The 64,191-nt window shown below is 36.4% G+C and overlaps 6 protein-coding genes across 9 annotated transcripts in view; 3 read left to right on the forward strand and 3 right to left on the reverse strand.

The window, feature by feature from the left end:
- Positions 1-6,725: 6,725 nt before the first annotated feature.
- Positions 6,726-13,908, reverse strand: LOC147284326 (casein kinase II subunit alpha-like). Of its 2 annotated transcripts, XM_086243292.1 has the most exons (10): positions 13,458-13,908; positions 13,177-13,306; positions 11,685-11,879; positions 10,235-10,392; positions 8,782-8,872; positions 8,340-8,405; positions 7,939-8,021; positions 7,786-7,849; positions 7,632-7,700; positions 6,726-7,062 (listed from the first exon to the last, which is right to left on the reverse strand). In XM_086243292.1, the coding sequence occupies exons 1-10, from the start codon at positions 13,829-13,831 to the stop codon at positions 7,003-7,005; spliced, it is 1,290 nt and encodes a 429-aa protein (XP_086099418.1). In that variant the 5' UTR covers positions 13,832-13,908; the 3' UTR covers positions 6,726-7,002. The 2 variants fall into 2 exon arrangements, with proteins under 2 accessions (XP_086099418.1, XP_086099419.1); XM_086243293.1 differs by lacking the exons at positions 6,726-7,062; positions 7,632-7,700; positions 7,786-7,849; positions 7,939-8,021 and adding an exon at positions 8,207-8,264.
- A 7,243-nt stretch (positions 13,909-21,151) lies between these two features.
- On the forward strand, positions 21,152-24,698 carry LOC147284327 (uncharacterized). The gene is made up of 7 exons (XM_086243298.1): positions 21,152-21,363; positions 21,480-21,620; positions 22,960-23,058; positions 23,307-23,383; positions 23,523-23,631; positions 23,738-24,066; positions 24,368-24,698. Exons 1-7 carry the CDS (start codon positions 21,294-21,296, stop codon positions 24,458-24,460), a joined length of 918 nt encoding a protein of 305 aa, XP_086099424.1. The 5' UTR covers positions 21,152-21,293; the 3' UTR covers positions 24,461-24,698.
- Positions 24,699-26,031: 1,333 nt separating this feature from the next.
- LOC147284328 (Acetamidase/Formamidase family protein) lies at positions 26,032-30,584 on the reverse strand. Of its 3 annotated transcripts, none has more exons than XM_086243296.1 (7): positions 30,229-30,584; positions 28,772-29,009; positions 28,430-28,620; positions 27,997-28,232; positions 27,559-27,802; positions 27,264-27,371; positions 26,032-26,646 (listed from the first exon to the last, which is right to left on the reverse strand). In XM_086243296.1, exons 1-7 carry the CDS (start codon positions 30,445-30,447, stop codon positions 26,524-26,526), a joined length of 1,359 nt encoding a protein of 452 aa, XP_086099422.1. In that variant the 5' UTR covers positions 30,448-30,584; the 3' UTR covers positions 26,032-26,523. The 3 variants fall into 3 exon arrangements, with proteins under 3 accessions (XP_086099422.1, XP_086099421.1, XP_086099423.1); XM_086243295.1 differs by lacking the exon at positions 30,229-30,584 and adding an exon at positions 29,275-29,503; XM_086243297.1 differs by lacking the exons at positions 26,032-26,646; positions 27,264-27,371 and adding an exon at positions 29,275-29,503 and having other exon boundaries at positions 27,523-27,802; positions 30,229-30,385.
- A 10,598-nt stretch (positions 30,585-41,182) lies between these two features.
- LOC147284329 (LOB domain-containing protein 37-like) lies at positions 41,183-42,613 on the forward strand. The gene is made up of 2 exons (XM_086243927.1): positions 41,183-41,650; positions 41,758-42,613. The coding sequence occupies exons 1-2, from the start codon at positions 41,467-41,469 to the stop codon at positions 42,342-42,344; spliced, it is 771 nt and encodes a 256-aa protein (XP_086100053.1). The 5' UTR covers positions 41,183-41,466; the 3' UTR covers positions 42,345-42,613.
- Positions 42,614-49,176: 6,563 nt separating this feature from the next.
- LOC147284330 (uncharacterized) lies at positions 49,177-50,622 on the reverse strand. Its single transcript, XM_086245675.1, has 2 exons — positions 50,185-50,622; positions 49,177-50,097 (listed from the first exon to the last, which is right to left on the reverse strand). Exons 1-2 carry the CDS (start codon positions 50,620-50,622, stop codon positions 49,177-49,179), a joined length of 1,359 nt encoding a protein of 452 aa, XP_086101801.1.
- Positions 50,623-63,393: 12,771 nt separating this feature from the next.
- The window catches only part of LOC147284331 (scarecrow-like protein 32), a 2,019-nt gene continuing 1,221 nt past the window's right edge, over positions 63,394-64,191 (forward strand). The window contains exon 1 of the mRNA XM_086244840.1: positions 63,394-64,191. This exon is cut by the window's right edge and continues 1,221 nt beyond it. Within this exon, the coding sequence (XP_086100966.1) occupies positions 63,976-64,191 (216 nt within the window). The 5' untranslated portion in view covers positions 63,394-63,975.

Here is a 64,191-nt window from a genome sequence, read left to right on the forward strand (position 1 = left end):
AAAAAAACCTTATGGCTTTTTTTTCAAATAAAGTCCTTATTATTTTTTTTTTTTCTAAATAAAGCCCTTTGACCATTGTCTTGTCAAAGAAATGTCATTATTTTTTTATTTTTTGAGGGTATAGGGTACGAATTCATCTCATACCTTCCTAGGATATAAATGAGGTTTGTGGAGGTTGCATGTTAGGTTTTAAGTCTGAGATTTTGAGCTAATATAAAGTCGACAAACCAGGGTTTGAGGAAGAAGTAAAAATGCATTGTCGAACACTCGAAAATGGCCGCCGAGCGCTCGGCACCTGGTATGTGTAAAAAAAAAATAGAAATTAATGTACTAATATTATGTAACATAGAATGGTTACAATATTATTGGACTTTAGTTAGAATTTTAAAAGCCATAAAACTTTAATTAGTCAATAAATTGTAAAATTAAAGGACCTGAATGGAAGTCTTCCAAAAAAGTAATAGGCGAAGGTAGGTGAAAGTTTTTAAATCATTTGGCACAATACGACATGGGCTATGAATGACACAAACATGAGTAGGAACACGAAATTGGCCTAAACTACTCACGACTGGTTTAACATAGTTCTTTCTATTTTTGAAATACTTATCAACAAAAAAAAATATTTATTTTAAAAATAACATAATTAAGCTTTGTAACCCTATAAAACAATAAGAAAAAAGAGTCTTGGGTCGGCCTAGAGATGGTAAGTTTTGACACAAAACAATGTTAGTGGGTTTGGGTTGACTATTTTGACACGAATACGAATATGACACGACACGCTAAACACAAATAATAAACTAGTCGGGTTAGTATCAAAGATGGAGTAACACGATTATGACACTATAAACACATTGTATTATTACAATGTAATAATAAATAATAAATAATAAAAGAGTAATTTTATTATTTTTAATATGTATTGTATGAGACATTGTATAATTATAAAGTTATTGTTTTTATAATTTTGTTAGTATCATTATTAAATAGATTTTTGTTTTATAAGTGATGCATAGGTGATTGTTTTGTTTAAAAATAAAGAAGAATTATGTTTCTATTTTTAGATCACAAAATATATGGGTCAACCCGACGACATGATTATAGACATGCTGGGTTAGACTTGAGCTATTCGACCATATTAATTAAACGACTCAGGTTGGAATTGACTCACATTTAACACGAATGCAAAATAACACAACACAACACGTACGACTCACTAACACAAATTGCTACCTCTAGTTAAGATATGACATGAACACGAATGGGTCACGTACGTGTTGTGCTGGACATAGTTCTATGCCATCTGAGCCGACACAAGCACGCCGCGATAATTAAATGTGATAGTAATACACGAATGAACCTAACTTAAATGAACTAATCTGACACAACTTATTTAAATAATTTATAAATTTGAGATTCAAATTTCGTACCTACATAAGTTTGATATATCTAGTAGTATTTAAAATATAAAATTAACTATTAATTGAGTGATAAAAGTATGAATATGACAACAATATTTGGGTTTATCATATACGAATACTTTAGGAGTGATTGTCGGTATTTGAATATTGGAGTTTACCTAGTAATTGCTCGTATTTGAAGTTTGTTCTAAAGGGTGAATCATGAGGTTTTTGCTAAAAGAAGAAATTGATATGTCCGTATCTATATGACTAGTGTATCCTACTATACATCCCTTTTATCTTTTGTGCGTTTATTTGGGGATATATCAGAACAAAACAAAACAAAACGTACTGAAACGGAAAGCATGGGACTATACATGAGAGACATTGAGGCCTATCTCTATTGTATGCGGATAAGAACAAATTCACAAGCCACGCAAGCCTTCGCACATCATCACCATCACCATCGCCATATGCTCATCATCATCAACTTACTTCCATGCATGCATGAATCCATGGAGGGTATGAAACTAACATGAATATGATGGGGTAGGTACAAACAAATTTAAATTACTTCTAGGATTTCTTACATTTATACTATTTTTGGGATGGTCTCACGTTGTCATAAATAAAAAATTGAATAATATTGTCACTTAAATTTAAAATTTGTTGCAATATAAGATTTAGGTCTAATTCTTTCAAAAATTTTGTCTAAAATATAACATGTGTTTTGCACGCGATCCTTTTCTAAGGAACATTTTCATCTTTTTAGACACATTTGACAGCTTGTTGCTTCATTTAGGCCTTATTTTACAATTTTTTACAAGACAAAAATTCTGACAGAATTAGGCCTAGGTTTTACATTACAACAAATATTTAAATCAAGTGAAAATATGGCCCAACTTTTTTTTAATGGCAATGTAAGACGACCCTTAGTTTTGATATTGTGAATAATTAATGCCTGCAAATTTTAACCTTCTCAAATTACCCAATTCTAAATTTTTATTTTTATTTTTGCAACAAAAAGTTCATATTTTTTCCAAAATAGACAAAGTTTACATATTTTCCACCCAATCATGGGAATCTTTACTACAATATAATTGTAAGGTTGCATGTTAATTTACTGGAGTGTCCACCTACTACTAGTCATTGACCTTGGCACAGTATGGTAAGCTAAAAGACAAATCACATATCGAATTTTAAATGGAAATTACTACACTCTTCTTAGAATTGGGTTTAAATAACTATGCTGTTTGACTCACTTGGACTCTTATCTTTTCCTTTTTAATATTAATTATTAGATGCAGAAGAACTATTAAACAGACTGCTTGGCATTGGCGACATTGCCTTGTAATTCCAACTTGAAAGTCTTTATAATTAATTTGAAACACAAATATGACAAAGTGAGATCTTTACATTTTACCTAATTCAAAGGAAATTTAAAAAAAAAAAAAATCTTTGTTTTTTAAAATGGTTTGGTGTAATCATGCCTATACCCTATCATATAATAATGTTATGCATAATGAAAATTACACCAACACCTAAACACTATAAAGTTATAAACAATAGTGTAACATGAGGTGTAATGGTGTATGGTCCCCTCTAAACCACTTCCCAATATCAGATTCTATGCCAAATGTTTCATAACCTAAGCAAGCTTAAGTCCTCTATGTCCTAACTTTGTCTCCAATTATTATGTTGCACTCTATCCACATTGACCGCCTTCATAAAATTAAAGGTGGGTGTTATGCACTTCATTCTTGGCTCAATGTGCTTATGCTGTTATGTTGGGGAGAGTGGGAAGCACGCACTGGAAGTGTGGAACAGTAATTGAGATCAAATGGGGATGGTATGATATATTGATATATCATATATATACTTCCGAAAACATTGAGACATATCCCTTAGGCTGGTGGATTTGTGGGAGGGTTGGAGGACCCCGAAGCCCTAGAAACAGTTATAGGAAGGGAGAGTAGGGGGAAGTGACAGAATAGCATAGCCAATAAAGCCTCTTCCTTTTTTTCTTTTTTGTATGTGGAAAATTCTAGGAGCGGGCACAAGGACCCATCAAACTCAGGAGACTAGGGTCACCATGCCCCTAAATCTAAATTTGGGTTTGAGATCATGATGTCTTTTCACTTTCTATTAGCTGGTGGGGATTGGGAATCTTTGTCTTTTCAGGGTCATTGGGTCAATCTCTTTCTCTTTCTTTGTCCCCTTTCTCTTTCAAGTCTGACCAAATTGACTTCAAAATTGATAGGAATATATATACCCTTTCCTTCACTTTTAGTTGGTGAACTACAATGTATAACCAAGTTGACTACGTAGATCATCTATAATATGATAAAAATGTACTGATTCAATATATAAAACACGATGCAGGCCATTGGAGAAAATGACATTGAATGCTACATAACCAAAGAAAATATATAGAAAATCTAAGAGTAAAATCTAATCGAATATACATGTAATCACATGTATTATATAATTTCGAGTGCTTTTTAATTTTGGTTCTTTACTCACCCTTCTATCATTGGGCAAGAGGGGGTTTTGGTAAACATTTTGTTGAAACTTTTCACATTCAACTATACAATGCCTTATTATGCACCAATAAAATGCCATAGAAAATATTCGACCAAAAAAAAAAAAAATGCCATAGAAAATGATTGATGTTTGGCAACCTGGCAACATACAGTCATGCACCATCACTTAAATATATAATAAACAATAGCATTCTCTTTTATAGGAAATTAAAAACTTATAACTTAACATTTGAGATAAGTTTTATTTTAAAATTTTAAAAAATTTTATGCGATAAAGTATAAGAACATATATGTCATTATGTTATTGAGTTATGATATCAAATCAGCTATATCCTTGTTACAAAAGAGTTTCTCTCCCTTTCATTATATTATAAGGAGAAGAGAATGACCATTACATTACATTAGACTCATAATTGGTAACATAAAGAATTATTTGATGCTCAACCAAAGAAACTTGTTTTGTATTATATTAAGGAGTAATTACAAATACACCCCTTCAACTATGATTAATTAATCTCAAAAAATTTGTGACACGTACCTATATAATTTCATGGACTATTCTTCGTGCTTTAAAATGTCTCATTTCGTCAACTCTATATTTTGCATCTGAAATGCTTACATGATGTCACGTGTCATCTTCTTCTCTAAGGAGGTAAAGGGCAAAGTATTCCGAGAGAAGTAGATGGCTCAACAATACAAGTACTATATATAGTTCCAGAACTAGAAATTAATTAAGGCAATCTGATAACAGAGGGTTTGGAATATCGCGTGTGCAATTTTGATCAAAAGTGTTGGTCAACATTCAACAAGCTATATATTTTAAGGAAACCTCCATCCCTTTTTTGCTATACATCCAAAGATTTTAAGGAAACGGTTGCATGCATGCTTCGCCGAGTGACAAGGATGACCTATCATGCATGCATATTTGCGTAATTGTATGAATGAGATCGACACATCCATTTGCGTAATGAAATTTGGATCTTTTCCAACTTTCTGGTACAAAGACTCACCTATTTTTGACTACTTTCCATGGATTCATTCAAAGGGTAACCATCATACACTGACGTGAGTAAAGCTAAAGCAAACGGCCGGTAGTTTTTATATCTTTAGTGGATCAGGTGACTCCCCATGAAGTAACTATATGATTTTTTCGAGGTCGGTTCTAGGGAGTGGCAAGTGATGCAATTATCTCAAGTCCCCAAATATTTAGAGTCTCAAATTTCATTGACCGTCTATATATTGTATTAGACAGTCAAGGAACGGGTGGTTTCAACTTGTGAAAAAAAAAAAAAAAAATCTTGATAAAAATATAACACAATTATCTCAAATAATCAAGCATCATAGTTCAAAACTTCAAATGTCAACCGAGTTCAACTAAAACAAAACAATACCTTCAAGGCTTCAACATAAAGAGAAAATAATAATAACAACATCACAACCATATTGCTACCAAACACTATAGTTTAAGTTTTATTCAATACAAAAATATATAAGATAGAATATAGACAGAATGGGCGGGCACGAGCGGTCTGGATATTTCGACCTCCTTTAAAATTTTTAATTTCTCTGCAATAACAATATATAAATTAAAAATATATAAACTAAATATTATATTACAAATTTAAACTAAAATATAATGTAATATATAAATTATCAAGAATGCTCTAAAACTAACTAGTTAGTAAGTTAATACAAAACTAACTAGTTAGTAAGTTAATACAAAACTAACCATCATGTTGGGCCCACCGCACAATGTAATATCAAAATCCGAACCGTCTATTTTTTAGGCCCTACTTCAAAGATCATCCCTGTAAAAAATTTTCAAATTCGGAAATCATTTAGTCATTTGATTATAACAACAACTATTTATGTGCTTTTATCGAAAACACTGATCGTCTATTTATTTGAACTCAATTAGATGACTAAATGATTTCTGATTTAGTTGATTTTTTGTAATGATGATCTTTGAAGTATGACCTAAATAATTGACGGTTCGGATTATGAGATTAGTTATGTGATGGTCCCAAAAGCATGATTAGCTTCGTATTAATTTCTTAACTAATTAGTTTTAAAGCACTCCTCTATAAATTATAGTATAAAATTATAGTATAAGTTCGAAATTTGTGTTGAAATTTGGGCTCAGATTTGGATTCGGGGTTGGGCGGACATGACCTCTACTCAAGTCCAATCCAAAAAAATCGGGTTGAGGTTGGATTTGGGTTCGGGCAGGTTCTGGCTTTTTCAAACACTCCCACACGGGTTCAAACACCAAATTGGATTCAGGCAGGCCTGAGTTGATCCTGACCAAGTTGCACCCCTACCTAATACGTAGTGGATCAATTTGTGGGTTTTAAATTAACCAGAAATAGGTCCAGAAATGATACATGACTCGTTATTACACAAACCTCACTAGTGTGAACGTGTATAAAGGCAATGACATCAAACTCATCAACAAAATGACATACATATTGCTTCAAGTTCAAACTAGCACTCTCAAAGCACTTCGATATTAGCTAATGAATTTCGAATATGGGAAAAGCCAAAGAAACTTAGGCTTGCTTCAAGTAATATCATCAGCCGGCATTAGTCAATGGACTACTTTAAACTTTTAAGTGGGTGTAGACCGTGTGGTAAGTAAACTTATCTGTTTTGAATCTCCCCACACCAAAAGTAAACTACAAATCTTCCATTTAATTGATGAGAAATGGAGGAAACCAAACACAAAATCTGCCTGAAATCAGATTACAAATCTTCCATTTGATTTCGGAGTAATGGAGAAAAACCAAAGCACACAATACAGCCTGAAATCAGATTAATCATCAATCCACAAGTTTGGGGCACACATAAAAAAATAAATATGCAAGACCAAAAAAATCTAACAAAATAAAAAAGTAAAGTATAAAGGTAAAGAAAGAAAAAAAGAACTGAGTATTATGACGAGCCAAACACTGGCAAATCCTATATTTGAACCCAACCACCACAAGAAAAACTGGGGGCAGATTACAGAGGGAGGATCTGACCAAGAACAATACACCATGATTCGACAGCATCTAGAACTCAGTCTACTGGGTGCGAGTTCTGCTGCTTTCTGCATTTCTAATTGGGTAGAAGTAAGGGTGGGCCTGCATGATATAAATAAAGGTTTACTTAATATTTTGCAATTGAGTATGAAAGGCATACTATTATAACAGAAAATGAACATTGCTCATATTCATGAATTCTTAAATCCAGTCTGTTCAAAGCATGAGCCCCTGGAAAAGGGGCAAGCTCCGCATGGGCCCCACACCCAATTTACTGTATAGATATGGACTGGCTCTTTGCACTTTGCACAGTACTAGAGCCCCAATTAACTGTTTGTCCAGTACAATTATCACACCATAACTCCTTCCTCACATGGTTAGACGGACAGAACTGAAAAACCATAATTTTTTTCCCAGTAACTGGAAAAGAAAATCATCTCAAAGAGTACTGCTACTTTCCAGTGACAAGCAATTACTAAACTAAAAAAAATAACATGATATTTTTTGGAGGAAATGATATATAAATCTTATAGCCACATAAAGTTTACATCAAAATGTTAGACGTACACTTCAGTTCACTGGAAAACTAAGCATATAATACTAACAAATCTGATGATGACAAGTGCAGATGAGGGTACTGTTTGTTATGTAAACAAGGACTAGAATTTTACCATTGCTTCTTTTGCAGTTGGCCTTTCCTGGTGATCATAACGTAGCAACTTGTCTACGAAGTCAATAGCCTACATAAAGGACACAAAAAGTAATTAAAGACTGAAAAACTCAAAAAAGAAAAAGAAATACTTTCACACAATGACAACGAATTACATCAGGAACCGCTAAGTGTTGATTATCAACATTAATGAATTTTGTCCATGGTTTCCTGCTATGCCTGCATCAGCAATTTTCAACAAGAAAAAATAAGTGTCGGTGTCTGGTAGCAAAAGAATGAGGAATGGAACTGTGAGCACAACCAACTACCTCCCAACAAGGGCAGCAAGATGTGGGTCTAACTCTATGCGGTACTTGTGCAGATATGCATTTAATTCATCTGTCCCAAGTACCTGTTTCAACAGAAGATTCAAGATCTTAAATTAGATTTTGATTGATTTCTCTTCTTTCTAAAAGGAACACCTGATATGTAAGAACAAATTTCATGGTCACACACACGCGCAAAACACACAAATACACTTATTTGCATAAGTGGCAAATGCAACAACATAGGCATAAGATAGGATGAAGTATTCCACTCACTGAAAACGTGTAATCTACTTGATAGCTAGCAATGTGATGGGCACACAAATCAACTGGACAGAACAGAGGCAAAAGATAAATACAAATATAAAAGACAGATCGGAGGGGTTTCTTGTAAGCATACATACCTTTGCGATTTTGACTAGCTGATCATAGTTATCATGTCCATAGAAGAATGGCTCCTTACGAAATATCTGTACAGCACAAGGCTCAAGAATAAGCATCGCAAGAGAGCATCACATATCTTGACATGGAATCAAATTTTGAACCTCCTTGCCATCTGTCACCCATGGATGAATAGGCAAGCAGATCAAGATACACTGTCCATGCAGTACCAAGAAAAATTTATCCTACACATCTAAAAGTACTAATTTGATATTCAACCCCCACCCTCCCAACCAAATGCTTAAAGGTCGTGTTACAAGGGGGTGATTTTGGGCTCAAAGGGGGATGAAGTGAACACACAACACTAGAGATTCCAGGCAAGCTATACCGAAATCCATAATGAGTGCAGGAGAATCTAATATATGAGGTGCCAAAACAGAACAGACTAGGTGGGGAAATGCTCACCATTCCAGCAAACATACAACCGAGACTCCATAAGTCTAAAGAATAATCATAATCTTGTAAATCAACAAGAAGCTCAGGACCTTTGAAATACCTGAAAATCATATGTGGGGTGAGAGAAAAAAATAAGACAAATCGGAACACAAAAATAAATAAATAAATTGTATACAAAAAATTTAAAGCCAAAAGCATTCATAGTGCTAGTTTATATTACTATTTGTAGTCAAACCATAAACATGAAAACATGAAACATGAACCTTGATATTAATGATTCCCATTTTTACAGATATGCTATTGCACAAATGTAGCATAATCTCCACTACCCCATCCACCCTGTCCCAATGTAACCCCTTAGGTCAGATAGCATTCAACCCCTCCTTTGTAAAACAAAGACAATTACTAGTTACACTCTCTTATTAATATTAGTCCACTCCTGTTTCTCGGAGAACTTTTTACCATGTGCTTGAGAAATAAAAAATGACAGATTATTTTGTATCATGTGATCCATGATCTACAATTTACTGAATCTATATTTAAAATGTGAACACTCTGTTTTATAAACAGTCACAACAAAAAATAAAGCAACCTTTGTCGTCCAAAGTAATGCGCAGCCTAGAAGGGTACTAGGCACAAACAACTTGGTAATCTTAATGCAGCACGGGAGGAAAGGCCTTCATATAATTAGATCATTGCACATGAGCTATAAGTGTATTAAAGTTACTAAATATGTGCAAAGAAAGAAAGAAAAAAATCTTTCAGATTAATATTGAAAGAGGTTTTCTTTCCAATAATTATTTATAAAAGTTTTAATCTTGAGATTTTGTTACAAAGGTGAATTATTATATCATCTTTTAAATTGTTTCATTTACCAAATAAAAAATTGTTTACTAGAAGTATTTAATAAAACTCAGAATTTTTTAAATTTTTGAAACATATGAAGATATTTAAATAACTAATGGGAGTTTTTTTGACGGATGATTATCAAGATATATAATTCTTAACTACTATAAAAACTTGAATAACAAATAAATTTTTACGATGGAGTTGAAAACATTAGAAATAAATAGATATAGAATTGTGATAATATGTACAGGGAGGGAGGGAAAGTTGTTTCCTAAACAATGTAGTTTTAACAAGTAAAACTAATTCCACAAAGCACTGTAGTTTTAATAAGGAAAGTTTTGCGCAGCACATATTTTCCCACATTCCTACTTTTATCTATAGTACAGACAATTTCCAAACTTGACCTTTGCAATATCAGATATAGAATTTTAATTTCTTAAATATTCTGCACATTGAATCAAATTCTAAAGATACAATCATACAAGGTTTTGGCAGGAGCAACTGTTGCTTTAAAAGAAAATAATAAAAGATATGGCAGTTTCAGATAAGAATATATGGAATGCAAACAAATTGTATTTTGTTTTGTGAAGTAAAAGATGAAATGAAAAACAACCTTGAAGCAACCCGAACATTATATTCCTTCTCGGGATGATAGAACTCTGCAAGACCCCAATCTATAAGGCGAAGCTTACGCTGCTCATGATCAATCATAACATTATGGGGCTTCACATCTCGATGCATAATACCTTGTGAGTGGCAATAATCCAAAGCCTACACAAAGAGATCCATAAAAGATTGAATTGAAGAATCTTAGAAGCTGAAGAACTGAAATTTTGAGTTGGAAAAATGAAAGTGCACATTTTGAGCATTGAGAACAAGACATGAACCTGCATTAATGTATATGACCACCAGGCCCTTGGAACCAATTGGTTCAAACAGAAACTATCAAAATATTGATTTGACAAAGATCATAAGGAGGCCTCTGCATTCTAAAAATTAAAATTGTCTAAAATCCAGGCTTAGTCGCTTCTAAGTCTGAAGAGATGATTATTACCTTAACTTTTTTTTTTTTTTTTTCATGGGATATCCTTTATACTTCCTGTGTGGTTGAGTTGTGCCATCTTTTGGTATCTCTTAATTGTACTATGCATCAAACATTAAAAATAGGCATCTCAAGAAATTTCTCTTTTGGTTTAAGGACAGTAGATTTCAAGTTCAAACATACACAACATTTAAGATAAGAAACAAGTTTTAAAAAAAATGCTACCTAAACCTAACTCCTATAAGCCTCTCAACCCCATCCTGACTTCTAAGTAGTTAAATTATAACCTATCACCAAGTTCTTACAATAGTTTCAAAATCACAAGCAGAAAGGTCAACCCTGACAACCAAGTTTCATTGAAACATATAACATTAGAGACAACCAAAAAGAAAAAGTGTTCTCTCCTTGCTTATTGGGTGCATCTACAACCTCTATCAATATTTTCTTCCCAACCAAAGTTATGGGTAAAGATGCATGGATATGATCAAAATACCTTTTTCTTGTGGAGCTATTAAAATGATTGAAGTGTCACCTAGGCCATTTCCGAAGCTACATAAACTAAGTAGCAGCCAGCCTAAGATATACTTGATCCATACTACAACCCAGAAATCTTGCCCGTTGTTGAACCTTTGCATGTAACTAAATTCTTTATAATCCAAACCTTGCCCACAACTACATTATTTATAATCCAAACTTCATCTATGACTAAATTCTTTATAATTCAAACGTAGTTGAAACAAATTTTATTTCCTCCAGTGTAAAGCGACCAAAAAAAATTACAAAGAACAAAAATGCAGTGAAGCTACCAGCCCCACTGTCACTTCCAGGCCCAAAGAGAAAGAAATCAACCTTATTGTGGCCTTGAAAAGAATTAATCTTTTAAACCTTGAAAATGTAAATAGTTAACTCGGTTTAAATATCACATCATTATGGACATGGAAATTGATGCTTCTTTAAGTGAATGAAAGTACAATCACAACACATCATTTTATCAATTGCAGGACTAGAATAGCAAGCTTACCTTGAGAAGTTCATAGATGTAGTACCGTATGTCATAGTCTGAGAGTGTTGGATAAAGCACTTTAAAATCTGTATTATTCACATATTCAAATACAAGACTTGGGGTCTTTGATTGTTGGTCTCTGACAATATCATACAACTTCACAATATTCGGTCCTCCACAAAGATTCTGCAATATTTTAATCTCCCTCTTAATCTGCATTCAGAACCAAATAATTATGTAAGTCTCACCACAGTGATTCAATACAAAGCTATTATACAAGAAAAAATTGTTTATCTTCACATGCAGGGTGGAGCCAAGATGATTGTTAGGGTGGGCCGTGGGTTAAACCTCCAAAAAAAACATGTTTTCTTTTTTAGTGAAAATGATTTTCAGGGACTGGAGGGTTTTTGGGTGGGCAATTGGGCTGTTGGGTTGAAGTTTAAATATGTAAAAATAAAATGAAATCATTAGCAGTAATAGCTCTGTGTCTGTTCATATGTACCATGAACATGACCCTATTCCACTACTTGAAAAAAAGATAAAAAGAAAAGAAAAGAGAGCATGCAACATTGAGAGAGCACAGACATATGACGAAATCTGTTTTCTATATGCCATAAGGTGAACTATTGAATGAGCAGTCACAGCCGAAATTCATAAAGATCGCTTTTAGTCAAAGTAAAGCCAAGGAAACATATAACACAGCCATGACCTCCATCCAGATTCCACACAGACTTGCAAAGTCCCCCTACCATGTATATAATCTATAGAAATAATAACTTGAAAAAAATAATCTGCTGTTAGCTAAGAAACCAACTAATGTAGAGGATGTTGATCAAAACCATATGTGCCGAAAACATATCTCATGACTCATACTTTTATATAAAGAAAATAAAAAGTCACTAGTGAAGATTAACTGTCACAAGATAATCCTATTTGCCTATAGAAATATTCATGAATAATGACTATGATGCACAGCACAATACAGATTTTTGTTTATGCATAAGCACAAACTTATCTACCTTGAGCTCAGTCCCCACAACCACAAATGATATTTAGGAACATAAAACATACCCAAGGCAAAAGCTAAGTAACATGAGCAACCAGAACTCATCAACTGGGAATAAGTAAGCGAGTGAACCTACACTGTATCTTCCAATACACTCTCTCCATACGTTAGTTACCCAAAAACAATGTAAAAAAAAAAAAGTCTTCCAATATACGTTAGCAACACAAAAACAATGTAAAAAAAACTGTCTTCGCAAAAATTCCAATCTAGCTAACCTAATTAAAATGAAGACCTCTGCTGTAAATTCATTAAGAGTTGACAGTTGCATGAAATACAAACCGGGCACGTATAACAAAAAGAACCCAATAGTATTAATCAAAGAAGAATGCTAAGAAAGCATGAAAACAAGAAGAACAATTACAACCAACTAATATGAATAAAAATTGTCAATCTCTCTCCCTCTGCATATACAAGAATGTAAGGGCCATGCATTTGAGAGCTCACCTTCTTCTTTTTAACAGGTTTGAGAATCTTGATAATACACTTCTCATTATCAGTGCAGTGAACCCCTTCAAACACCTCACTGTATTTCCCTCTGCCAACCTTCCTCACCACCTCGTAATCATCCTGCTCCCTGTACAATAATCATCACAATTCAATATTCAAAACATTAACGAATTTCATTTCATCGAAACCTCTCACAATTTTCGCACCAATTCCTTCAATTTCTCACAATCCAAACACGAAAAAAAGAAAAGAAAAGAAAAGGTTAGTTATGTAATTACCCCCACTGGACGGTGAGGGACTCGTAGTCCCAGTACTCCTTAGGCCGGATGACGTTGACATCGGCGTAAATCCGAGCCCTGGAGGCGGCGCCGGGGCGGCGAATCGATTTGCAGATCTTCTGCGCCAGGGTTTCGGAGGGCGGGTGAAGCGGCCGCGAAGGGCGGAGGGGTTGGGGGCGCGTGAGAGGAGTCGCCGACGACGACGCGATGCGGCGGAGGATGGGGACGAGAGGCGCGTGGGGATGGGGATAAGAGGGAGGGAAGAGGAGGAGGGAGGAGGAAGAAGAGAGCCGAGGAGAGCGCGTGAGGAAAATAGAGAGAAGCGCGTGGGGGTGGTAGTGGGAGACGGTGAATTCCAAGGGCCTTATGGCCATCAATCGAATCGCCTAACAACAAAAAAGGAAGCAGAAGGACTGATGCCCCAGTCCCTCTTTGCTTTGCCCTTTTCTTTCTCTTTCACTGTTTCATTTGGTTTATTCTTTTATCCATTTTTTTTTTTTAGACAAATTGGTTTTATTTAGGGATTAAATTTTGGATTTTTATATTTGTTTAGAACAGCTAAATTAGCTAATTATGTTTTCCGGCCAACAAAAACAGCTAATTACGTTTCTCCAAGAAAAAATAATGAATTTAAAACTTCAGATTGACTAATGACGATAAAGAAAAAATAAAGTCTAATGGCTCAATAATTTGAGAAATATTTATGTGACATTAACATTGTATGGTATGTTCATGGCCAAAATTAAAAAAAAAAACATTGTATGGTATGTTGACATGATATTACAAATTCACTTGTATTTAATGAAGGCTCAAATTCAAAATAAACACCCAACTATGGGTGAATTTCTTATGTGTCCACGAATAAATTTTTTTTCAAGAACATCCACAAATTAACATCTAAATTGAAAAACTGACTTTCATTTGATGAGCTACTAGTGTTGAGGTTAAATGACAGTGTGGCCAACCATAACGCAACAGGTTTAATGAGATTATCTTCATCATCAAAGTTATGCACATTTCAATAATCCTCATCAAAGCACTTGTCCCCTTCATCATCCTCATACTCAATCACTGATATTTCCACAGCAGAAATATAATCAACACTAGGCCTAGAAGATGATCCACCCTACTTACATGTCATTAAGCGTGCTGCGCTATAGTTGGTCACACTAGCATTTAACCCTAACACTAACAATTTACCCAACGGAAGTCAATTTTTCAATTTAAATATTAATTTGTGGATATTCTTGAAAGATTTTTTAATTCGTGTATCCGGATGAAATATACCCAATAGTTGAGTGTTTATTTTAAACTTGATACATGTATTAATTTGAGTTGGTTTCTAATAACACGTGTTATTGTAACATGCAATAATTTTAAAAAACAAATCTATTTATCCTCACTAATTAAGCAAAAACCTTAACTTCTATTTGGTGACATTGATCATGACTTAATTGCTTTAACAAGCATTGCATTAGTGCCAATGACCATTTAATCTAGTAGTACTCAATCTCTTGTCCTGTGTTAAATTATAAATGATGACAATTGTTGATTAATCAAAAAATTTAGACCTCTCTGATTAAATTAATTTTTTGTAGATAGGATCTTTAAATTGTGATCTATAAAATAAACAATTCCAATAGTGAGACGTCACTACATAATGGACAAGAGAATATAAAAGGTACAAAGAATCATTTATTCTCATCCATATGAATATGTATAAGAATTACATCCCATGAACCAAACGAAGCCTAATATTTTAATAAAAAATTATGAAATAAAATGATTGAATGCCCTATTCCTTTTCTCACTTTTTTCTCTATTTTTCTCTCCTATCTCGATCTTTCTCCCTCTATCTCTCATTCTCGCACTCATTCTTTCTTCTCATTCATTTTTCTATTATTCAAGTAAACTTTGGTACGTTATAGTTGTATAACTTGAAGTTTTTATTGTTTTCATGATTCATATAGTGATTCTATTATCTTAAATTTTTTAAAAATATATAAGCTAAATAGACTAAATTGTCTAAAGTACTTCTCTTAAGTCTTAAGGCTAGTTTGATATTGATGTGAAAGCAGTTGTGAGAAAAAGCTGCTTTGGGGTAAAATACCCTCCACTTGCTTATTTTGAACCACTAAAAACAGTTTATTTTGACTCTAGTTTTGATAATAGCAGCCTCTTTACAAAGACCTTTGGGTTGAAATTTTAAAATAATATGTTTATTTTGGCCACACCTCAATACCAAATTGGGCTTTAATCTATCCACCGCTACAAATAACATGCTATTTAAAGTCATCTTGTTGCAAGAAGCTTTGTAAAGAGTGTTATGCTACCTAGTTCAACCTTCAAAAGGAACTCTTATTAGTCATTGTTTGTGCCATATTTGACCTTGATTCTATTTGGACCATATTGAGCCTTAGTTGGGTCATATTCCACATTTGGGGAATGGTAAGGGTGAGAACCCTTTCACTTATTATATATAAGGCCCTCTATCAGGGCCGGTCTTGGGATTTAGGAGGCCCTAGGTAAGAGTATATATAAGAGGCCTATTGTAGCTATTTGCAATCACAACTTTGGGTTATACAACTTAAATATAAGAGGCTCACTTTTTTATTTTTTTGGTAAGTTGAGGTTTATGTTAGAAAACAAGCCTAAGTTGCTTGAAACTAGGGGTGGGCAAGAGGTCGGTTCAACTCGACAAACCGACCGGAAAAAAGAGGTGTGATGCGGGTATAAGCTTTGAGTAAACAATAGTCGGTTATATACCAACCCGACCGACCACATCTGGTGCGGTGAACGGGTTGGAAACTCAGGCACCCGAGAAGAACTGAACCGCACCAAACTTTCAACACACATAAACGCAGCACCCCTTCAAAGTCGGTTTATGTGAGACCCGTAAATTTCCAAATTTATTTTGGGATTTTTCCTTATTTTCTCAAAATTTTTATAGAATTTATTTGTCGGAAAATCTAATTTTTTCGCTCAATTAATTGTTTGACCAACTTTGACTTAGGTTTTGACCCAAGTTAGACTTTTAAAAGGTAGTACTTTTACTCACAAACTCAACGGTGCAAGTCTCGTATTATTCCGAGTCCGGGAGATTATTTTATGAATTTCTCAAATTTTTTTTTTTAAAGCATTTTATCTTAGTTTGTGGAGCTTGAAATTTCTGAAATTTTTATAAAGGGCAAATTGGTAATTTGACCTCATAGTTAATTAGTACTAGTCGATACGAGTCCGTAGTATTTTTCGGGGTATTTTTCTGAGTCCCGAGCTATTTTTAATTAATTTTTGAAGTTGAGAAATATAAGAAAAAAAAAATAAAATAGGAAATCACCAGATCGCGCCATGTGGCACGATCTGGAGCGTCCATCGCTGCATAGCAGCAAGATCTGATGGCTGCATGTGCAGCCAAGTGTTAGTGCACATGCCACGTGTCACTTCCTTATTGGTCCAAGTTATAACGGTTGACTTGAGTCAACCCGGTCAACTCAGATGAGTAAACCGAGTTGACTCACTCTCTCTCCCCTATAAATAGTGACGCACACTCAGCTGGTTCTTCATCCCATCTTAGCGCACGCTTCCCAAGAGAGAGCTTCTTTCTCCTCTCTCCTCCTTTCTTTCTCTTCTTCAATCTTGTTTTGAGTTTATCTTGAGTTCTAGAGCTCCGATCGACGATCCGATTTCGTCTACGCAATCGTAGCGACGAGCTCTTCGATTCTAGTAATGTGAAGGCTAGGTTTTAGTGAAGTTTTAAAAAAATCATTTATGAGTTCCATAGGTAATTTCTTGATCCTTGTCGAACTTTTACTAAAATTTTGTTAAATTAATCTCTTGTTAATTAGGCTCTTTTAATTTTATTACTTAGCAAGTCTAATAGTACCGAGACTCTGCCTGTGGAAAGTCTTCAACAGGTATACCCTCAACTCAGCTTATTAAATCTGCAGTTATTTAAGTTGTGGTTATAGAAGGAACACCGTTTAAACTGTTGTTATCAAATGAACTTAATAAATATTGAGGCCATATCAGTGGTAACCAAATAACGTGATGACTAAGGTCAGTCCATGAGCATACAGGCGTTGGGTACTGAGCCAGAGCTTCCACAATTTCCCCATGCACTGACCTGGTCACATTGTAGGTTCATATCTGATCAACCTCCTCGACAATAAATTAAAATAGATATAGAAACCACACGGTCTGACATGACTGTTTGCCTCGGGGTGCAAGATCATGTCGGATTAAGAATTCAGAGAAGCCTAGCAGTTATGGTAGTGCCAAACCTCTGAATTATACCTGGTCTTAACAGATAAGGTCATCGATTTACGTGAAGACCGTTTTTAACGCCAGTTGTTGTCAAACTAGGAACTCCAGTTACCTAAAAGAGATCGTTGCGACGTGACAAATTGTGATTTGTACTCGAGAACAGGCAAAAGCTTTGGACGCTAGGTAGGGGACAACACACTCTGACTAGTGGATTTCTTGCATGTACTATATAATAAATACTGTGTGATAAAGATGCATGTTTTTTATTGGCATATCTGCTTGGTTTTATGATGATGAGAATGATGACTGTTATGCATATTTTCGTGAGATTGTTATTGTGTTTGACTTGAGAGTGAAAGGTCTTTTACGGTAGACCCTGGGTTTCGATCCCCAAAACCTCATGAGGGGTTATACGGACGGACTGGTCGATTGTCCTTCTTGGGAGGCCAGTCTAGGCGGTACAACCATGAAATGGCCACTTTCGCTACCTTGTCCCGGTCAAATGACTGTAGAACTTTATTATGTTTTTGTGAGAGAGTAGTTAGCCCTAACGGCTGGTCAACAGGTATGATTCTGAACTTGGGCCTGAAAAACTGTATTTTGAAAACTGTATGAGCATGCTACTATTTTTACAAGCTTGACAACTGGTTTGTGTTGTGCATTTGATTTTAAATTATCTCATACTATTTTTCAAACCTAGCAGGGATTTCCCTGAGGGGGAGCAATGAACGTATGTGATGCTCACCCCTACATTGTTGTTTTTCTCCCTCTTAGGTGTTGCGCGTTTGGACTTTGACGGCCTCAATTAAGGGGGTGGTGGTGCGGTCTCGAGCTTGTCAACTCCTGTGTTCCTGTTTAGTCAGTATATTTCCTTGGGCAGGTCTTTGGTGACCTTTTACTATCTTTATATACCCTTGGTCATATCCTGTATATACACTGAGTCCTTGGGTTGTCTACTTTTGAATTATCGAGTCTATATAAACAGTTTCTTTGAAGTTACTTTAAACAATAGTAGCTCCGAGGGTTGGTTCAATTATGAATTAATTATTTCTATATTTTTCCGCTGCAAACTCAAGCACTCTGATCCAACCCATTCTACTAAACCAAAAGGCTTAACCTATTTTGTGAATATTTGGGATTATAACACCGGGGGATTGGTTGTTGTAGCCTCAGGTATTCTCAAGATAGGTGCCTCTGTTACGTACCCAGGTTTTGGGGCGTGACAGTTCATCAAAGGGAAATCATGATAGACAAATGAGCATGGTAACTGCGGTTGCTGTGGAGATCACTGTTTTGGCATAGGGCATTTCCATACTTTTTGGTGAACATGAGGATCATGGGTTGATTTTGACAGGAATTTATGAGGTTGATTTGAGGAATTGTGAGGTGAGTTTTGGTTCGAATGTGGGGGAAGTTCTTTAGTTGAAGATGGTGGTGGAATTTCTATGCAGACAGACCATTACAAGGTTGCTGTTAGTAGAGAAGTCAGTAAAACAAATCCCACATCAGAAGAAACCAAAAGTCATTTCCCTTTCCTCTATTATAAATATGCTCCAAAGCCTTTTTTCCATCACCAGTTTCTTATGATAGTGGTTGGTGCTTGGGTTTTAATAAATTGAGCCTTTTGGCCTTATATAAAGATGAACCTAGTAAATTAGTTTTGAAGTTGGGCTTTTAACAAAATAATTAAGCCCAAAACTGAGTACCGAACCGACCCAATCCGATTCAAGTGGGTTGGGTCAGTGTGCAGTTTTGATTTTCTCATAGGTTGGTTTAGGTTGTCCAAAAACCTATACTGATCATCTCGATTTGGTGAGAGGGTTGGGTCCAAATCCGACGCAACCCAACCTAACTCAACCCATGCCCACCCCTACTTGAAATACTATATTATGTCAGGTCTGGTTGCCCATCCTCAAGCCGCCCTTGCCCTCCACCATTTAGTATGGGGAAATCTCTTTATTTTTCTCTCTAGAGCCCTTATGCTCTGTCATGGTACAATTGTAACACATTATTCATAGTGGAAACCTAAACACAAACCTCAAGTGGACGTAGCACGATCAAATCGATCATGGTGAACCATTCTACATCATGCTTGTCTGTTTGTGCAACTATGATTTACATTCATCCATTGTTAGTCCAATTTTTATCGCAAACAAATATTAATCACATTTTATTATTCCAAAACTTATCATAATTAATACACTCGTACAAGAAAGTAAATACTGAAGACTATAAAAAGATGGATGATAAATCACAATTTATTTAAATATGGTAGGGAGATGACTAGGGGTGACAAGAAGGCGGGGCGAGGTCGAATTTGTCATTGGGGGGGACTATTCAGACCACCCAAAAGGACTGAGTTGACCACCCTCTCATTTTTTTGCCCTTTTTTTTTCCTATTTTGCCCCTGCATTAAAAAAAAACCTCATTTTTCCAATTTGGCCGACCACCCATCCCCACCGTCAGTGCAACCCCACCCCTCTCCACGGCCGGCACGACCCCACCCCTCTTATCATCGACGCGACCCCACCCCACCCCCGATTTCCCTTCTCTCTCTCTTCTCTCTCTGCCTCCCTCCATCACCGGACCACCAAGGGTGGCCGGCACGACCCCCGATCTGGAGGTCTATGGGGTCGTGTCGGCCACCTATTGTGGTCCGGTGAAGGATGGAGGCAGAGAGACGGAAGAGAGAAGGAGGAAGGCAGAAAGAGGGAAGAGAGAGAGAGAAGGGAGATCAGGGGTGGGTGGGGTCGACCGACGGTAGGAAGGGGTGGGGTCGCGCATGCGGTGGGATGGGTGGCAGGCCAAATTTGAAAAAATGAGTTTTTTTTTTTAATTCAAGGGCAAAATAGAAAAAAAAGAGGCAAAAAAATGAGATGATAGTCAACTCAGTCCTTTTGGGTGGTCTGAATAGTCCCTCCCTTTGTCATTACCATCCATCAAAGAATTTTTTTGGCCATGAAAGACTGGTAAATTTTGGCCAACCCAAACAAAACTCATCCATGAGCCACCTAAATCCAACCAGTCCCTTAATTGGGCCATAAAACAAATAGAGCCTTTTTCAAAAGTGTGTTTATCAGGCCTAATATTAAGCTCTAATATTAAGACATCCAGGCCCACCCTCCACAACTGGACCATACACAACCCAACCCTCTTTCCCAATCCTGGGTCAGTGGAGACAGTAGAGTCGGTTCTGGATCAGACCCTGAAAGATTTGTGGCATGAAAAACGTGCAGAAAGTCTTGCATTGGCCATTTTCACCCTCTTTTTGTAGGGTCATCCCACGTGAGCTACTTACTATTGATGGAAAAATTGTGGCCGTCGGAATTTCAGAATCAGGGTCAGACTGCTGACATGGAATTAATAAAAATAAATAATATAAATAAGGCATTATCCTGAAAGCCACAAAAGCGGGAAACTTCGAACGACGAAAAACAAGAACGAGTCCACATTCTGCACCTCTGGCTGCGCATTGCGATTCTTAGGGTTCCAACAGAGAGAGAGGCTCGCACTCGCACACTCGCACACTCGCGCACACTCGCACACTCGCTCACTCGTTCACTCGCCACAGCCATGGACGATGTTAGAGCAAGCTCTGCTTGGGTCGCAAGCCACTCTTCTCACGTCGTCGTCGACTCCTCAGGTCTGACTGAGCAACTCAGCAAAAATGCCGCATTTGATGTTTTGCTTAAGCATGCTGTATTTCATTCTATTTCATTTTTTGTATTTTATTTACTGTTTTTGTTTTTTTGGGTGAAGGGATTAAGAAAGTGGCGGAGACTATCGACACAATCCCGAAGGTGAATTGGGATTTTGAAGGGATTCACTATTTTGACAATGGGCCGCTAACCGTTCAGTACCTGTTTGTGTTGGATGCTCTCAATTTCTGCTTTTGGCCTGGTAAACCACCATATCTTATACTTTTCTTTTTTTTTCCTTTCTTAGGCTCATAGCATATTATATGGTCATGACAGGTCTACCGTCTACCCATTTGGTCTATTTACCCATGAGACTAAAAATATGCAATTGCTTGACATTTCGCTATTTTTGCTTTATTGTTGGGTTGTTTAAGAAACTATGATTTAGTCAAGAATATGGGTCTGCAATAGTGGACTCCATTTAGCCAGCTATAGGGTTGTCACATCAATGCTCACCAATTTTACTATACTGAGAGGAAGAGAATATAGGGCCATACCGACATGCTTAGAAAACAGAAGCCCTTTATTACCTTAGAGAACACGGCTCTGTTTTGTTCTCATCATAATATTAATAACCCATTATCTCTCGGGTTATTATGCTTTTTTGCTTTCCAAATTATTTTTTATGACTGAGCCAAGCTGTAGAAATTTGGTAATTGTGTTTCAACTTATAAACTCAGTATTGTTTTTCTGTGCTTTGTTTTATTATAGTTTGTTTTTTTTTTTTTTTTTTTAAACTTAATGTGCTGCACTGTGTTATCAAGATTTGAAGTCTTTCATGTCATGGTAATACTATAATGTTGAAGTTCAATGTGTGTATGTGTGTATGTGTGTGTGTTTGTTGTAGTGCGGTTTCATATTGTTACTTAAGGAACTCTATATTAGTTGCTCGCTGTATGCAGTTGAAGAAACAGATCGGTTATGTTATAGCATCAATAATTTTATATCACTACCAGTAAAATACAAGAAGCATCGAAAGCAAGTGGCTTATTGTACGTTGGCCTAAATGGCTTACAAATAACTTATTCTTATGAACTGAAAGTACCTATGCTTGTAAGCAAATGTGAAATTTGGTTTACTAAAAGAACTGGAATTTAAGATTGTAAAACAGAGAAGATGGATCCTAATGGCTGCAAATCAAGATTGTAAGAGAAGATGGATCCTAACTGGAATTTAAGATTGTAAGAGAGGGACAATATTTTTAATTTCCAAGGTTTAGAATAAAAGTTTGAAATCTTAATTTAAGGCAAATACTACAAATAGATTGAAGGTATATATCTGTTCTCAGAGCATTATCAGAACATTAAGTGTGTATCTATAAACACCCTCCCCTCAATGCGCTAGGTGGTTTTATTGTCTGATTTGTTTAAATAATAAAATTAGGAAACTAAGAAATGCTTTCTTTAGCTATCTGCAGCTTTCAGCATTACAAATTCTTAAATTCATCTATCTTAAGTGAGAATTTTTCATGCACATGTTTGTAGTTTGCTCCACTAAATTTTCTGTCTGATCATTTTCTTTATGTTGTTTTTTCTTAACAGATAAGGACTTAAGTTACGATCATTTGGCCTCCGGACTAAAGGCAGCTCTACAAAATGACAAATCTGTGTTTGATACTGATCGTCTGCAGAAGTACACTGGTACTTATTTTCTTGAAAACATATCTCCATGTCCACACATATGTCATTTCACATACAAATTGTGATATTTGTCATGTGTACTTTTCATCCCAATTGGTAAATGAAGGAAAAAAAATTAATAATAGTAGGACAGAGAGTTCAAATAATAGGTAGACTTTTGCACATGTTTGACACTTTAAAAGTCATACACTGACTTAGGTGTTGCTTTTTTACCAATAGTAATTTGATTAAAATGGTTATGTTATAAGGTCCTCAACTACGGGAGCTGTTGAAATGGCCTAGGCCACTACCTTTGGAGGATGAGAGAGTTCGTTTGTTGCATGAGGTGAAATTTTCCTTTACATTTTCAGAAGTTTTAACTCTTCAAGTTTCGTGTTGTTTGATTTCTTGATTGTCTGGGCCTGAAAATCGATGTGCAATTAGCTAGCCTAATAGCCAGAATATTGTTGAATTTTGTGGCCTAGGTTGGGTTGGAACTGGAGAGAAGCTTCGATGGCAAAGCATCTAATCTTGTGGAGTCCTGTGGAAAATCAGCTGTTAAGCTTGTAGCCCTTGTTACTCGTCACTTTCCTGGTATATATATTTTGGGGTTCAAAATATTTTTTGATGGTTGCATAATTTGCAAGGGTTATTTCCCAGGAGCTGAGTAATACTGACTACCAATAATTAAATTTTCTAGGCTTTCGAGACCATTCAGTATACAAAGGCCACCAAATATTCTTGTATAAAAGAGCGCAGATATTTGCAGCAGATTTATGGGGTGCATTCAGCGGTCAAGGATATGGACAATTTCATGATATTGATTCAATCACTATTATGGCGGACTATATTGTTCCAGCTGTGCTTGAGCAGCTTGGTGTGCTAAAATATAGTGCAACCCTTACCAGCATGATTGAAGCTAATAATGAAATAGAACCAGGCAGTGAGGAGGAAGTTGAACTACGAGCTTGCTCCATATATGCTGTGGAGAAAATGAAGGAGTTGATCAGTTCAAGATCAGGGAAGCAGGTATGGTTTTATACTATTGCCTGGAGCAGTTCCAATTTGTTTATTTGCTGTTGTGGTTGCAGTGTGTAATTCTCTTGTTCATGAATTCTTAGATTATTCTTATTAGATTTATGTAAAAAAAACATTCAAATTATTTCTTTTATCTGGAAGTGTCCTGCATCAATTATGTTCCCCCCCCCCCCCACCCGGTTGGTTTATGGTGTGACTATTTCATTCCCCTGCTTTTGAAACTTTCAGTTTCCTTTTGATTGCTCTCTTTAGTCAGTCCCTTCTTCCTAATATGTTCTGCTTTCTTTTTCAGGTGCTGAGTATTGAGTTAGACCTTTGGCTTTGGTCTTTTGGCATTCAATGTCCCTCCTTGCAACACCATCGAACTCTCTCTATATATTATTGAGTGTATTGAGTGCACCATATCCCATTGTGCCCCTTTTGCTATATATTTGTCACTGGGAGAATGGAGAAATTTTGGCTTTGAAGCTTTGAGTTAAAGTCTTTGGATGAGTATGATAAACAATTTCTGACATCCTATTTTCTTGTTTAGCTTTTTGAGCTCCATTCTAAATTTGTACTTGATGTCACTATATTAGTTCTTCATAATTCAAAATTTCAAGTGATATGCTGAAATAGTGTAGATTGAATTTTTCCTGCATGATTTGTTCACGATCTTTGCCCCTAGTACAATGTGCTTACACTGTGATGCAGGACAGAAGCATAGGGCTGCTGTCTTGCTTCAGTAATAGGGCAAAAACCACAGTAGAAAGGAAAATCCAGCAATAACAGTAGAAAAGAGAGAGAATAAAGCTATAGAATCAAAGTTGGAATGTAGATAGATGAGTTCTAGGGTTTAGGAACCCTAAAGAAACTCTGAAATCAGAAATCTCTGAGTAATATTGAATCAAAAACTGTCTATTACAACCTAAGCCTTAAGCTTATATATGGAAAACATATTCCTCAACTCACTAGGAAAACAATAAACCTTAGCTAACTAGGAAAACGTAAAGTAAAATTATCTTAAAAACCTAACGAAATCAGGAAACTACGCTCTAAATCGAATTAGGAAACAAAAATTAGAAAGTTACTAAAAAAGATACTATTTCTTGGAACCCTAGGAGATGCTCTTGCATCAACTCCACTGGGTTGGGAAAAACTCGACTCCAGCGAGTAAGTCTTCACAACTTCTGCATATAATCCAGATAAACTCTTCATGAACTTATAGCCTTTCCAAACAAAGAGATATTTGGAATATATGATCCTTCCTGAACAATTAGCTTTATTATCCATGATCAATATGGCAGACCATAATTTCTTCACATTAGTTTGCATCTGATTTACAAAATCAATTAGGTTCTTGGCAATTTTGAAATTCATAGCATCAAGCCATCAACCCCTATAAAATCAACATATTCAAAAGTAATATTTTCTATAAGGTCTTGTGACATCAGGGTTTTGGGCTCATTTTCAACAATATCTTAAAGAATTTCTTGTACCACCTTATCTTCTAATTTATATTGATCCTCTTCCTTGAAAAAATTTGCAAATCCAACTTTTTCTTTACTCTCACCAAATTCTTTGTCAAATGTTTTCTCAATCCCCAAACAAAAATCATAACAAATTTCACAATTGTCTTTTAGACAACTATCAAATATAGGAGGAAGATCTAAATTCAAGAAACTATTATCTTTCAAGTCATGCAAAGTTTCAACAAATGGACTATCCGACTAATGAGAATCACCATAGACCCTATCACCATTCTCCGCCATCTCTGTTTGTGCGGCTTGGTTTCCTCTTCCACGACCTCTACCATGTCTAGCCATGGTGTGGATCTAGGGTTTTTTTGAACCTGGGTTCAATGGTTGTTCAACCAGGCTTTGCTCTGATACCAATTTGATGCAGAACATAAGCATAAGGCTGCTGTCTTGCTTCAGTAATAGGGCAAAAACCACAGTAGAAAGGAAAATCCAGCAATAACAGTAGAAAAGAGAGAGATAAAAGCTATGTAATCAAAGTTGGAACGTAGATAGATGAGTTCTAGGGTTTAGGAACCCAAAAGAAATTCTGAAATCAGAAATCTCTGAGTAATATAGAATCAAAAACTGTCTATTACAACCTAAGCCTTAAGCTTATATGGAAAACATATTTCTCAACTCACTAGGAAAACAATAAACCTTAGCTAACTAGGAAAACATAAAGTAAAATTACCTTAAAAACCTAATGAAATCAGGAAACTACTCTCTAAATCAAACTAGGAAACAAAAATTAGAAAGTTACTAAAAAAGATACTATTTCTTGGAACCCTAGGAGATGCTCCTGCATCACACTGCTTACACAGAATGTGGATAACTTCCATTGATAATTCAGTTCTACCTCCTATATATGCCAATATGTGCCTGGTTTGGCAGGCATGGAAAATATAGGCTGAAATGTCTGCTTAATTTACTGAGCACCCTTGACAAAGAGTTATGTTGCTGAACTAGGGTTCCTGGTCGTTGGCAAATTTCCGTCATAAGTACATTTCAGGACGTCTGGTCTCCTCACTATCCGGGGGCCAACTGGCACCTTGTTTGTTCTTGGACGAATATCCTGTGCACATGCACGGTTGGCATTTTTAGAGAAAATGATGTACAATGTAGACATATCAATTGGCTTCATGCCAACCATTACTGTTTACTAGATTAATTTCTTGTGAGCTTTGTAATAGGAAAGAACATTGGCACACCTTCTGTGAGGCTTAGTTTATTTATCTTAGTGTGCACATGAAAAAGTACTTTGATTTAGAACAGGAAATGATCCTCTACCCTTACCTTATACCTTGCTTCCTGAGCATTAGGATATCTGTTATCAATGGGATTGATTGAGGGATCATCTAAGGTACAAGTAAAATAGCAGTGTACTGTGTACACAAGTTCTTATATTTTGTGACTATTGTTCTGACTAGAAGAGCTCATTTTTGTTTCTTGAACCATGTAATCACTGTGTAACAACTTAGGAGAGAAGAGAAGACATCTTAGTTATATTTGTAAATATTAACAGAATATAATCTATGGTGTTAAGCATTTTGATATTATATCTATTGAAATTTCAGTAATCTGACTAGGTAGTTTCAAATAGCAACCTGTATAACTGGAATCAATTGTAGATGGTAAAGTGGTAGTATAGGGTAATATATGTCTGTTGGAGACTGGGCTGGAAATAGATACCTGGTCAAAGATAGCTGTTGGGATTGCTAGGGTTGCAACAGCATTTGGAGAGTCAACTATTCCAGAAATTCTTCCCTCACATGGACAGCATGACAACAGAAGGTAGCTCTGATACATGACAGGTCCTAGATCAGTAATGAAGACTACAATGATTTATGGTTGCATGTCTTTGGGTGTATAGTATGCATGTGATTTTGTGAGTTCTTGGGGAAATTGTATATGTGTTATGGATATGCATGTGATTGTGTGAATTCTTGGGGGACTTGTATATGTGTTATGAAGAGAGTTCAAAAACCTGTTCTTTGGAGTATCCAAATTTAGAGAGGTAATCAATGGCATTGAGTACTGCACGCTTGTAAGCAACAGTTGCATCTAGGTAATGCTGCTTCCCACTCTCATCAACACTGATGCCCTCAAATACCAGCCATTCTGAGAATCTTGGCTCGACAGGGCCTATCTCAAAGATTGGGTTCACGTGAAGAGGAGTGGGACCCATTGGTGTAAGGTATTCCTTCATTCCGTCCCTTATGATTTCACACCTAATCAGATAACGGATCATCATATAGGGTATGCTGTGAATGATATTATGTATGTGTGTGGCATGTTATGTTGTATGTTTGAATTTGAATCTGCGAGTATAAAGTTTTTTTTTTTTTTAACAGCTCCAATCTTTGCTCAACAAAACCTCTAGTATAGCTGCAGAAAATGTTAAGAGATGAGGTGTGAAATTTACTTGAGCTCCAGGAAACCACTCATCTCAATTGCCCCACAGAATGAGATTTCACCATCACCCTGGGAAAAGTGCATGTCACCAGTACTAAGATTTGCTCCTTCAATGAATACTGGAAGGTATATCTTTGAACCTCTACTAAGATTTTTGATGTCACAATTGCCTCCATTTTCTCTTCCTGGAATTGTTCTTGCAGCCTCCTTAGCTATCGTTTCCCATTCAGGGGTGCCCTCTTTGATCTATGTATAACCATGACATGTTAGTATAGCTAGATTTTAGGGATAGGAATTCAAAAGCATGAGTATTGTCTCTGGGCAGTAGGTTGCATAATTTTACATTTTTCTATATTGAGCAGCAAACCTATTATGGAAATTTAGTCCTGTTTGAGGTTTTTCATCATTACTTTTATACCCTCAAAGTGTTCAACGTAGCATACCATTCCAAGGACGCAACCTTTTGTTGATGGTAGGTTTGCCAATGGTCGTTGATGCAAAACCTCACATAGTTTTATAGACGCGGGTCCATTTTCTTCAAGTTGTCTCTCCCTTTCATTCCATATATTCAGGAGTTCCATTGATGGTGCTGTCCCAACTATTCCAGGGTGAGTTAAACCTGGGAATCTCACTCCTGCCATGCATATACAAGTATGTCAGTAGCACAAATTATAGCACTACTTTGGGTTTGTTTTATAGGCTTAGCTAAACATTAGGGAGGGCTACCTTGATGAATCCTTTAATAGCATTGCTAGCACAAGAAAAGGAAGTAGGTTGAGATTCACCTGGTATGTGAGGAGAGTAGGCATATATCCCTTCAAAATACCAAATAGCTTTGGTTGCAGAAGGAAAATGGTCAGTCAGAAAACCCCCTCCATTTTCTCTGTCAAATGTTGCTGTGAAACCCCATTCATCTCCTGGGAGAGGACCCAAGTTGCATATCTCAACTGCCAGAAGATCACCTGGCTTTGCTGGAGTTCCATCCTTGTCTAAAATTCTAATAGGCCCACTGAGATAATGAACCTGGACCAGTTTTGAAACCTATTAGTTTTTTATGTTAATTAACAAATGCAGATGTTCTTGTTCTTCATACTACTGATAGATTATATAGGTTGTTTCTTCTGATCAGGATACTTTGTAGACTCGAGATCTTAAGTGGATCCTATGCATAACATATTTGACCTGTTGTGGGAGTTTATTGGTTTTAATGCTTTTTTGGTTAGTTGTCTGTTCTTAACTTGGACTAAGGGGTTTTAGTTTTTGTTAAATAGCATAAAATCATACTTACAGTTGAGAGGTCTATGGATTTTATGTCTTGTGCAGACTCATCATCTTTAATAGCACCTCCAGTCCAGTCTACCATCTCTACTCTAAAGACCTCACCGGTTTTAACCTCAGCCACTGGGGGTATGTGAGGGTGCCAACGGTTGTGAAGAGGTAGCTTTTGCTGCCATGGTTTGCTCTTTAAGTCTACTGGTACTACTAGTCTCGGAGTCAGAGGAGCCATAGATGAATTACTGGAAAAACAGGGAGCATAGGGATGTATGTTTTATACTCATAGGGTAACCGAATAGCATCTAGGGGTCCCAACTACCTTTCAATTGGGAGTGACAAGTGGGATGTCCATACAATTGTTAGATGACAAATGGGAGTGACAAGTTTTTCCAAGGGGTCCGAACTACCTTTCAATAAAGGACAAATACAAAACAATTTACATATTTTTAATTTGACTAATCAAGCATTAGAAGAAGTTTGTAGCAGGGTTATAGGAATCAGATTGCGTTTGGATGTGTATATGCAGATTAAGATCCTTTTGCCTGGTTCAATTTTCTTTCTCATAAATTATTGATCTTTCCCCCAACTTATTTGAAGTCTCAGTGCTTTGATGAAAACATTTGGAGAAGATATTCTGGACCTTCGTAAAAAGCACATGGCCATTTTTCTGCTATCAAACGATGAAGAAATGATTCCTAATTCCTACAGAAACTTGCAGAGTACACTGTAATCATACTATGGCTAGAAGTTGATTGTGTATTGACTTGAAATAAATTGATGCTGTTTAGTTTAAAAGTTGAAGTGCATGATACTCTGCACATGCCATTAAGATCATTTCTGTGTTCTTCCAAATTTTATGGAACTATGTTGTAACTATTGTACTACTTACTGTTGCATCCAGTTGCCTGCAGTGAATGCAATAGAAGTGGAAAAGATGCAAAACACACAAAAATAGTGGGGAACTCACAATGGAGGGATCAGCATGTTTGATGTCCTCTGCAGTGTATTCTTTGGTAATACCACCCCCACTGAAATCCACCATCTCAACTCGAAAAACCTCTCCTACTGCAACTTCCGCTACTGGTGGTATGTCCGGGTGCCACCGGTTGTGAAGGGGAAGTTTCTGTTCCCATGGCTTCTTTTTCACATCTATTGGCACCACCAGTCTTGATCCATAAGAAGCCATGACCCTGTTCAGATTTTGCTGTTTTGATCTTGATCAAGGCAACTAGGCAAGGAGAGGTAAGCTAATAGATGGAAGATTCCTTGTTGTGGCTGAAGTGATCATATGCACCTTTCATCTTAAGTTTGAAGTTTGACAGCCATGATAGGTACCACTTAGCCATACCATATTTTCTTTTCTTTCTAGTGGGTGGACCACTTGCAACTGATTGAAATTTTTGTCACAGCTTCTTTGTGTTCTTTTTTTTTTTTGACCAATTAGCTTCTTTGTGTTCATCACTAGAGTTCTAACTAGCTAGTGTGCTATTGTCTGCGAATAAGAACTTTTGCTCTGGTAATATGGCAAAAGTTTAGCCACTCTTTAAGGAATAATAACTGTACTTGAAAGCTTGATCTTGATTCTTGACTGATGTAGTTAATTTGAGTGGTCTTTGATTTCAATTCAAAATCCTACACTTAGATATAACATCTAAAAGATTAGAAATTCTTTACTGCAGATGCCAATCCAATTGTTTTATGGGCCCAAATGACCATCACATATGCTTTATAGTTTAAAGTAAGAAACATTTGAACTAGGGTGCTATGCTAATTGCTAATCCATCATCGTTTTGGGATGGGAATTGGCTCCAAGCTAACCCAAGTTGCATTCTTAGAGGACCCCACAAATCGGAATCTTTAAGATATTGCCTGCATCTTTCATGATGACTTGAGCGTTTGTTTGTTCTTATATAGAAATTGTAGCTCTCTTTTACTTGAGGGCTGGTCCCAACAACTGTTTGTATGGTTCTGTAATAATTTCATTAGGATTATGATGCGTCGATTTGTGAACTACTGATGGTATTATTGACTTGATTAATTGATTTCATCAATTAGACTGATCAGGCTCCTTTCTCAATGAGTACATGTTGCCAAAAACGAACATTGTAAGTATTTAATTTGATGGTTTTTTCCCATTATCCTAATATTACGTGGTAAGGGTATTTTTTTTATTTTTTTTTTTTATGGTGTCAATTAAATCCTAATGTGTGAATTATTAGGGCTTAATTGTAATGTGTTTTGGTGCACAACTTGGATGACCTTATCTTCAATTGTCAATATATGTGTGATAAAAGTTAGGTAATATGTACGGAATTGGAGTTTTTGTCAAATGACCTTATCCATCTACCAGAGGTAATTAATTCATCCCCAATGAACACATTAAAAAGGTATTTTGTTTGTTTGTTTGTTTGTTTGTTTTGTTGTGACTTGTGAGCCTTGTGAGTTGTGACCGAGGAACAGGAATGACTATTATGTTGCTGAGTCCCCAGTACCCACCAACACGGCCAGTACTGATACTCATTATTTATTCCCTCTAACACTCTTAAGTACTAGTTTGCGGCTGACCAGGTCAATGCCAAACTTATGAACCAAAAAAAAGGGTCAATGTCATACTTTATTTCTTAATTTTCTATTTCATATTTGTGTTGTGGCTGCTGCATTCATATATATGCATCCAGCCTGGTGGCACTTAAAATGAGTGTATTACCATTCTAAATTGAGAAAAAACACTCCTTCAAATCTTCAATAGTGCTGGAATTTTGTCAAATAGTGTTTGAGAGGATCCGAGTACTATGCAATGAGAGTTCCAACACTACTTGAAGATTATATTTTTAAAATTCTAAAAAGAATGGCTACAAATCTTTAATGAAAATGAAAAAATGATTAGCTTTATAAAATTTTCTTCTAAATCTTTAATTACATAGTTCAAAATGCTCATAGATATATTAGCACCTGTACTAACACATTATTTGATAAAAATTTGATGACTTTAAGATTAGTATTGTACTCTAAGGCCTCGTTTGGAATGCAAGATAGGACTGTGTCCTATGGACATGACATAACAGGTTAGGACATGCTAGTTTCATCGTAGACCACTTTTGAAAAGATGACAAAATTCTTAGTTATTTGGGACTATAGTACTAAGTATGAGTTCAGTCTCAAATTTTTAATAAGTCCACCAAATATAGGATAATGAATTATTGTCCATTTTAATTGCTTAGTGCTGGCAAGTCTCATCCTCTAAACGAGGACTAAATATCTACCACCAACACTCCAACCTAATTTGAGGTGGAGGAATGGATGAATATTTGCAAGGTTCAAAATATGTACCCAATGCTATGTAAACCTGTAATGGGTCGCATGTGATTGGAAGAAGAAATTGATAATTAAAAGTAGCCCAAATCACATTCACCTTGAACCAGTTTAGATGTTGTTCTTGTTTCACAAGTCAGACTGAAAATGACCCCTCAATCCCATGCTCATGGCTGAGAACTTGAGGGAATCAATTATCAATTACCTAATTAACACCCCCACACTTTATGCAGCCACTAAAATAATGTACACTGTAAACCTAATCAATCAGATTCTAATGAGCTTTAATAATTAATTAATTATTTAAGCATGGAAGTGCACAGTCAATTATTCTCTGTTTGTTTGCGTTGTGGCTTTGCTTGAAAATTGTCGGCACCTGCAAGTTGGAGGGTGACATGCTTCACGCCACGGCCAGGATAAGAACGCCACGTCTGGGGCCGGAGGGAGAGGAGTAGAAGACCATATATATTGTATGACTGAGTATATGACTATGACACTTAAATCACTTATTTTATGTAGAGGTGGGATTTACAATATAAATGAGCTTTATTTTTATTTTTATTAGAGCTATGATAGATATGTGACATCAAAAATATGGTACACATAATAATTTAAGCATAGAGAGTAGAGAGATTTAGTGAATATTCATTTAAAAGCTAAGTTATTAGATGGGAAGACTCAATTGCTTGCAAAAAAAAAAAAAAAGAATTAAGTATTAATTGATTTATTAGTCACTTAACCTATTATGGGTGAGATTAATGCTAAATAAGACTTGTATTTATAAAGAAGAAATTGTACTAGTGGTTCACTTATTCTTTAAAAAAATTTAGCTTTTTTATCCAAATATCACCTGGACTATAGGAGGTGTGCTCCTATACTTTCCAAATTTTTTCTTTTTAACCAATTTTTTTTTTTTTATCAATATGTGCCAATGTGACACATGTCATCCATTTTTGTCATTTTTTCTGTTAACTTGAAAGGTAATATTGTCAATTCATATTATAAAATATCTGAAAAAAAAAAAAAACTAAAATCCAAATATACTTAAAAAAAAAAAAAAACTCAGCCAACCCACCCTCACCCCCGATGCCTACCCATCCCGACGGTGTCGGCCTCCCTTCCTCTCCTTCCCTCTCTCTTCTTAATTATACTTAAGGGCAGACTAGGAAGTTTGAGGAAAAAGTTGATGATTTAACAGAAAAATTGACTGTAGGTGCCATATTGGCACAGATTGATACTTTAGGTGATAAATTGGTAAGAAAAAAAGTGTGGGTGGTACAAGAGCACACCCCATATAGTTCAGGTGGTATTTGGGTAAAAAAGCAGAAAAATTTATATTAGTCCTCAATCTTTTTTTGTTTCTTAATGGTCCACTAACTTTATGACGTTTCCAATTATGGTCCAAACCGTCAAATTAGCACAAATGGCTGTATATTTTAGTTATATGATGCACACATGGGGCATTGTTGTAGTCCACTTATTCTTCATTTCATTCCATATTAGTCCACTTAGGGTATGTTTACTTATTCGTAATCGGAATGGGAAGAATGAGAGTGACTCATGTTCATGTGTTTACTTACATTTGAGAGTCATTCTCATTTTGATTCCCTTGTTTACTTACACATATTGGAATGAGAAAGAATATGGAGCCCACATAAAATAAGAAATTGAATTCCTTATTTTGGAGGAATTGAATTCCATAGAGGGGTCCGGAATAGAGAAGAAGGAATGAGAATAGATTTTTTCATGCCAAAACTACCCTCACTATTTTTTTTAAAATCCAAATTGCCCTCAACCAAATAAAACCCCAAATGTTTTATTTAATGGGATATATTGTGTATCAAATTGTCCAAAATGCATCCTCTCTCACATTTTTTTTTCCCAGTTGATGGAATATACTGTGTATCAAATATTTTATTTATTATTTAAAAAAAATTGGGTAAGAAAAGGACTATTGTCCATTTAACACTATATCAATATTTCCAAAGTATTTTAAATTATGACCAAAAAAAAAGTATCAATTTTTTTTTTGCAAAATATTTGTGGTAAACTTTATTTTTGGGCATTTTAAAAATTGTGAGTATCATAAAACATATTTAATTTTGTATAAGGGCATTTTAGTAATCAAACTTATTTTGATTTCGATTCGTACTAATAAGTAAACACGTGTATTGAAATCATGTTGTTTATTATTCTGATTCCTGACAGTTAGTAAACACGTTAATGAGAATGTTTGACTCCGATTTGTGCTCACTCTGATTACTCCTCACTCTGATTCATCCTCACTCTGATGTCAATTTATGCTCATTCCGATTCTGGGTAAGTAAACATGCCCTTATTGTTCACTTAGTTTCATATTAGTCCATAATAGTGCTCCACGTGCGTGGCACATGATTAAAATAGAAGATCGTTTACGCTAATTAGACGGTTTAGACAATAACGGACTACGTAACAAAGTTAGTAAACCAATAAGAAAAAAAAACGATTATGAATCACTATGAAACTAAGTGAAGAGTAAGTGGACTAATAGTTCAATTTTCTCAATCTATAAATGTATGATTACTGCTAAGCAGCAAAAAATTTCACTATATATGGGACGAGTGCATATATTTAAGGGAGACTTAGAATCCAGTCTATTTTATGAGTTTTTCTTAGACTAAGACCGGTAGTGATTTAGGGTTTTTAGTTAAGTTCTTTTATTTTTCTTCTTTGACGGCTTTATGTTAGGTTTTGCCTTCAATATTTTATGCAGCCTCTACAAAACCAACTCTACACCCTAGGAGGGAAAATACCCTTCAAATCGGGGAAGGACTTTATTATAAATTAAAATGACTTTATTATGAATTAAAAAGATTTTTTTGTAAATTATTATAAATTAAAAGGATTTTCTTATAAATTTTAAAACACTTCTAATCTTTATCTAAAAACTGTTTTTCTAAAGAATTTAAGCTTAATTATCTCTATATTTAATGTATCTAATCTTTTTTTATGTGATAAGTTGTATAATGAGAGAAATAGATAGATAAAACATATGTATCTATTCCATTGAAGTTTTATTTTGAGGGAAAAAAAATTAAATTGGCTCTATTCTTAACATTGTGGTGAGAAATATCACCGACACATACTAGTTAGAAGAGTCCATATATTTTATTGTGATCCTAATACATTGCATATATGGGTGGAACGCTCTCCAAAGTCCAAACCACATACGTGTAAAGGCATAGGTACAGTGGTACACACATGGGTCTACTTGTCCAAATATTTGATTGTAATATGTCTTATCCATAAATGGTGTAATAGACGACATAAGTAAATAGTATTGTCCATCTCATCTGGTACTACTTGGTACTGTACAGTCCATCATGGAAAATGCATGCCTTGCCTACAATTGTAGTATCGGTGCTTGTGACGTTTGCAAAATTCACTTAATTGATTCGTTTTTTTCTTTCTTTGTATACAAGGTCCATATTTTTTTGTTTCATCAAATAGGGATAGAGGATTCGAACTCAGACAAAACTTGCTTGAAGGCTGTAGTCCGATCCAAATATTTTAAGATTTTTCCTAATTCTTATTCTAGCCCACAATCATGCCAATTTCCAATCTGGATAACTCATCCCCTTTAGCCAAAATATATTCTTTAAATACTCTTAAAATTAGTTCTGTTTATTCAAGAAATAAATTTGGAGTACAAGTAAGCAATTATTACATTCAATGGTTAAATCGAATATATTGAGTCAATGAATTATTAATTTTGGCAATTACATGCACATTCAATCTAACAGTAATTATATATTATTCATTACAAATACTCCACAATGTGTCCCTTATTTTAACAACTATGCTCTTAATGATAGTTCATTTATTCAAAATCTTTGCAGATCCTTGTGGAGAAAATGTTTTCATAAAAAGGTGGGTGAACTAAGAACAAACAATTCATAATCATTTTGCTGCTAGAATCTGATTTTTGTTGTTTTTAAAAGCATATATTTTTTTGGGGACAATTTTTGTTGTTTAAGAGCATATTTTATTTGCTGAAGAATTTGTGCTTTGTGCTCATGTGATGCCAAAGGCCCAAGTCTATGAAATTCCTTACACAATTTCAATGTGCGAGTCCCGTTAAATGTTTCAAACCTTTGCTTCTAATAATAGTACAATTTGGCTGATTTTCAGCTGAACGTGGCTAGTCATAGGCAATTTTTTTTTTTAATATATAGAAATTCAGCTTCGTTTTCTCCCTTTTTTTTTTTTTTTTTTTCTAAATATTTCATTTCATTCTAGGGAGAATGCGAAAATATAATTCATGCCACGCGTAAATGTGAAGGTAAATGTTCTACTATTGAAAATATAAGCCCCTATGTATTATTGACAGGTTAAGTGGTTGAAACTGCTTATAAGTATAACTTGTGAATGACTCAATTTTTCATGAGTCAATCAGATGCTTGTACGACCCTTAAAAAAACATTGTTAGTTTTTCAACAAGATGCTTTCTCCTCCCAAGTGAAATGAATCATTTTCTTGTTCCCAATATTTTAAGGAGAGAATTATTATGCTTCTGTATATTATAATTTGGTGCTATTACATTTTTAGTGGCAACAAGTACTTGTGCATGCCGTGATAAGATTCCACAACCTACTTCTAATTAGTCGCCATCCCCTCATGAAAAAGCAATAATTCATCAAAAGTTCAAAACAGACATAGTTAACTTGTATATTTAGTTATTTACATGAGAAGCCTTCATGTGTATTTTTATGCAAACTAAAACATCTGTTAAACTTACTCTTTTTCATTGTTTTTTCTTGACAACATTTGAAGTTGGTGGAATTTTAATTAGGATTACAATACTAGAGAAGTGATTTGGGTATTGCTAAATAATGCGACAACTTTTCATTTATTCAAATTTGGGTCCATTTTTTTATCTTATTTATTTTTAACCAGTAAAATACTAATATGCAAGAAAATTGTGGTATAGATTTAATAAGTCTAGCAATATTGTTGATGTTTAGGAGGATGCCTTACTTATATTTATTCAGAGAAAATTACAGATTTGGTCTACTTATTTTATACCTAGTTCAATTTTGGTCCACGATCTTTTTTAAATTCTGTTTTGATCCACTAATTATTTCATTTGTTCAATAAAAGTCCATATTTGTGACTTTAAATCATTTGAGTTGTGTTTTCTTCAATTATAATTGAAGTATAAGTTATATTTCAGTATTTTTTAGTCATAAAAACAAATTTGGAGTATTAGAATCTAAGAGAATTGAGATTGGGTGAAGTTTGAAAAATTGGCAGTTTCGGATATTCTACTTTGGGGTCAATTATCTTGAGTTTTATAACTTCAATTTGAATGATTTTTATATGGTTATAAAGAAAAAATGCATAGCTTTAAAACAAATATATGTTTGCTGAATTTGAGTGAGATTTGATAGAGTAGAAGGCATGCCAAATTTGAGAAAACAAATCTGGACCTTTATTGAACAAGTGGAACAATTAGTGGACCAAAACAGAACTTAAAAAAGATTGTGGACCAAAATTGAATTAGGTATAAAATAACTAAACTAAATTTATAATTTCCTCTGTTTACTCACGTGCGATCATTCCAAAATAACCTCTCTTAATTGTGTGATCCTTTTCTAACTCATGTCTCTTTTCACAAGTGTCTATTGATGCACCAATTTTGTGATGCGCCTTCACTTACTCAAACTTTCATTGTAAAGTCAATATGATCATGATGATCAACAACAAACTCAACTTCCTTAATTTAATTCCCCCCCTATCCTTTTTTCTTTTATCACTTGGATTTTAGAAGATCATATATATATATATATTTATATATTTGTCTTTTGCTTGTAGTATTCCATAAGCATGATGTGGATTCCACAGCAATACTTTACAACACAAGAAGCATTGGTCTGTTTAATTTGTTGGTTACAAAAGATGCCCTCATGTTGAATGTGTGAGAAGAAGCAGCCTAAAGTGTAGGATAGACATGCCAATTGCCATGCTAGCAAAGTTTTTCGGAAATTTCAATTTGATTAATTTGAGTCCTTGTTAGTACTTTGCACAACTTAACTTCACCCATATTATGTTGCAGATTATCTTTTTAATCATATGTCATTGAACTTAGGCCTAAAGACAATCATATTTCATGAAACAATAGTGCTCTCATTAGAAAAAACCGGCCAAATTTAAGACTTTATAGAAAGGTGTAATGAGGGGGGTACGGCCATGACATGGTTACAAGCATGAAATAAGTCAGACCGGCACGAACACAATATAAGCATATGATCTTATTTAATTGGGCCAAAATATTTAGCTTGTCCGGCATGATATGACAAAATATAAAACGGACCAAACACGACATGAGTACAAAATGAGTTTGAACTAAATACGGCACATGCACGATTATAAAATGAATCAATACTAATATGACATAAAATATAAACGAGCCTAATTTAAATAGATTGAACTGGTATGACACAATTTGTTTCACACCTCTAACTTTATTCATGAACTAGTACTTGAATATATTGTTTTCGCTTCCATCAAGATTTGATTTTAGATTTAATCCTTAACGCATCCCACCAAATATTGAGTCAAAGTTCATGTGCACTTCAATATATTGTTTTTAATTTAATTTGATAAAAACACATATTAATACCCTAAAAAAATCATAATAAAGAATCCACACCTAGAATCTTCATGGAAATTACTCCGGCCACTTTTTGGTGTTAATGGAAATGACTCCCTTAATATTAGGTTAATCAATAAGGAAGGGTGGCCACTTAAAATGCCCATATATAGTCATGGGGTAATATTAGGTCAACCATTGTGAACCTCAACAACCATTACTTTAGTGCGTACTCAAAACTAATTTTGCTATTACTTGAAACCTCATAAGGAATAAGTTGCCTTTTAAAATTGGCCAGGGAGAGGAGGAGGAGGAGGAAGCTTTAAAAAGTTATAAAGAATCCAAACCCACATGTTACTCCACGTTTTGGGAGCATGAGATCGATAGACAATGAAGTAATTAATATTATTCTTTAATTTCTTAGAAATAAAAACACAAAGCAAACATGAACCCCTCCACTGCCCCATACCATTACCACCCCCACTCAACACTCAAGGCAGTGACTTAGATGGTGAGTTTTGATTGCACCTCACAAGTCAAGACATCACCCCATTATTCATCATCTGCTATTTAACCTTTCAAAACTCTTCATTGAGTTCTGCACCGCTTGCTATGCCAATGCTTGTGTTTCCTGATCTCACACCAAGCCCTCAATCATTAATCCCCTTTAAATAACCATATCTTTGGACCGGCCCATCCCCACTAGCAATTAGCAAATACCAAATATTATAATAAGCCCACCCTAATTAACTAATAATGGTAGAAATAAATATTTGCCCTACATGTGCACCCCATACCATTGGAATACAATGATCCATGGAATATGGCCTATTGTAATTCGTACCATTAGGAAATTAATTGCTTTTTTTTTTTTTTTTCTTAATTTAGAAGATTAACCTATTTTAGAGTATGTTGAGAGGAGTGGCGGATCTAGAAAATTTTCTTCATGGAATAAGATGATGAAACTTTCAAAGTATTTTTTTTAATTAAAGAGAAATTTTTCTCAAATATTCTTCATTGCTCATTCATTGATTTCTTTGAGGCATTTTATCAAGCATCTTGTCTCCATTTTAAAGAAAACATCATACAAAAACTGGACTATTGCCTTCACTAGGTCCTAAGTGGATCTCCCCCTGTTGTGGTGTACTATAGTTGAGGTTGAGTCAAAATCCAAGTTGAGTCAACAGTTGGAGAATTTTTTTTTGTAACCGATACACCGTCACGTGGTGTAACTAATCTAATGTCTAAGGATATTGTTGGACAACATGTTTATTTCTCCTAAAGTATAATATTAATAACATTCACATATATTATGACACATATATTGGTTACACCACGTGACGGTGTATCGATTATAAAAAAAAAATCTCTACAAAAGTTGAGACAAGACTATGAGACCTCGTCTTGCATACTACTAACTCATTTTGTTGTAAAAATTGTTTGAATCAAATTTAATTGTCCTATATCCGAAAAATGATTGTCTATCAAGAAATGTATTTTCCTCAATTTTATTGAATGGAATGAAATTTCACATTCGTTATCCTTCCGGGTGATTAAGATGAGAGCCCACACAATTTGGTTTTTCAACTTGAAAGGGAGCTATTTTCTAATGTTTATGGAATAGTTGAGGAAGAAAGTCCGAAACCCTTTTGGTGAATCCAAGCACCCAAACATAGTATTTTATTTTTATTTTGTGTGTGACGCAACCTAGCAAGTTGAGAGAGAGAGAGAAAAAAAAAAAAAAAAAAAGCAAAGCGAAATTAGATGAAAAGGAAAGCAGCCCATGGCAGGCAGCTCCCATCAAAATTATATCCACATTGCAGTCTCTCGTCCAAGTCCACAAAGAATCCAACGGTGGAGGAACATCCTGCGCGGAAACACGGAGCCGCTCTCGCCCAACTCCTTGGAATAATAATCTCATCTCACCCTCAACTCTCTTCTCATTTTCTCAACACACACATCTAAACACCCCCCCAAAACTCAACCCTACTCCCTAGTTAAAACCCACCCCCACCTCTCTCTCTCTCTCTCTCAATCATAAAGTCCTTGGTTTCCATTTATAACCCCCCCTCCTCAGCCACCTCTCTAGGCAGCACCATCAGCAGCAGCAGCTTATTCTCCTTCCTCTCTCTACCTTCCTTGGGCCCAAAGAAATCCCACTCAGTCGGTCGTGCCTGCCTTGATGTAATTCAATCCCTCCCACTCTCTCAAACAATATTACAAACACATAGACAACACCATCCTCATCATCAAGAGAACAATATGAGCTGCAACGGGTGCCGAGTTCTCCGAAAGGGCTGCAGCGAGTCCTGCATGCTCCGTCCTTGTCTGCAGTGGATCGAAACCCCCGAAGCCCAAGGACACGCCACCGTCTTCGTCGCCAAGTTCTTCGGCCGCGCCGGCCTCATGTCCTTCATTACCGCCGTCCCGGATTCTCAAAGACCCGGTATATATCTACACATTTCTAAACTCAAAAACCCATTTTCTGATTTTCCCTAATTTCTTTCATTTTTCATTTCGGTTTTTCTGATTTTTCCTTTCTGTTTCTTTCAGTTCTGTTTCAGTCTTTGCTATTTGAAGCGTGCGGCCGTACGGTCAACCCGGTCAACGGCGCCGTCGGGTTGCTCTGGACCGGCAACTGGCACGTGTGTCAGGCGGCGGTCGAGACCGTGCTCCGCGGCGGCACCTTGCGGCCCATCCCGGAGCTCCTCGCCGCCGGAGGCGGCCCCACTCCGGCCTCCGACGAAGCTTCCGAGGCTGACGGCAGCGGCGCCTGTACGGACATGTGGAGCCTCCGAGGAGATCCCAACCACCACAATTCGAGCTCCTCCCGGTTCACCAACTCCCGGTCCAAGCCGGCTTCCTCCCCGAAACGCAAGCGGTCCGACGAATCCTCCGCGACAACAAAGGTACTGCCGTTGCAGCAGCACGCGGATCTGGATCTCCGGCTGACCCCGACCCTAAGTTTCAGAGCGAAGCCCAAACCCGAAACCCGACGACCCGGAACGCCGTCCATGAATTCCGAGGAGTCAGTGATCACCACCACCACCACATGCTTCGAGAGCGGCGGCTTCGCAGATCATCAACAGTACCCAAATGGAGTCGGAGCCGAGAGAAAGCTACTCAACCTATTCCCTTGAGAAGTAGACCATTTCGATTTCTTTGTTTTTTTGGTGAATCTGAGGTTCACGCACGGCTACTATGCAAGTACTCATAAATCTTCTGTAATATTCATAGTCTTGGGTTTTCCCGGAATCCATGTCCGGCGAGGTTTTGTCAAATACCGGCACAGGATTTCTCTCTTTTTTTTTTCTTACTGTTTATAGAGAAAGAAGAGAGAAAGATGAGAGTTTGTCGGTGGTCCTTCCTTGTTCATCTTCATCATCTTAATGCTTCTTAATTACTAGTAGTTATTGCTTTTTAGCTTTTTCTTTTTTTAGATAAATCATCATCTATGAGTATGAGAGTATTTATGACTCTCTGTCTCTCTGTGTGACCATGAATAATTATTCTTATTAATTTCTTATTCTGTAACTTTTCTTCTCAATTTTCACTTCCATTTTCACAGCTCTGGATGATGGAGTTGATTGACTTTAATGATGAATGTAGAGAATTTTCTGGTTGGGTCAGCTTCTTCATCCCCTAACTCATCCACTTGCACAAAATATGCGTTGGTGCTGAGTCAGACACTCAGACCAAACCCAGTTTCCCATTGATTACTCATTACACAACTCATTTTTTTAATATGCATGCATTTGGATTTGCGTCAAGAATTTTAATGGCTTGGTATATGAGATGAAAAATAAAATGTTTGGATGGATCATTGATGTTTTGGAATGATAGTGAATAGAATTTGGGTTAACAATTCATGATTTGTCTAGGGATTCAAATGGGTTTTGTTTAGAAAAAGAAGCTCTAATTGTTTAATTAGAGAGTGATCAATCACTCATGAATGGTGTATACCCAAAACCTTGTTAATTAAAAGCATGCAGTTGATTCACTATTTTAGCATATCTACGAATGCTTGCATAGTTGGAAACAACTCATGCCTTCTCAGGTGTGCTTGGATCATTCAACACAAACTTAGATCTTGGAACCACAGAATCTCCTAATATTCCAATATTGCAGATGGCATTTACTTGACAAATTAATGGTCCACACATCCCCATGTGTTCCAAGAAATGTTACAAATGGCATGACATGGCATACAAATCCAAATTCTCTTTTCTTTTTCTCTTAGCTACAAGGATCAAATTTTTTCTACTGCAACAAGTTTTAGGATATAAAAAGAGCAATATATGTAGATTGCAATGGAAAATCATTTTTCCATAAAATCATTTTTTTTATCCAATTAACTTGTATTTGAACTTGTATTTTGAATTGTGTCCGAAATACCTGAATCCAATTAACTCAAGCTGAGATATGAATCACGACCGACAAGACATAACTCCTACAGTCCAGTCTCATCTTAATCTATGACAGTGAATAAGACACAATCTTGTCCTATATTGGATTGGTGTTGACATGGAAGTTTTAACCTTGCACTAGAAGTCTAGAACAACTAGTAAATAGCAATAAGTCAAGAAAGTAATACAATTATGAGGAGTGAGGAAGCAAAAAAAATTTGCATAAATTTAATTTAGACACATAATTATTTCAACGGGGTCTATAAACTTTAAAATATTTCAAATATGCACCCGATCTATTATTTAAATTGAAAAATAAATTTATGTCCATTGATTCGTTGAGAGATCAGTTAAATGACAACTTGGTTTTTGCTGACAGAGATTACTTGGCGACGTAGCGCTATCTCAGTAAACATTTCCCGCCAAATGAGCGACACGAGTCCACAATTTAATAATAATAGAGAGAGAGAGTTTGTGGGCCCGTGTCAGGGGTTAGGTAGACCCGTGTTGCTCATTTCCTGCCAAATGAGCGACACAGGTCCACCTAACCCTTGACTCGAGTCCACAAACTCATCATCTCTTTCTCGCTCGTTGAACACAAATGAGGGATTATATTCAAATTTGAAGGAAAACTTGATATTTTTTGGAAACTAAATGGTTAGGAGAGCGTTCGACGAGCGGGAAAGAGGTGATGGGTGTGTGGTCCCGTGTCAAGTGGACATGTGTTGCTCATTTGGCGAGAAATGTATGCTGAGTTGGTACCACGTCGCTAATTAATCCCCGTTAGTAAAAGCCAAGCTGACATTTAACTGATCTCTCAATAAATTGATAGACGAAATTTTATTTTTTAATTTACATAAATAATCAGGTGTATATTTGAAATATTTGAAAGTTCGTAGACTCTATTAAAATAGCATATATAGTTATGTGTCTAAATTGAATTTATGCCAAAAAAATTTGTAGCAGGTTGGGGGAGCTTAGCCTTGGGCAGAGGCGGCTTTTGGTGAATGGATAGAGCCGTATGGCAATAAACAAGTATAGAGATGGAGAAGGAATCAAAAGGGCTTGTGTTGGGCAGGGAGGGCCCTACTACCTACGAGGCCTCTAGTTTGTGCGTCTCTTTCAGCCAAGAGGGTACGGACCATTGTCAGCGTCGATTTTGGCTGTCCTAACTCCTATCTAATATAAAAACAATATCATTTTAATTCCTTATTTAGAATTTTATTCGTAGCTTTCTTTCTTCTTTAGCCCTCCCTCCACTTGACCATTTACCTCCTCCTCCTATCCTGGGACCCACTTCATCACCATCGCTCAATTTTATTCAGCAAAATATGGTTCTACCCCCAATGAAGGGGAGAGAGAGAGGGAATTTTACCCATTTTTTCTCATTTCTTTATTTAATATAATAAAATTGATAATAATAATAATAATAGAAAGGCAATGAATGAGTGGCTGAGACTCGGGACGGGAGGGTCAAAATGGGGTTTTCACTTCTTCTCTTGCTGCAAAGCTGCGTCTCGCCGCATTTGGCGTGGGCCCCACGGAACCTTCTCCCCCCACCCCCAACAATATGGGTTCCACTACTTGCCTCACTCTCCACCCACTTGGTCCTTGATGTTCTCACCGAGGGAAGCACCGATTCTTTGAGCTACCTTCTTTCCAATGGCTGAGGGTGAGAGAGTATGTGAGAGTAACAGAGCAATGACCTACCACCTACCTAACAACTTTACTATGGGAGGCTTGGATCCCCTGATATACACCATTAAAGCCAAGCAAATTACATTACATGACAATGATGACATGGACTGTTTAGTTATTTTAATTTCAATATGCTTCAATTTAAAGAGAAAAAGAAGAAATGAATGTTTGAAATTACAATATAAACACTTCGCAAAAAGAAATTACAATATAAACAGTACTGAAATGATTGTAGGCATTGTAATGTGACATTACTATCATTCTTTATTTTCCTAAAGGGAGACACTATTATAATGAATTTTTTTGAAAACTAGCATAAATTTAGACTCATTAAGACATTTACTTTATTAGTGGCAAAAAAAAAAATATATTTACTTTATTGAGAAATATTATCCACATTCTCCAATCTACCTTTTTCATCGACATTCTCTTTTATTATTCTCATTTCGCAATGCAAATTCATGATCGAAACCATTCATTTTTTAGATCTAACTATAAAGATCATCTTTTTAAAAAATCAACTAAATCGAAAATCATTTGGTTATGTAACTGTGATCAAATAAACAAATGGTTTTGTAACAATTTGATACACATTTTATTTATTTGATAACGATTATATGACCAAACAGTTTCTGATTTAGTTGATTATTTTGCAGAGATGATCTTCAAATAATTATCTAAAAAATGAACGGTTTCGATTATTGAAATATATTGTAGAATGAGAATAATAAAGGAGAAGATCGGTGAAGAAGGTTGATAACATTCCCCTACTTTATTTTTTTTAAGTCTTGAACCTCTTTCAAGTAGACCTCGAAATCTCTGAGTAGTACTCAAATCCGATTGATTAGTACACAAGGAGTTCAAGCATGATAAATGAGACCTATTATCGTTCTCAATTCGACCATATTTTGTTCATTTTCATGCTATAAATTTTGAGAAATGGGACAAGTCTTGGTAATAATGTCAAATTGCGTTTAACCTATGAGAATAATTAGTTATGAAACAAAGTAGTTTAGTACTTGATAAACTATGTTTTCAAAAGTGGTTTGAACGTAAAAGTAGTATCAAAATGTTTGGTAAATTTAATGTAAAAGAGTTGTGGCTGTGTACTAATGTTATATTTTAATGTAAAAAGCAACTTTGAAAACCAAGTCGATAGCTGCTTTCAAAAACTATGGCGGGAGGTCTTGAATTGTGAGAAAAAGATGCTTTCACTTTATTTACCAAACACTAAAACTGTGGTGGCTAATCTAGAATTGTGAGAGAAAGTTGCTTTTGGTTTCCAAACCACAATTCCAATCAGGGCCTAATTAAGGCTTTAGCGTGAATTGTCAATTTCACCCTCATGCGGAGGGCACGTGACATCGTTTGGATGAAATCCTAATAAATTTACATATTTATAAAGATTGATACCTTGAATTATCGAATTGTTAGTTTGGAGGGAAATTTGACACATGAATCATACATACTTAAGAGACAAAATGACTATTCAACCCTAATTATAAGGATATTAAAGATATTTTTAACAAAAGATAAGCATAATTTAGAAACTTTTAAACAAAAAAATGTATAATTTAGAAACTTAAGCGGACAACTTATTAAATGGACTTTATTGAGATTAATATTGTTGATGCTCAAAAATGGTGAAGCAGTCAACGTCGAGTCGAACCACGTAGGCCCGTTGACCCACCATTGAGCGGATGACACGTCGAAGTGGGGCAGGAACGGGTAGCTGGGTCCGACTGGTGAGTAATGAGAGAGAATGATATCCAGAGCACCCTGCGCAAGTACACAAAAGTGAGCGGGAAGGGCACCGGTGTGGTGCCGGCCAAAGCTCCTCCGACGCTCAAGTCAGTGTTCAGAGAGATCTGAGAGCAGAGTGAGTGAATAGTATAATAATGATTTCAGTTGTTCTTTTGTGACAAGAAGGTACCTCTTTTATAGTACCTTTGGAAGAGTTTCAACCAATCCGGTGACGACACGTGTCCGTTGTGGTGACTTGTACTGTAGGAGCGCCACGTGGCACCGGTCTCGAGGATCCGAGTGAGTTGATACGGGTCGGGGGCCCGGGAGGCTTGAGCTTGGGAGGCCGGAGCCTAAGAGGCCGGGGCCCAGGGGGCCGGAGCCCATGAGGCCGGAGCCTAGTAGGTCATGGGCTAGGAGCCCAGGAAGGGCTTAGTCTTTTGGGTCTAGGCCCAAACAGCATGGTGTTAGGCCTTGTGTGACTTGTCGTTATGCCGAGATGATTAGTCATACGAACAGAAGTCCCCCAAGTTTCCGAGCAAAAGATACTTCTTGGTTGGGAACTTTGCACACAAAGAAGTCCGAGCAGAACGACAAGTGTCCACATAGTTGTTCTTGCTTAAGATATTGTCTAGAAGTCCCCCAAGTTCCTTAGCAAGAAAAGCTGTACTGCAGGAAAGCTTGGGGGTTACAGCTGACACTTTATTTCTTTTTTTTTTTTTTTTTTTTTTGAATTTCTGATCACCCTGTATTCCGAGCAGTAGACACTTTATGTAATCCCAGTAAACCTCGTCCGATTTTAATGGTGGGATGTTGCCGTCTGTAAAGAGGATGGTAGAATTACAGTGTATAGCTCAGATATAAAAGACCCACCCCCAAATCTTACACTTGGTACTGTAGATTTATTTGGGAGAGAGAGAGAAAGTTGATATTAAAACGACTCAAAGAGGCGGCTGAGCTTTTTTGAAATAGAACAAGAAGAAAGCTGCTCGGGTGGGAGTTGGGAGGGGCTCGGGCCGGAAGAAGTTGGGTGGCCGGATCTTGCTCGGGGCGGAGAAGTTCGGGTCGGAGGGAAGGGCTCGGGCCGGAGTGCTTGTGCGCGGGTCGGAGCAGAGCAGGAGAAGGCTCGGGTCCGAGCTGTGGTGTGCGCGGGGTGGTCTGCTCGTCGGGCTCGGGTCGGAGAGAGAGGCTCGGGTCGGCGAAGGAGCAAGGTGGCCTGGGTTCTTGCTCGGGTCGGTGGAGGGCTCGGATCGGGGTGAGTGCTCGGCTTGGAGGGCTCGGATCGGAGGAGTGCTGCGCAGGACCCAGTCCCCCACCCGGAAGTGGCGAGGCTTAACTTTAGAATTGTAGTATCGAGTAGCCCGTTGCTGGTAGGCGTACTTGTGTAGCTCAGCCTGGGCCCGATGCTCTTCAGCGAGGTCGAGACTGAGGGCTAGCTGGTCAGCATTGTGCTCAGGCTGAAATGTATCGAGGCGGTAAGAGGCAAGCCCGACCTCAACTGGGATGACGGCTTCAGAAGCAAAGGCCAAAGAAAAGGGGGTTTCCCCAGTCGAGGATCGACAGGTCGTCCGGTAGGACCATAAGACTTCGGGTAGGAGGTCAGGCCACTTTCCCTTCTTTGCATCAAGCTTGGTCTTCAAGGTATGTTTAATGGTCTTGTTGACTGCCTCGACCTGCCCGTTGGCCTGAGGATGACCAGGAGAGGCAAAGAAAACCTTGATGTTGAAGGCGAAGCAAAATGACTTGAACTCTTTGTTGTCGAACTGCTTGCCATTGTCAGTGATAATGGCGTAAGGGAGACCAAAGCGGCAAATTATGTTCTTCCATACAAAGCTCTTGATGGTCTGGGTGGTTGCCTTTGCCAAGGGCTCGGCCTCTGCCCACTTAGTGAAGTAGTCCACTGCGACGACTACCATTTTGACCTTGCCCTTCCCCTCGGTCATTGGTCCGATTAAGTCAATGCCCCATTGGGCAAAGGGCCAAGGACTGTTCATGGTAGTTAGGGGCTCGGGTGGTTGGTGCGGAAAAGTGGCAAATTTTTGGCACTTGATGCATTTCTGGGTGAGCTTCCTTGCATCAGCGCGGAGGGTCGGCCAATAATAGCCTTGGCGAATGGCCTTGTGGGCTAAAGAGTGGGCCCTGCATGATTGCCACAGACCCCTTCATGGATCTCCCGGAGAATATAGTCGCCTTGTTCGGGGGTAAGGCAGCGCAAGTATGGTAGGGAGAAACCCCGCTTGTATAACTTGTCGTTAATAATGGTGTACCGGGAAGCTCTATGGTGAAGGCGCCGAGCCTCAGCCTTGTCCGCGGGTGGGTTCCCATGCTTAAGAAATGCAAGGAGAGGGTCCATCCAACTAGCTTGTTGCGCAGACTGGCAGACTTCCATAACATCAGTGCTGCGCTGAGGTAAGAACTCAACTGGGACAGACCTCCCGGCTTCATGGTCAACTGCCGAGGCAAGGCGAGCTAGGGCATCCGCCCTCTCATTGTCTGCCCTAGGGATTTGTATGAGCTGGTATGCTGAGAATTGATTGAGTAGGCTTTGAACTTTGGTAAAGTAGGCGGCCATGCGCTCACCCTTGGTCTGGTATTCCTGTGTGACCTGGTTCACCACAAGTTGAGAGTCGCTGTAGATGTTGAGTTGCTCAACGTCCATATGTAGTGCCAAAGATAAGCCGGCAATGAGGGCCTTATATTCAGCCTCATTGTTGGATGCCTGGAAGCCGAATCGAAGAGCATACTCAATGGTGGTATGGTCAGGGGCGATCAAAACAAGTCCGGCTCCACTTCCCTGTTGATTAGAAGACCCATCAACATATAAAGACCAGATTGGGCGATCCGGCCTGATTGCCGGAGTAGAAGAAGTTGGTGGATCGGTGGTCGTCACAATGGCGGAGGAGGGCCCAGCCTCGGGTAGGAATGTAGATTCTGAAATGAAGTCTGCAATGGCTTGTCCCTTGATTGCGGGCCGTGGGCGGTAGGAAATGTCAAATTCGCTCAGCTCAATGGACCATTTGATAAGTCGGCCAGAGACCTCAGGCCGCTGCAATACTTGCCTAAGTGGTTGATTGGTGAGAACCACGATAGGATGAGCCTAGAAGTATGGGCGGAGGCGCCGGGCTGATGTGACCAAGGCAAGGGCTAATTTTTCTATCTCTGGATATCTGGTCTCAGCATCTTGCAGGGCCTTGCTGGTATAGTACACCGGGTGCTCAACCCTATCCTCAAGTCGAATGAGGACTGAGCTGGTGGCTGTCAGGGAAACGGACAAGTAGAGGAGTAACTCTTCCGCTGGCTCGGGTTTAGAAAGTAGAGGTGATTTGCCCATGTACTCTTTTAGATCTTGGAAGGCCTTCTCACACTCCGGAGTCCAGTCAATGTATTTTGTCCGAGCCTTAAGGGTTTTGAAGAATGGGGCGCAACGGTCGGTGGCCTTGGATATGAATCGTGTCAAGGCGGCGACCCTGCCCGTTAGGCTCTGCACCTCCTTCTGAGTCCTGGGAGATTGCATATCGATCAAGGCTTTGATTTTTTCAGGGTTGGCCTCGATCCCCCTTTGGCTCACCATGTAGCCAAGGAATTTTCCCGAAAACACGCCGAACGTGCACTTGGCAGGGTTGTGTGCGCATTTGGTACTTCTTGAGCACGGAAAACATCTCAGAAAGTTTGTGGACGTGGTCCTCCGCCCGGACACTCTTGACAAGCATGTCGTCCACATAGACCTCCATGGACTTACCAATGTATTCTGAAAAAATGGAGTTGACCAAACGCTGGTAGGTGGCCCCGGCATTTTTGGTAGGTGACACGCTGGATGACTTGTCGTTATGCCGAGATGATTAGTAATTAAATTTTTAAGTGGGAGTCAAACTCTTTCATAGCCTCCAACTTTTTTTTTTTGAAATTTTTTTTTTGTCTTCCAACACAACAGTTACCATTTAATTGAATTTTTTTTAATTTCTTTTAATTTGTAAATTGTTCATTAGTGGCTAATTGGAGTTTATTATTGTAGAATTTAGTATATTTTGGAGGGTTTAGAGCTTAGAATTTAAGGATAATTACTTTAGTGTATTGATTTGTTGTTTTAGAATTTAGAGCTAATAATTTAATATTTAGTTTCCGAGTTTTGCGTTTTGCTCAAAACTAGATGCATAAACGCTAAAACGTACATAAGCGATAAATGAGATTCTAAAATAAACAAGTAAAAAAGTAACCTTAAGGTGTAACTGTATCACAACAATTTGCATATACAACTCTTTAACACAATTATATTTTTAGGTAATTGGTGAAAACAAGAATTGTAGGGATAGTGTGTTGGCATGGAAGAAAAAAAGAAAATAGAAGATACGTGGAGTGGATTATAAAATTGGGTGGGCAACAAAATTATTGTGAAGCAGACAAGAGAGGAAGAAAGTGTGACGCGGATTTCACCACCGCTCCGCTCCCTTAATTTCATTGAATTTAGGCAACCCCACCACAAATTCCAAGCTTCTTGGTGCAGCTGCACTCCCATTTTTTTTTAACACATACACCTTAATTTGCTAATCGCTATTAATTTGGTCCAAGATCATATCGATATTTATTTATTCAATAAAGTTAAAGAAGACATAAAAATCAAATAAAATTGAAGAAAATCTATGCCAAATTAATATAGCTATTAGATATAGAACTGCATTGTGTGTGCTAAACCTTTTTGGGTTGTTCCTTATGGACTTTCTCAATGTTTTCTTGTGGGACAAAAACTATGCGACTTAATTGGCCAATGGCCAGGTCATTGGTGGTATTAATAGAGTAATTGTCTCTTTATTAGAAACTCTACTTGACCTAATTTCTTATAGCTTGTAGAAATGTAATTGCGAAAGAAAGGTATTAATGAGTCATGTCTTGAAGGAATTATGTAATATTAGATATGATTTTGCACTAAATTTAGTTTAGTATAAATTATTTTATATAAGGATAGCACAAAAATATCCTCAAAATCATGTCAAATAGAGAAGACAAAAAGATTATAGAAAAATACAGACTTTCTAGCACTTAAGACTTTTCGAAGAGTCCTGGCCAAAAAAAATAAAAGACTTGTCGAAGAGAGCCTAATTTATGTTATTTATGTCATATATGAATGTTACTTATGTTTAATAAATAAAAAAGTACAGGTCGTGCCATTTATTAGTATATAAAATTAATTTTGTTTTTGACACTAACAAAGAACGAAGTGGTAGCAGCGAATATAACCTGCAGATAAAAAAAACGTTTAATTTATTGGAATTTTGAATGCATGTTGCCAAGGGCAAGTTGGTACTTGGGCGCCACAAGAAAGTGGATGGGGGATGACGTTGTTTTGCTATTATTTGCTACTCATACAGTCATACTGGCCTTTTGAGATTCGGAAAGCTGGATATGCAGCATGTATGAGAAAACATGGGTATCTATTAGTCTATGACCAAGTATATCGTTTTCCGGAATTTTTTAATTTTTATTTTCAGTGTCTAACTTGGCTTCTAAAACTAAAAGGGACATTTGGCCTTTTTCAAAAGGTTTCAGTAGCTCAATATTATTATTATTTTCATGAAAAATGATGTTTCTTACTGAAGATATTCTTCTTTGAATTGAAAAATGAAAAGTTGTGTCAAAAACTTAAAATAAAATGAAATTTTAACTAGTTTAAATTTCTGATGGGCCTTTCACTTTGAATGTAGATGCTATGGCTACGCTATTTCTTGCTTTAGGAGTAAGGATGAAAACTTGGCTTCCGACAGTACCTATTGGAGGAAGCTAAGAAATTGGAAAGCCTAGGTGCTTTTCATGAAACTTAACAACTTGGACCTGCAAGTCTGCAACAAATTGCCAAGCTCTACTTGTAAATGGAGAGAAACAAATAGCATATTTGTCCAAACTGATCATGAATATTACACTTTGGGTCTCAAAAATAACACTAGGCAAATGAGCTTCAAATTAACCATTTAGAAAACAACTTATAAATAACATTGATAAGTGCAATCGGTCGAAACCGATAGTGACTTGTCTATCTTCGGAATAAGAGACATAAGGGTATGATTTAGAACAGCCAAACGACGCTCGACCACAGCAGACCCAACAATTATTACCTACCCATTAATTATGCCAAACCAACCCTTATTATAGTGACCTCAGCTTCTTTATTGCCAAGTACTAAGGTATAGTAAGGTAAACACTGCTTTGCCATTGACTGGTGAGCCCCAAAATGAATGAATACTACATGATAGCTCTGAAGAATAAATATCGATCATAATTGTTTCTTGTCCATATTTAGTCATATATTTACGTACTTTATTTTCTCCTGCTTCCCTAAAGCAGTAAAATTGTACACTCCTGCTAGCAGTAAAATTGTACACTCCTGCTAGCTTTACGAATGCTTTGGCCTTTGGGGACTTGGAGAGTTGGAGTACGTGGTAGAAATTAAGACACCAAAGCTAATCATGCACTAGCTATGCTTTTACTGCAAATTCATTATGCATGCATTTATTTTTGGCCAAACTTTTCTCTGCAACTTCATTTTTACCACAAAGTACGTACATATCCTATTTATGAGTAATTAGACCATGAATCTTAGTTTAATTAATATTACTGGAGTTAATTAATTCATTAATTACACAACTTGGATTTTGAATTGGTGATATCAGCCAATTGATCTTGAAGTGACCATTGAATGTCATATCACTTGTTAATTAGAATTGGGTTAATATATATGGTTTAGCAACCACTTTGAATGTGGAAAGACTCGACCCGGAACAGAACCCAACCCGGGAAATTAGAGCACGACCCGGATAAATTTGAAGGAACATACACCGACATGGTGTGGTGGTAGGACATGGGAGTTCACGTGACCTTTCCCTGGAACGTGCGAAGCCTCCACGCGCCGATTTCGTTGACTTGACCCGACCTCCCTTGTCCTCGGGGGATGCATGATGACGTCATGGAATGTTTTCTTTCACGTGGCCGATTCTGCAACTTGTCCATATGTGGCCCAGTGGGCCCGACCCACTTGGTTCGATTCAGGTCAAGGTGGTCCGAACTCCGAACCCAAAAGAGAAAGGAATAGATAAAAGGGCAACCATTAACATTTGCGGGCCTTGATTAGTTTCTACTCTAGTTGGTCCATTCCACAAAGTTGGTAGGCAAAGCCCATCACTTTATTTATTCATATACAAAATTGTTCATCCACTCACCATGGAACAAAGAATTTTTTAAGAGAAATATCCACGTTGAAGAAAATATACTCTTACTTTGGTAGTTTATAAGATATTGGGCTCCCCTTCCATAGGTCCATTTCTATCTGCCTCTGTTTTTCTCTCCCTCCAAATAAATGTTATACCATTTTATGGGGGTGACATCCAGAGGTTCATGCAGGGCCGGCCCTAAGATACAAGGGATCTGAATCGAGTCATAAAATGGGGCCATTGACTTTTAATGTACATTACTTTGGTCTAACATGACATATAAATATATCAAGTAGATCCATAAAATTTGGGAGCCCTCAACATTTCGAAGTCCAAGGTGGTTGCTTCTCTCATCTACCCTCTAGGCTAGCCTTGAGTCCAGGTGGTTTGTTGGTGCTAATGTCCAACGTTTTTTGTGGTTGCAAGTCTGGCTAGGTTTAAGGTTCGGTGGTGATGGGCCTATTCTTCGTATATTTATTTTAAAGCCTATTTTTAGACTATTCTTTAAAGCCCAAACCCCCTTTTTGGTTAGATCTCAATTAATGAAGCCCAATCCAGAAATTAAGTTGGTTATTTAAGAAATGATAAATTGGATGAAGGTCAAAGAAACTGCATCGGCAGTTATTCGGAGAACCAAACCCATAAATCCAGGAATTAACTCCCAAAGAGCAAGGTTATAAAGCTGGGAGGATCAACATACTGAGGTACTAACATTTTTTTTTTATCACGAACACTTTAGAGCTTATATTTAAAAACAAAATGACTGACTTAAGCATCGGAGATCCATTGAAGATAAATCTCCATTTGGATCATTAGAAGCTTTTGTTTTCACTTCACAGGTTAAGAAAAACATTTACTCCGGTCATCAAGAATTCAACGGATTCTGCTGATGTGTAAACAAAGAAGGATTTGAGGCTCATCAATTGGCACCGTCTGTGAGAAACGAAGAAATTTACTGATGGTGAATACTCGAAATTCGACTCTTAGGAATGCACGCTACCCAAAATCAAATGGCACATAAGCAAACCAGCAATTTGAAATGATGCAGGAAATACTAAAAACTTTAGCGTGCGACTAGTTTGCAAAATGTGGTTCAAAGGCTAGACCTAATGGACCATGTAAAAGGGTATCCCTCGCAAAGTCTGCATTGGGAAGAGCGGGGGGAAACTGAGGCTAACTCCAATGGAGAAGCGCTCCCCCATGTGCCACCTGCGGATTTAAAAAGTCCTTTGGCGGGAGAGATCCAAGCATATTCAATGCCACCCAGATTGAAACTTCCCGCAACCAAACTCTATGATGGACATTCGGATCTAAATGATCATTTGAAAACCTTTTTGTAGCAAATGAAACTCTACTTGGTACCAGATGCTATAATGTGTCGACTGTCGAGCATTTGCGACCACTTTAAAGGGAGACTCATCCATTTGGAAATCCTTCATTTGCTATAAATGAAGCTCTACCTGGTACCAGATTCAACCGGTTCTGTTGACATGTAAACAGAGAAGGATTTAAGGCTCATCAATTGTGATTTAGAATGGGTTTAGATATAAACAAATAAAACACACCATAATTTTTAAGAAAATAATACATGCCATATTAGCTATGTACCTTGACCAGTGTGGCTCCTCGACAACCTATATATATATATCCTTATTCAGTTATTCCTTACAAACTAAATACGTATGCATGGAGCATGTGCCAAGAATGGTGGGGTTTTGGGAGTAAGTAATACAATATGGGCAGGGTAAACTAATCAATGGTGGTCATCATCAGTGTTTTTAAAATGGCGCCTTAGGCGCGCGCTTCAGGGCGAGGCGACAGCCAATAGCGCACAGAGTCGCAGGAAAATGGTTTTTTTTTTTTTTTTTAACTTTCTTAGTCAGATTGGTGGCGCAGAGGCAGTCGACGGTAGGGGCGGCTAGGGGTGGCGGCGAGCGGCAGCAAAAATAGAGGAGATAGAGATAGAGAGGAGAGAGATAGAGATAGGAGACATAAATAGAGAGGGGAAAGAGAGCTCGATCACTTTGGCAGCGGCGGAAATCTGAAGAAGAAGGAGATACAAATTTGAAATTGAAGTCTTAATAAGTTAACCTAATATCTTAAATAATATTAATATTGATTTATCAGCTAATATATGTATAAATATATTTTATGGGACAATAACATATTAGAGTTCGATGGTCTAGTGGGTAAGGCACTGCTTATTTACTTGGTCTTGTGTTCGAATCATATTTAGTAATTTGTTTTTCAATCTATTTTTTAGTTAGTTTTTTTGGGTTTTGGGTCTTATGTTCTATATATATTTATAATTTTTTTATTATAAAAGATATGTCCCGAAAAGCTTACGCTTTAACGCGTCGAGGCTAGCTTATGCCTCGTCTTCTACGACTAAAACGTCTCGCATCATGTTTTTGCGTCTGAAAACACTGGTCATCATTCATCCTATCAATGGTTTATTTTCACTCATATATAGCAATGGAGTTAGCAAGCATAATATGAATTTTAATTACTCATAGTATTGCTCTTGGGCATTGATATTGTGTTTATATCTAAAATTAGGCCATTTTAGGCTTTCATTTAATTAGTTTTTTTAATATAAATTCTATATAATAATAAATCTTAAACCCGAAACACCTAACTTTCAAATCTCAAAACGACATGATAATGTACATCAATTGCAATGTGCATCACTCATTTGTATGATACAAGAACAAGTTAAAAATGACATGTGTTCAAGTTTAGTGATAAATATTTATTCCTTGAACACATATTTTTAATTAAGTGATCTACTACTCCTGCCACCGTATCATACACAAATTTTTCTCCATGTAGAAATGCAATAGAAAATGCCACATTCTCTAACAATCACTTTATATACAAGATGCCTTGACATCAAATTCCAACAATTAGATGTTATTATTCCCAAAAGGCCAAAACCCATTAGCTGCCAACACGTAATTCATGCTTGCCTGCCCTGCTTTCCATATTTTAAATTCCTCCCACACAGAGAGGAGGTAGAAAGCACGAAGCTCTTAGTAATCATTGGGTGGTGGAACCACAAAACTCATGAGTCTAAAATATGATAAAACTGGTATTAATTGTCCTTTTTTCCGTAGCTCAACATTCGAAGCTGCTGTCTTTATACTTTTGGCTTTGATATGTTTTTGGGCAAGTACGTTCTTACTACTTGTTTAAACTAATATAATCCTAAGCCAGTGTGCTTTATAATGCAAATTTTAAAGCACAAAGAATCAAAATTAGAACAAATGGCTTATAATTAATATATGGGTATCTCAAGCACATGGTTACATTCCTACTTTCATGCTTACACATTTTGTTTTTTGTGTTGTCTTATACATGAAGGAAATTAATTCCAAAGAGATAGATCAGAGAGCAGAGAGAGCATAGGTGCCAGAGAATTCCCAAATGAGAAATTCCAAAAAAATGCTTCATGTATTTTGCTTTGGCCAATATGTCGTCTAGTCTTTGTTTCTCAGGTTTAGGAATCCTCAAAATTCCAACATGGGCAAGTATTAAAATTCATGACTTCCTTAACTTACATCATTCTCCTTATATGCTTCCCTTGGATTCTTCTCATGCTCTTCTTTAGATGCATGCCATTTTGAAAAGCCTGGAGAGATAAACCTAAATATATATTTAACTGTATGCATTTGGCAAGAAAAAGGTAAGAGAAAAGGTGGGTCACTTTTTATGTCTAATTAATTAGATTCCCCCTTTTTCCATTTGAACAGTGCAAGTTTCAAGTCTGGTGGCATATATAAACAAATGCATGCTAGGGAAAAAAAAACATGATAAATCGATTTGGTAACAAATTAAAATACATGCATCGTTTTTTGGTTTATAGCTTAGGAAATGATTCAAAGGAAACATTGGCCCAGAAAAAAAACATCAAATTTCAATAACCAAAAAAAGAAGTACTGCTTTTATTATGGACAAATTTTGAGCGCCACGAACAATTATCGCACTCAATTGTTGAATTTAATACAATAAGTCAATAAGTTACAAATTTTGGTAGTTAAAAATTCAATCCAAACCATGATTATACATGGTCTCTCACAGCTGTTTAAAATTTGTCGCTCATCTCAGTAACTTTACTAGTCAGCTATGCTGTCCTTCAGGGACTTAATTGGATGCATAAGTGAGGGACAATAAACTTAAAGGCTGGATTCACTTCAATTAATAATCAAATATTGATTTCAATAGTTGTATCAAATTCAATCATTAAATACATTGTTCATCACTTGTTCCTCAATTTAGATCCTTTAAGTGATCGATCGTTTATGATTATGTCTATACCAATTCATGCTATATAGATCGAATTAATGCTATACCCAAAGTTTATATATATTTATAAGTATAATTGTTTTATTCTAGTTGATGCTTTATATATATATATATATATATATGACTTCTCATGCATTTCATCACTCACATCAATTCCATGTATACGTTAGACAAAGAATAAAGCAAATTTATTATGTTAGTTATCAATAATTAGTCTTGGAATCAACATAATATAAGAACTAATTCAAAATATAGTATATATACAAAGTAGGAAACTTAGAGATATTAATAATGGTCATGCGCGCTCATATGTACGAAATAATAGAATTAATATATAATTTACGGATGATTGCACATATACCGACATACGGGAGATTTATTTTAAGACTTAATACTTGATGATCGGTTGCCATCATGAGAGTTTTCTTTATTACCAATAAAAATTTGTACAACATAAAATAAATAGAAAGAACAGAAATTAAGGAATTATAAAAAAAAAAAAAAGGTAAATTAATTATGTGGTGTTTGGTCCTGCATAGCTTGAGTAATTTGTTTGTGGTTGTCAAGGTTGAATTTGAGTAGTCTATTTAAGGTGGGGTTGGGGGTTAGAAGGCATATATAGCCGTGACCAGTCCTTGAACAAGGAACAAAAAGAGATCGAGTTGTATATCACGTGTCCATTGCAGGCAATATTTCACAAAGCCAGGTATGTATGAGAGATATGTATATCAGTATATGAATATGGACCCTGGCCTTTTTCCAATTGGACGCAACCTTCACATGCATGATGTTACTTATAATTAGATTCCTCCAACATGCATGCATGCAATATATATGCTACAATATTCAAATTGCCAGTGCACGCAATATCCAAAACTGGTCCTGGATAAGATCTCACACATTTGTTTGTGCAAAATGCAATCCTTTAGGCAGTTCACACAGAGAGAGAGAGAGAGAGAGAGAGAGAGAGAGAGAGAGAGAGAGAGAGAGTGTGTGTGTGTGTGTGTTAAAAAGTAGGTATATAATATATATATAATGTATTTCCCTAGAGAGCATATGGAGTGGGGAAGAGTATATATGCTGACGAAATGCTATGACTTCATTTGCATAAAAAGCAGTGTTGCACATAAGAATATATGAGATAATTCTTAATTAATTAAGCATCTATAAAATGGGAAGATGAATATTCATGAATGGAAGGAGACAGAACTAGGGAAAAAATGATCGGGTCGAGTGGAGCTAGCACTCATGTTTTTTTTCATGCATGCATGGGGGTGGGGCTTAATCAATTGAGTCTTAATTAATTTGTTTGGTGACAGACGTTGTACATATATTATAATCAGTGAGCACATGACAAAATAGCAAGGTCTGCGAGACTGGCTATTAGGATTTAGGACAACTCATCCCAGGTAAAACTCGATCACTTGCACTTTTTTAATTTGTCCCATATTTCTACATGCATTAGATTATATCCTATGTTATTATGAACTGTTATTCAACTTAATTTTAACAGTCAGCCATTTTTAGGGAAAAATTATAGGGTATAACCGATATAACGTCACGTGGTATAACCAATCCAACGTGTAAGAGTATTATTGGACGATATATTTATATTAGTAGGATATAGTATTAATAACATCCACTTATATTATAACACATAGACCGGATATACACGTCTCAATATATCGGTTATACAGAATAATTTCTCATTTTTAGGCTATACCAAATATGAGGGAGTTTGGTGTAACTTTTAAAAATTCAAATATGCCTTTTGTTAAAGAAAATTGTAAAAAGAAAATAACTTAATTTGAGATGGATACTTTATTGAGAATAGTGTGGAGCAATGTCCCACATCGAAAAACTAAAGCTTAGCATATGTGCTTATAAGTCTTGGGCCTCTCCACCCATTGCCAATTAGTTTTGGCTTGGATGTTTTAATTCTATCATGGTATCAGGGCTTGGTTATCCGCGTGTAAGGCCCAACGGCCACACGTGCTCCCACGTCACCCAATACAATTTGTTCACGTGTAAGGCTCAAAAATCTCGCCACACGTGCGGGGGCATGTTGAGAGTAATGTGGAGCAATGTTCCACATCGGAAAACTAGAGTTTAGCATATGTTCTTATAAGTCTTGGGCCTCTCCACCCATTGCCAATTGATTTTGAGTTGGATGCTTTAATTCTATCATACTTTAGATCTGGATTCTCTACTTGTTTTTGTTTGACTTTTAATCTTGGCAATGTATGTATTATCTAAATGTATGGAGCAAAAGATGAAATTAATAAATTTGTAGCACTTTTAGCGTGAGTAGAATTACATAAATCACCTTTAAATTTATATTACACGGTTAATATTAAAAAAAAAAAAAAAAAACAAGACAAGTTCAGAATCTAAATGCGGATATTTCAATATAATACCAGAATCACCAAGTATAATCAGCAAATGTAAGTCACGTACCTTAACAAAAACTACGAATAAACTATCTACACCATGATGATACCACATCTTTAATAGAGGTGGACCCCACCAAGATAGTATCAATATAATCAACAATGTGATACTTCTAAGCAATATTACTCATAACTCTCAAGTCTCAACCACTCAAAAGTAGGACCACTTATTCAATTGTATGACTAGCTACTTGAAAGAACTAGGGTTCCACGTACGTAAGGGAGAAGCGTTGAACACAAGTCTATATTGATTGAGCTAATTGAGTATTTAATATGGGTATCTCAATTGGATCTAGATCTATTGGAATAATAATACTTGAAATACCAATTATTATTCTCTACTAAAAAAAAAAAAATTAAGACTGGGTTAACGTTATACTATGTGTTTGAATATTTTTACTAAATCTTAAATGAATTAATGAGAGAACCTTTGAATTTCTAATAGATAAACTCATACTAGATTATATATAACTGATACACCGTCAAGTAGTGTAACTAATCTAACGTATCATAATATGGGTGAATGTTATTAATATTATACCCTATTAATATATATAAATATACTGTCTAATACTTCAAAAATATATATATATATATACCGTCCAATAATATCCTTATACGTTGAATTTGTTACACTATATATCGGTTTATCGGTTACACTTAATAATTTTTCTAAGGAGAGAATCCATATTCTTTCCTACCTAACAGCTTTGTTGTTTATATTGTATCGACTTGAAATTGGATAAATGTAATGTGCATAATAATAATACTAAATCTGCAATAGGATTGACAGAAGAATCATATAATAATGTCATTTATATATAACGGTGTACATTATGCTACAGTTTTACATCCTATGAGAGAGAGAGAGAGAGAGAGAGAGAGGCTCTTAGAGGCTCCTCAATGGAGAAATGGCAGCCAAACTTTTACATGCATCGATGAGACAAAGGAATAGTCATTGTCGACGACAATGAGGTCTACCTTCCGGTTTAATATTATACCTTTTCTCACTCTCTAAAATAAAGATGATCAATCAACTAGCCAAATTGTCAATATTATACTTTTGCGTAATGGATTTGCATCCATTAAGTACAAAATTACATCTGTTGTTGATATCACATTAATTTATAATGTATACAACAACTTCAGTTTTGATATAACTTCTCAAAACCAAAAAATACCTTTCATTAAATATACCCAAAAAAATTATGCATTTATGAAAAGAAAATATTTTGATGCATGAGTAATTAGTTAGTAAATAGACAAAATTATTATTTCTATTAACTAGTGTTTTCGAAATTAGAATTGGATTAGAAATAGATCTCTTTTGTACTTGTTTTAATTTTATGCATATATTATAAATTTAAATGTTCATTGTTAATTAATCTCATCCTCATTCAAAAGTTTTACGAATTCACCAGCTTTTTTGTTTAACACATTCTTAGATTTATAAAATACGGTTGAGATATTAAAATTCAAACAAAAACAAACATATATATATATATATATAACTCCGTAACCTTCAAAATATGTGATTAATTTAAATGTTTAATTAATTAAATATAAGCAAAATATATAATTAGCTAGACTTGTACTTTATGGAAATATATATTACTACATGGTTTATGGATCCGGATTCTCTACTGACTTTTTGGTGTCAATTTTGTACTTGTATATAAAATTACGTTGTTTTAGACTTTTAGGCTTCTACATAATTATATGTCCAATATAAATTTTAAATACTAAAATCAAAAAAATGATATCGTCTTAAACAGAAATAATTTACACGGTGAAACTACACTTATTCTGTAATTATATTTGTTTGCCTAGAACTCCATGTATAACAAGGAAGAATATTAGTTTTTGGATTCTTTGCTTGTCTTGTTTTATTTGTTTCAATCATAACTATGTAATATAAATTCAAGCGTTTATGTACGTAACTCTACTTATACTCAAAAAATATTACGAATTTATTTTATCTTTTGTTCCATATTCTTAGATACTAAATACAAAATTAAAATTAAAAGTCAAATACAAATAAGTAGGAAAAAAAAAATGGAGGATAGAGGCTTATTGACGCACCAGCATGAGTAGCCAGTCATGAAAAGAAACGTACATAATAACAAAAGAAGAAAGAAAACAGCATAAAATGATTTGTTCATGATATATATATTTATGCGTGTGTGCGTGTGTGCGTGTGATGTGATCCTATAATATGATATGATGACCCGTGATGCATGAGTAAGTGAAGCAAAGACTAACGGCCTCCGATCCCCACCCTCCATTCCATGACAAAATCCCAACTTCCACATACAGACAACTCTTTGGCCGGCTATTCACATGCCACCAAAATATCGATCAATATGCTCTCTCTCTCTCCCTAAAGTCTGTTAGCTGATGAAGAAAAGCAGCAAAAAAGGAGATATGAAGAGGGATTACACCCTTTTGTAGCTTGAAAAGGTTTGGTAGCTCAATCACTGCTTCTATTGCCTTATTGCACCCCTAGCCTTGCTATCTCTCTACCTCCTGTGTATTCTTACAAACTGAGCAAGCTAGAAAAAAAGCCTGATCGAGATATGAATACTGTTAAGATCGATAGGTCTCTTTTGCCGAATTTGACTTCCAATTAAACTTTTTCGGGATGAGAGTTTACTCCTCCCTGACCAGTCCCTTTTACTCCCCCATGCCAGCCAACAACACACACTCAGAATATTAAGGCTCTCTCTCATCATCTCATGATCAGTCCATTCTCTTCGATTCATTTGCAGAATGAAATTTTAACCAGCATTTGGATTTCGGACCGTCTCCCAATGCCAAATCAAGCCACTACCAGTCTGGTCTCTTTCTCTTCTCTGCTCTAATTTCTGATTTCTGACCTCATACATAATTCCAATTAATATATCTCTCTCTTTTTTAGTCCTCTTGTGAACTAATTTCCTCCAATTCTGTCTCACACACACACACACTCAATATATGATGCAATTTACCGAGACTCCGCCACCACCACCACCCTTGCACCAAATCATCAGTACATCATCTCCCCCATTTTCCAATCTCCCCATGATGAACAAAAACCAACCCCACCGCACGCAGCCGTGGCCCGGCTTCCCCACCTCCAAGGCCGCGGCCGCGCTGCAGGGAAGCTTCGGCGACGCGAATTGCATGGAGCAGTTGCTGGTCCACTGCGCC

Source organism: Dryas octopetala, chromosome 5 (genome assembly GCF_963921425.1).
Source record: "Dryas octopetala chromosome 5, drDryOcto1.1, whole genome shotgun sequence".
In the NCBI taxonomy this organism is placed as follows: domain Eukaryota; kingdom Viridiplantae; phylum Streptophyta; class Magnoliopsida; order Rosales; family Rosaceae; genus Dryas; species Dryas octopetala.

What these genes read in the sequence shown, in the direction of transcription:
- LOC147284326 (XM_086243292.1), bottom strand. Translation starts at nt 13,831, where the DNA reads ATGGCCATAAGGCCCTTGGAATTCACCGTCTCCCACTACCACCCCCAC. An exon ending in AATGTTCGGGTTGCTTCAAG is followed by an intron (nt 8,873 to 10,234) that starts GTTGTTTTTCAT and finishes TATGATTTTCAG; the next exon opens with GTATTTCAAAGGTCCTGAGC. An exon ending in AACACTTAGCGGTTCCTGAT is followed by an intron (nt 7,701 to 7,785) that starts GTAATTCGTTGT and finishes TCCTTTATGTAG; the next exon opens with GCTATTGACTTCGTAGACAA.
- LOC147284327 (XM_086243298.1), top strand. Translation starts at nt 21,294, where the DNA reads ATGGACGATGTTAGAGCAAGCTCTGCTTGGGTCGCAAGCCACTCTTCT. An exon ending in CGTCGTCGTCGACTCCTCAG is followed by an intron (nt 21,364 to 21,479) that starts GTCTGACTGAGC and finishes TTTTGGGTGAAG; the next exon opens with GGATTAAGAAAGTGGCGGAG. An exon ending in CAATTTCTGCTTTTGGCCTG is followed by an intron (nt 21,621 to 22,959) that starts GTAAACCACCAT and finishes TTTTCTTAACAG; the next exon opens with ATAAGGACTTAAGTTACGAT.
- LOC147284328 (XM_086243296.1), bottom strand. Translation starts at nt 30,447, where the DNA reads ATGGCTTCTTATGGATCAAGACTGGTGGTGCCAATAGATGTGAAAAAG. An exon ending in AAGGTTGCGTCCTTGGAATG is followed by an intron (nt 28,233 to 28,429) that starts GTATGCTACGTT and finishes GGTTATACATAG; the next exon opens with ATCAAAGAGGGCACCCCTGA. An exon ending in CAACAGCTATCTTTGACCAG is followed by an intron (nt 26,647 to 27,263) that starts GTATCTATTTCC and finishes GCATGTGCACAG; the next exon opens with GATATTCGTCCAAGAACAAA.
- LOC147284329 (XM_086243927.1), top strand. Translation starts at nt 41,467, where the DNA reads ATGAGCTGCAACGGGTGCCGAGTTCTCCGAAAGGGCTGCAGCGAGTCC. An exon ending in CCCGGATTCTCAAAGACCCG is followed by an intron (nt 41,651 to 41,757) that starts GTATATATCTAC and finishes TGTTTCTTTCAG; the next exon opens with TTCTGTTTCAGTCTTTGCTA.
- LOC147284330 (XM_086245675.1), bottom strand. Translation starts at nt 50,622, where the DNA reads ATGGTGAGCCAAAGGGGGATCGAGGCCAACCCTGAAAAAATCAAAGCC. An exon ending in AAAAATTAGCCCTTGCCTTG is followed by an intron (nt 50,098 to 50,184) that starts GTCACATCAGCC and finishes CAAGTATTGCAG; the next exon opens with CGGCCTGAGGTCTCTGGCCG.